This window comes from Musa acuminata, chromosome BXJ1-6 (genome assembly GCF_036884655.1).
Source record: "Musa acuminata AAA Group cultivar baxijiao chromosome BXJ1-6, Cavendish_Baxijiao_AAA, whole genome shotgun sequence".
NCBI classification, from domain to species: Eukaryota; Viridiplantae; Streptophyta; class Magnoliopsida; order Zingiberales; family Musaceae; genus Musa; species Musa acuminata.
In genome coordinates this window covers 10,896,842-10,968,930 of record NC_088332.1, presented here as the reverse complement: position 1 = coordinate 10,968,930, position 72,089 = coordinate 10,896,842, and the positions used below count along the sequence as shown (strand labels likewise).

Genomic DNA, 72,089 nt, shown 5'->3' with positions numbered 1-72,089 from the left:
ACTAAGGAAAATGAGCTGAGCCTCGGGGAGCCGCTCATAGTATCACCAATAATTGTGCGAAGGAATATGCTTTCCTTCGTCAGGAAGTTAGAGAAATATCTGATGAAAGGATAAGGATGCGATGGGGCCCAATGAGCACCCGGTTCTATCCTCTTCCTCTATATATTCTCTAGCTTAGTCTCTTGCAAGGCATCGGTCGAAAAACCAGAGCCTTACTTGAGAAGAAGATTATCCTCTATCCTTTGTAAGCATTTCAAGCTTTGTTCATACCAAATCTATTGTAAGAATCTTAAGCTTTCTATAGTTCTTTGTGCTTATCATTTCTTACTTGGATCCTGCTTCCCGCTTCCGTCGACTTTCTGGTATCAGAGCCGGTTGTATTCTGTTCTGATATAGTTTCTAACTAAATTGCTATGATTTTTATGCTAAGTTTGCTTTGTAAAACATCACTTACGGTTTAAAACTTGTAAGGAGCCCGAGGAAGGCAGCCAGGTCAGGGAACCGCAGTAAGACCTTTGACGCAAGCTCTCTAAAGTTGAGAACGTAAGTAGATTAAAACAATGCATATTTAGCATATGTCTAAGCTTTGGGAAGAAGCTATTCAAAAATGGTATACAGACTCCCATACCTCCCATCTGGACTACCTAAATCTAGCGGAGACTCCAAAACCCACTAAAAAGGAACTAGCTCACAACATCTCTGTCATTTACGACCGAACTTGTCTTTCAAGTAGAGTAAATCTGAGAAACTTCAAACTTTTGCTTGAAGAAAACCGCAACCTTGAGCATAGGGTTAAGAACCTCGAAGCCTCAATAACAACGCTGTCTTCCTTACTCATCAAGAACAAGCCTCTTACTCAGGTTGATGTTCAAAAATTGGTTTTAGAGATAACTAAGCAACCCAAACTCATTGAGGAAGAAGCCTTACGACTTTCACAGAGCCTGGACCAAAAACTCCAAAGGATTGAAATTCTATTATCCAAAATAGAAAAACAAATCTTTGGATGAGTCATATATCCTCCAGGAGTACCGAATCTTACAAAGAAGCTCTTAAAGCTACTGAATCTATTGAACCCCCATCACTTGGATTTCTCAAGACAAGTGATTTTCAGGGAACTCTTAGCCATCAGGTAGCCGTAATCAAGCAGCATAACGTACAAATTCAACTTCTGGTACAAATTGCTGAAAACATAAAAGGAATACGAACGGAGCTACAGACAATACGGGAATTGCAACAATCAAAGGCGACGCAATCCCAAGTGGTACCAGACGAACTCATCACCAAACTAGCAAACCTCAACCTAGGCCCCTCTGAAAGGCCTAAGGAGACAAAAGGAAGAATATTAGTCTTTAAAGACCCTATAAAAATCTTCCAAGAAAACAGAAGATGACTTCCAGAACACAGACCCAAGAGGTATCTACGTCAACTCCTCTTGTAGAAGACCAAATCAGGAACTACAGAAGAAACCAGAGGAGAATATTCAACGCTAGAAGACGACTTGGGCAACTCATCTTCAGAAATACAGACTTAAACGCACAGATTCTGGAACAACAAATAGACCCTCAAGCGCAGCTGCAATTATCCATGAGGGAAAGAGCTGCAATAGCACCTGCTGAAGTATTGTACCACTCAAGGAGAGATGATGTGCATCACAGGGTCTATACGCATCGATCTGAAGAGGCTATGTTGGTCACCAACAATCAAGAAGACAGGGCTTTCATTCAGGAGCCAAGCTTTGACCAACTGACCAGGAGCGGGATGAGGTATATTCATCTCGGGATCCTACAAACAAGGGTCCAGACACTCCACAGACAGGAAGAGGGAACACTGGCACTATTAGTGTTCCGAGACAACAGATGGGCTGATGACAGGTCCATCATTGCCACAATGGAAGTAGACCTGACTAGAGGAAGTCAACTGGTCTACGTAGTACCAGATACCATGATGACAATAGGAGATTTTTACCGTAATATACAACTTTCTATACTAACCCGTGGATATGACACATGGCAGAATGGAGAAGCAAATCTGCTAATCACCAGGGAAATGGTAGGGCGACTTTCAAATACCCCGAATGTCGCCTTTGCATATGAAATTTCAGGGGTGGTGGATTACTTGACAAGCCATGGCGTAAGGGCTCTGCCAGGAAGGAGGTATTCCACAGCAGAAATCAGAGGAAGAGACTGGATGATCAGACCCACACAGGTTTCAATTCCCATACAACCTGCTGAACTCAGGAGCCGAAATCTAATTGACGGAAGAATTTCAATTAGCTTTGACAATTATAAAGCAGCATCAACATCCAGCAGAATCCGTTACAACAACACGGATGACGAAACATTCAGTGATGAAGAGGAAATCCGAAGCCACACAATAGCTGTCAACGTTCAATTAACCGACAGCGAGGACGAGGCTGAGGAGCTAAAGGAAAACCTTAATTCCTACTTCCAAGGCACCCACATCACAGAAGAGGAAGTAGAGATGCCGTACCCTCGGAAGCATCAAAAGGAATTAATCGCAGCAGGACTAGAGGAGGAACTGATAATGGAATACCCACAGTTAGCAAAGCTATCTCAACAGGTATATTCATCATCTGCTATATCAAATTACAGGCCACCGACGGACTCAACCATGGGACCTGTAAACTATCCCCCGGCTGTAAACATAGAATCCACAAGCCGGAAACCAGAATACGAAGGACACTCAAGACAGCCAAGGTTCAAGGCGAAGAACTTCTCGGAAGCTTGGAACCTCCCTTCGGCCTTCCAACAGCAAGGAGCGATGTTCATAATCCCATCCCAACTGGGAATGTTCGATGAAGTGTTTATGAGGTGGGAATCAATAACAAAGAATTTAGTATCTTTACAAGGATTCACAGATCCTCTAGCAAAAATGGAATTTATTGAAAATCTGCTCGGAGAAGCAGAAAAACTAGCATGGATCCAATGGCGGATGGCCTACCCCGAAGAATACCAACTACTACTAGCTAATGCGGATGGAATGGGAGGAACACAAAATATTCTCTCACAACTGAGGACGATTTTTATACTTGAAGACCCGTTTCAAGGATCTACAACAGCACAAGAAGAGGCTTACAGAGATCTTGAAAGGTTATCTTGCACTAACCTCAACCATATTATTCAGTTCTTAAATGATTATATAAGGTTGGCATCCAAAACAGGTAGGATGTTTTTAGGACCAGAATTATCCGAAAAGTTATGGTCCAAAATGCCAGGGGAGCTAGGAAAAAGGATCAAAGAGGCATTTGAAGCAAAATACAGGGGAAACACCATAGGGGTAATCCCAAGGATTCTTTTTTCCTACAAATATTTAGAAGCAGAGTGCAAGGATGCTGCATTCAGAAGAGCATTAAAAGACCTATCCTTTTGCAGTAAGATTCCTATCCCAGGATATTACAACAAACCCGAAAGAAAATATGGGGTAAGAAGATCGACTACCTACAAGGGTAAACCCCACTCATCTCATGCAAGAATTGAAAAGAGGAAGCATTTGATAAGAAATAAGAAATGCAAGTGCTACCTTTGTGGAGAAGAAGGACATTTTGCAAGAGAATGCCCTAATGACAGGAAAAATATTAAAAGAGTAGCAATATTTGAACAATTGGATATTCCGGAAGAATACGAAATACTATCAGTACAAGAAGGAGAGAACCAAAGCGACGCAATATATTCAATATCTGAAGGAGAGAATACAGAAGACCTGCAGCATGGTATTCACTCCTTCACTCATAAAATCTTTGCTCTAATAGAAGATAGTAGAACTTGGTGGATAGGACCTGAGACAGGGTACCGAGCAAGAGTACAAGTTTCCCAAGAACAAGCTGAGTGCAGACATATATGGGAAATCAACACGGAGCTACAACCAGAACTTGAAAGATGCAAGTGCTGCAAGAGAAAGTCACAAAGAAGGCATAGGAGACACTGTCCCTTATGCAAAATCACTTCGTGCGGGATGTGCAGTATATATTACTTTGACAAGAGAACCCCCGTAATGATGGAGGAACCACCAAGGTATGAACCTAAAAACCTGCTTCAAACACAACAAGATTTCATTAATCATTGTGAAGCAGAAATAAGGAGGCTCAAAATGGCGGTTGAATTCGAACAACAAAAGGCTAAGGAGCTTGAAGAAATGCATGCTCAATCCATAGCCACAGCCCAAGAAAATCTCCGTTTACGAAATGAGGTGGCGGAATTAAAGGCAAAATATGATAAATTGGAAGGGGAGGTACTGGAAGTAGATAGGTTGAGGTTAGAAAAGGCAGATCTCCTAAGGGAGATACAAAGGTTGGGAAAAAGAAAGATGGAAGAGAGCGAAGAAGAAGAAAGTGAAGGAGCTCTCGTTCTCTTAGAAGAAACCCAGAAGATCCTTTCTATGGAAACAAAGGAAACGGGAGGATCAAAAAAATCTAAGAATATGCTCTTCAACCTAAAGGTACATATGGAGATTCTAAATATTCCCCCTTTTGAGGTTAATGCTATATTAGATACAGGTGCGACTACTTGTTGCATAGATGAAAAGGTTGTACCAAAAGCGGCAATGGAGGAAAACCCTTATGTTGTACATTTTAGCGGGATTACCTCCAAAACAACAGCAAATAAAAAATTAAGGGGAGGCAAAATGACTATTGGAACCAACAGTTTCAGAATTCCCTACACCTATGCATTCTCAATGAAGCTAGGGGATGATATTCAGATGATAATAGGATGCAATTTTATAAGGGCAATGCAAGGAGGGGTCAGGATCGAAGGTAACACGGTTACATTCTACAAAAATTTGACAACTATTAATACTCTGCCCTATATCTCGACAGCCGCAGCAATAGAAGAACTAGACCTAGAAGAGGATGACTATATTCAAATCCAGGAGTCAGTATGTTACTCTGCAGAAGCCCAGCAGAGCAATGAAAAAATAAGAGCCAAGTTCGGAAGCCTACTAGATCAGCTAAAGGCCCAAGGTTATATTGGGGAGGACCCTCTCAAGCATTGGAGAAAGAATGAAATAACATGCAAGTTGGAAATCAAAAATCAAGATTTTGTGGTAGAAGACAAGCCTCTCAGACATTTGACACCACAAGCAAAGGAAGCCTTTTCAAAGCATGTAAGAGCATTACTGGAAATAGGGGTTATCAGACCAAGCAAAAGCAAGCACCGTACCACTGCTATAATTGTTAATTCTGGAACCACGGTGGACCCCATAACAGGAGCAGAAGGAAAAGGAAAGGAAATGATGGTTTTTAACTACAAAAGGCTCAATGACATCACGGAGAAGGATCAATATAGCCTCCCTGGAATTAACACCATCCTCAAAAAGGTTAGCAATAGTAAAATTTACTCAAAGTTTGATCTAAAATCTGGCTTTCATCAAGTCGCTATGCACCCCGATTCCATTGAATGGACTGCATTCTGGGTACCGGAAGGGTTGTATGAATGGCTTGCAATGCCATTTGGTCTTAAAAATGCCCCTGCGGTTTTCCAAAGGAAAATGGATAATTGCTTCAGAGGTACGGAACAATTCATTGCAGTCTACATTGATGATATCCTTGTTTTCTCAGAAAACGAAAAAGAGCATGAGCAGCACCTCACCAAGATGTTAAAAATATGCCAAGAGAATGGCCTTGTTTTAAGCCCAACAAAGATGAAAATTGCAGTAAAGGAAATTGAGTTCCTTGGAGCAGTCCTGGGGAATTCCAAGATCAAACTACAACCCCATATCATCAAAAAAATTACTGACTATCAGGAGGAAGACCTTACTACTAAGAAAGGCCTCAGGTCATGGCTGGGGATCCTAAACTATGCAAGAAGCTACATACCCAACCTGGGCAGACTCTTAGGCCCATTATATTCAAAAACAAGCCCAACAGGCGAGAAAAGGATGAACAATCAAGATTGGGAACTAATCAAGAAAATCAAGAGCTTAGTACAGAATCTTCCTGACCTGGAAGTACCTCCTGAAGACTGTTTCATAATACTAGAAACAGACGGATGCATGGAAGGATGGGGAGGAATTTGTAAATGGAAAAAACAAAGATATGACCCCAGAAATACTGAAAAGGTATGTGCTTACGCCAGTGGAAAGTACAATCCCATCAAATCGACTATAGATGCTGAAATGCATGCAGTTATGAAAACCCTAGAGGCATTGAAGATCTATTTTCTTGACAAAAGGGAAATCATTATTAGAACAGATTGCCAAGCAATAATAAGCTTCTTCAACAAGTCAGCTCAGAACAAACCATCTAGAGTCAGATGGATGGCCTTTGTAGACTATATCACTGGAAGCGGCGTGGAAGTGAAGTTTGAGCACATCGAAGGGGAAAGTAACATTCTAGCCGACTCTTTATCAAGACTAATAAATATTTTGGTTGCAGGATGGCCAAGCGAATCATTACTCCTAATCCTGGAAGCCACCCAGGAAGTTCAAGCCAAACCAAACATCAAGGCTGCCACACACCTGAATCAACTAACAAACCAGGCGACCTCCTCTTGCAATACCAACAGGAAATGGACAAGCTCAGAACCAAAACACGTGACGGACTCTCATTTAATGAAGAAGGATTATCTGAAAGAAGACTTGGATCAATTCAAAAGGAAGCCTCCCGACAAGCACTTGAAGCATTACAGCAATTCTTCGACATCCACTTAATCAAGACCAAAGAATATCAGAGAAGGAGCGGTGGAAAGGACAACTGGTACAGGGACTAGCTACCAGTCGTCCTTCAACAGCAACAACAACTAAAGGAGGCCCTATCTCTGGTAAAAGATGTCTCACAAAGGACAACCAGCTTCAGCCTTTAGACAGCTGGCATAAATACTTTACTTAGCCGCCAGGCAAAGACAAATAACAGCTGGCATAAATACTTTGCTTAGCCGTCAAGCAAAGACAAATGGTGTGGGGCAAAATATTTTGCTTTTCTTAGTCACTAAGGAAAATGAGCTGAGCCTCGGGGAGCCGCTCATAGTATCACCAATAATTGTGCGAAGGAATATGCTTTCCTTCGTCAGGAAGTTAGAGAAATATCTGATGAAAGGATAAGGATGCGATGGGGCCCAATGAGCACCCGGTTCTATCCTCTTCCTCTATATATTCTCTAGCTTAGTCTCTTGCAAGGCATCGGTCGAAAAACCAGAGCCTTACTTGAGAAGAAGATTATCCTCTATCCTTTGTAAGCATTTCAAGCTTTGTTCATACCAAATCTATTGTAAGAATCTTAAGCTTTCTATAGTTCTTTGTGCTTATCATTTCTTACTTGGATCCTGCTTCCCGCTTCCGTCGACTTTCTGGTATCAGAGCAGAAAACATATCAATCTGGTGAAGAAGATTAGCAGAGTTCACCAAGTGATTTTCAGGGAACTCTTAGCCATCAGGTAGCCGTAATGTCACTTGAACCCCCATCACTTGGATTTCTCAAGACAAGTGATTTTCAGGGAACTCTTAAAGATCATGGAAATGATGGCGCCTTAGGATGACGAAGAAGAAGTCAATCTGGTGCGCCATCATGTCTTGGAAATTCTCAATGCCTTGAGTATTGTACTTAGTTCAGCATTTCCTAATGTTTCGTCATTCACATGATAGGAATCTTACAAAGCAAAATATGATAAGCAAAATATGATAAATCTGGTTCGACCGTAAGTTTTAAACCGTAAGTGATGTTTTACAAAGCAAACTTAGCATAAACATCATAGCAATTTAGTTAGAAACTATATCAGAACAGAATACAACCGGCTCTGATACCAGAAAGTGAAGGAGCTCTCGTTCTCTTAGAAGAAACCCAGAAGATCCTTTCTATGGAAACAAAGGAAACGGGAGGATCAAGAAAATCTAAGAATATGCTCTTCAACCTAAAGGTACATATGGAGATTCTAAATATTCCCCCTTTTGAGGTTAATGCTATATTAGATACAGGTGCGACTACTTGTTGCATAGATGAAAAGGTTGTACCAAAAGCGGCAATGGAGGAAAACCCTTATGTTGTACATTTTAGCGGGATTACCTCCAAAACAACAGCAAATAAAAAATTAAGGGGAGGCAAAATGACTATTGGAACCAACAGTTTCAGAATTCCCTACACCTACGCATTCTCAATGAAGCTAGGGGATGATATTCAGATGATAATAGGATGCAATTTTATAAGGGCAATGCAAGGAGGGGTCAGGATCGAAGGTAACACGGTTACATTCTACAAAAATTTGACAACTATTAATACTCTGCCCTATATCTCGACAGCCGCAGCAATAGAAGAACTAGACCTAGAAGAAGATGACTATATTCAAATCCAGGAGTCAGTATGTTACTCTGCAGAAGCCCAGCAGAGCAATGAAAAAATAAGAGCCAAGTTCGGAAGCCTACTAGATCAGCTAAAGGCCCAAGGTTATATTGGGGAGGACCCTCTCAAGCATTGGAGAAAGAATGAAATAACATGCAAGTTGGAAATCAAAAATCAAGATTTTGTGGTAGAAGACAAGCCTCTCAGACATTTGACACCACAAGCAAAGGAAGCCTTTTCAAAGCATGTAAGAGCATTACTGGAAATAGGGGTTATCAGACCAAGCAAAAGCAAGCACCGTACCACTGCTATAATTGTTAATTCTGGAACCACGGTGGACCCCATAACAGGAGCAGAAGGAAAAGGAAAGGAAAAGATGGTTTTTAACTACAAAAGGCTCAATGACATCACGGAGAAGGATCAATATAGCCTCCCTGGAATTAACACCATCCTCAAAAAGGTTAGCAATAGTAAAATTTACTCAAAGTTTGATCTAAAATCTGGCTTTCATCAAGTCGCTATGCACCCCGATTCCATTGAATGGACTGCATTCTGGGTACCGGAAGGGTTGTATGAATGGCTTGCAATGCCATTTGGTCTTAAAAATGCCCCTGCGGTTTTCCAAAGGAAAATGGATAATTGCTTCAGAGGTACGGAACAATTCATTGCAGTCTACATTGATGATATCCTTGTTTTCTCAGAAAACGAAAAAGAGCATGAGCAGCACCTCACCAAGATGTTAAAAATATGCCAAGAGAATGGCCTTGTTTTAAGCCCAACAAAGATGAAAATTGCAGTAAAGGAAATTGAGTTTCTTGGAGCAGTCCTGGGGAATTCCAAGATCAAACTACAACCCCATATCATCAAAAAAAATTACTGACTATCAGGAGGAAGACCTTACTACTAAGAAAGGCCTCAGGTCATGGCTGGGGATCCTAAACTATGCAAGAAGCTACATACCCAACCTGGGCAGACTCTTAGGCCCATTATATTCAAAAACAAGCCCAACAGGCGAGAAAAGGATGAACAATCAAGATTGGGAACTAATCAAGAAAATCAAGAGCTTAGTACAGAATCTTCCTGACCTGGAAGTACCTCCTGAAGACTGTTTTATAATACTAGAAACAGACGGATGCATGGAAGGATGGGGAGGAATTTGTAAATGGAAAAAACAAAGATATGACCCCAGAAATACTGAAAAGGTATGTGCTTACGCCAGTGGAAAGTACAATCCCATCAAATCGACTATAGATGCTGAAATGCATGCAGTTATGAAAACCCTAGAGGCATTGAAGATCTATTTTCTTGACAAAAGGGAAATCATTATTAGAACAGATTGCCAAGCAATAATAAGCTTCTTCAACAAGTCAGCTCAGAACAAACCATCTAGAGTCAGATGGATGGCCTTTGTAGACTATATCACTGGAAGCGGCGTGGAAGTGAAATTTGAGCACATCGAAGGGGAAAGTAACATTCTAGCCGACTCTTTATCAAGACTAATAAATATTTTGGTTGCAGGATGGCCAAGCGAATCATTACTCCTAATCCTGGAAGCCACCCAGGAAGTTCAAGCCAAACCAAACATCAAGGCTGCCACACACCTGAATCAACTAATAAACCAGGCGACCTCCTCTTGCAATACCAACAGGAAATGGACAAGCTCAGAACCAAAACACGTGACGGACTCTCATTTAATGAAGAAGGATTATCTGAAAGAAGACTTGGATCAATTCAAAAGGAAGCCTCCCGACAAGCACTTGAAGCATTACAGCAATTCTTCGACATCCACTTAATCAAGACCAAAGAATATCAGAGGAGGAGCGGTGGAAAGGACAACTGGTACAGGGACTGGCTACCAGTCGTCCTTCAACAGCAACAACAACTAAAGGAGGCCCTATCTCTGGTAAAAGATGTCTCACAAAGGACAACCAGCTTCAGCCTTTAGACAGCTGGCATAAATACTTTACTTAGCCGCCAGGCAAAGACAAATAACAGCTGGCATAAATACTTTGCTTAGCCGTCAAGCAAAGACAAATGGTTCGGGACAAAATATTTTGCTTTTCTTAGTCACTAAGGAAAATGAGCTGAGCCTCGGGGAGCCGCTCATAGTATCACCAATAATTGTGCGAAGGAATATGCTTTCCTTCGTCAGGAAGTTAGAGAAATATCTGATGAAAGGATAAGGATGCGATGGGGCCCAATGAGCACCCGGTTCTATCCTCTTCCTCTATATATTCTCTAGCTTAGTCTCTTGCAAGGCATCGGTCGAAAAACCAGAGCCTTACTTGAGAAGAAGATTATCCTCTATCCTTTGTAAGCATTTCAAGCTTTGTTCATACCAAATCTATTGTAAGAATCTTAAGCTTTCTATAGTTCTTTGTGCTTATCATTTCTTACTTGGATCCTGCTTCCCGCTTCCGTCGACTTTCTGGTATCAGAGCCGGTTGTATTCTGTTCTGATATAGTTTCTAACTAAATTGCTATGATTTTTATGCTAAGTTTGCTTTGTAAAACATCACTTACGGTTTAAAACTTGTAAGGAGCCCGAGGAAGGCAGCCAGGTCAGGGAACCGCAGTAAGACCTTTGACGCAAGCTCTCTAAAGTTGAGAACGTAAGTAGATTAAAACAATGCATATTTAGCATATGTCTAAGCTTTGGGAAGAAGCTATTCAAAAATGGTATACAGACTCCCATACCTCCCATCTGGACTACCTAAATCTAGCGGAGACTCCAAAACCCACTAAAAAGGAACTAGCTCACAACATCTCTGTCATTTACGACCGAACTTGTCTTTCAAGTAGAGTAAATCTGAGAAACTTCAAACTTTTGCTTGAAGAAAACCGCAACCTTGAGCATAGGGTTAAGAACCTCGAAGCCTCAATAACAACGCTGTCTTCCTTACTCATCAAGAACAAGCCTCTTACTCAGGTTGATGTTCAAAAATTGGTTTTAGAGATAACTAAGCAACCCAAACTCATTGAGGAAGAAGCCTTACGACTTTCACAGAGCCTGGACCAAAAACTCCAAAGGATTGAAATTCTATTATCCAAAATAGAAAAACAAATCTTTGGATGAGTCATATATCCTCCAGGAGTACCGAATCTTACAAAGAAGCTCTTAAAGCTACTGAATCTATTGAACCCCCATCACTTGGATTTCTCAAGACAAGTGATTTTCAGGGAACTCTTAGCCATCAGGTAGCCGTAATCAAGCAGCATAACGTACAAATTCAACTTCTGGTACAAATTGCTGAAAACATAAAAGGAATACGAACGGAGCTACAGACAATACGGGAATTGCAACAATCAAAGGCGACGCAATCCCAAGTGGTACCAGACGAACTCATCACCAAACTAGCAAACCTCAACCTAGGCCCCTCTGAAAGGCCTAAGGAGACAAAAGGAAGAATATTAGTCTTTAAAGACCCTATAAAAATCTTCCAAGAAAACAGAAGATGACTTCCAGAACACAGACCCAAGAGGTATCTACGTCAACTCCTCTTGTAGAAGACCAAATCAGGAACTACAGAAGAAACCAGAGGAGAATATTCAACGCTAGAAGACGACTTGGGCAACTCATCTTCAGAAATACAGACTTAAACGCACAGATTCTGGAACAACAAATAGACCCTCAAGCGCAGCTGCAATTATCCATGAGGGAAAGAGCTGCAATAGCACCTGCTGAAGTATTGTACCACTCAAGGAGAGATGATGTGCATCACAGGGTCTATACGCATCGATCTGAAGAGGCTATGTTGGTCACCAACAATCAAGAAGACAGGGCTTTCATTCAGGAGCCAAGCTTTGACCAACTGACCAGGAGCGGGATGAGGTATATTCATCTCGGGATCCTACAAACAAGGGTCCAGACACTCCACAGACAGGAAGAGGGAACACTGGCACTATTAGTGTTCCGAGACAACAGATGGGCTGATGACAGGTCCATCATTGCCACAATGGAAGTAGACCTGACTAGAGGAAGTCAACTGGTCTACGTAGTACCAGATACCATGATGACAATAGGAGATTTTTACCGTAATATACAACTTTCTATACTAACCCGTGGATATGACACATGGCAGAATGGAGAAGCAAATCTGCTAATCACCAGGGAAATGGTAGGGCGACTTTCAAATACCCCGAATGTCGCCTTTGCATATGAAATTTCAGGGGTGGTGGATTACTTGACAAGCCATGGCGTAAGGGCTCTGCCAGGAAGGAGGTATTCCACAGCAGAAATCAGAGGAAGAGACTGGATGATCAGACCCACACAGGTTTCAATTCCCATACAACCTGCTGAACTCAGGAGCCGAAATCTAATTGACGGAAGAATTTCAATTAGCTTTGACAATTATAAAGCAGCATCAACATCCAGCAGAATCCGTTACAACAACACGGATGACGAAACATTCAGTGATGAAGAGGAAATCCGAAGCCACACAATAGCTGTCAACGTTCAATTAACCGACAGCGAGGACGAGGCTGAGGAGCTAAAGGAAAACCTTAATTCCTACTTCCAAGGCACCCACATCACAGAAGAGGAAGTAGAGATGCCGTACCCTCGGAAGCATCAAAAGGAATTAATCGCAGCAGGACTAGAGGAGGAACTGATAATGGAATACCCACAGTTAGCAAAGCTATCTCAACAGGTATATTCATCATCTGCTATATCAAATTACAGGCCACCGACGGACTCAACCATGGGACCTGTAAACTATCCCCCGGCTGTAAACATAGAATCCACAAGCCGGAAACCAGAATACGAAGGACACTCAAGACAGCCAAGGTTCAAGGCGAAGAACTTCTCGGAAGCTTGGAACCTCCCTTCGGCCTTCCAACAGCAAGGAGCGATGTTCATAATCCCATCCCAACTGGGAATGTTCGATGAAGTGTTTATGAGGTGGGAATCAATAACAAAGAATTTAGTATCTTTACAAGGATTCACAGATCCTCTAGCAAAAATGGAATTTATTGAAAATCTGCTCGGAGAAGCAGAAAAACTAGCATGGATCCAATGGCGGATGGCCTACCCCGAAGAATACCAACTACTACTAGCTAATGCGGATGGAATGGGAGGAACACAAAATATTCTCTCACAACTGAGGACGATTTTTATACTTGAAGACCCGTTTCAAGGATCTACAACAGCACAAGAAGAGGCTTACAGAGATCTTGAAAGGTTATCTTGCACTAACCTCAACCATATTATTCAGTTCTTAAATGATTATATAAGGTTGGCATCCAAAACAGGTAGGATGTTTTTAGGACCAGAATTATCCGAAAAGTTATGGTCCAAAATGCCAGGGGAGCTAGGAAAAAGGATCAAAGAGGCATTTGAAGCAAAATACAGGGGAAACACCATAGGGGTAATCCCAAGGATTCTTTTTTCCTACAAATATTTAGAAGCAGAGTGCAAGGATGCTGCATTCAGAAGAGCATTAAAAGACCTATCCTTTTGCAGTAAGATTCCTATCCCAGGATATTACAACAAACCCGAAAGAAAATATGGGGTAAGAAGATCGACTACCTACAAGGGTAAACCCCACTCATCTCATGCAAGAATTGAAAAGAGGAAGCATTTGATAAGAAATAAGAAATGCAAGTGCTACCTTTGTGGAGAAGAAGGACATTTTGCAAGAGAATGCCCTAATGACAGGAAAAATATTAAAAGAGTAGCAATATTTGAACAATTGGATATTCCGGAAGAATACGAAATACTATCAGTACAAGAAGGAGAGAACCAAAGCGACGCAATATATTCAATATCTGAAGGAGAGAATACAGAAGACCTGCAGCATGGTATTCACTCCTTCACTCATAAAATCTTTGCTCTAATAGAAGATAGTAGAACTTGGTGGATAGGACCTGAGACAGGGTACCGAGCAAGAGTACAAGTTTCCCAAGAACAAGCTGAGTGCAGACATATATGGGAAATCAACACGGAGCTACAACCAGAACTTGAAAGATGCAAGTGCTGCAAGAGAAAGTCACAAAGAAGGCATAGGAGACACTGTCCCTTATGCAAAATCACTTCGTGCGGGATGTGCAGTATATATTACTTTGACAAGAGAACCCCCGTAATGATGGAGGAACCACCAAGGTATGAACCTAAAAACCTGCTTCAAACACAACAAGATTTCATTAATCATTGTGAAGCAGAAATAAGGAGGCTCAAAATGGCGGTTGAATTCGAACAACAAAAGGCTAAGGAGCTTGAAGAAATGCATGCTCAATCCATAGCCACAGCCCAAGAAAATCTCCGTTTACGAAATGAGGTGGCGGAATTAAAGGCAAAATATGATAAATTGGAAGGGGAGGTACTGGAAGTAGATAGGTTGAGGTTAGAAAAGGCAGATCTCCTAAGGGAGATACAAAGGTTGGGAAAAAGAAAGATGGAAGAGAGCGAAGAAGAAGAAAGTGAAGGAGCTCTCGTTCTCTTAGAAGAAACCCAGAAGATCCTTTCTATGGAAACAAAGGAAACGGGAGGATCAAAAAAATCTAAGAATATGCTCTTCAACCTAAAGGTACATATGGAGATTCTAAATATTCCCCCTTTTGAGGTTAATGCTATATTAGATACAGGTGCGACTACTTGTTGCATAGATGAAAAGGTTGTACCAAAAGCGGCAATGGAGGAAAACCCTTATGTTGTACATTTTAGCGGGATTACCTCCAAAACAACAGCAAATAAAAAATTAAGGGGAGGCAAAATGACTATTGGAACCAACAGTTTCAGAATTCCCTACACCTATGCATTCTCAATGAAGCTAGGGGATGATATTCAGATGATAATAGGATGCAATTTTATAAGGGCAATGCAAGGAGGGGTCAGGATCGAAGGTAACACGGTTACATTCTACAAAAATTTGACAACTATTAATACTCTGCCCTATATCTCGACAGCCGCAGCAATAGAAGAACTAGACCTAGAAGAGGATGACTATATTCAAATCCAGGAGTCAGTATGTTACTCTGCAGAAGCCCAGCAGAGCAATGAAAAAATAAGAGCCAAGTTCGGAAGCCTACTAGATCAGCTAAAGGCCCAAGGTTATATTGGGGAGGACCCTCTCAAGCATTGGAGAAAGAATGAAATAACATGCAAGTTGGAAATCAAAAATCAAGATTTTGTGGTAGAAGACAAGCCTCTCAGACATTTGACACCACAAGCAAAGGAAGCCTTTTCAAAGCATGTAAGAGCATTACTGGAAATAGGGGTTATCAGACCAAGCAAAAGCAAGCACCGTACCACTGCTATAATTGTTAATTCTGGAACCACGGTGGACCCCATAACAGGAGCAGAAGGAAAAGGAAAGGAAATGATGGTTTTTAACTACAAAAGGCTCAATGACATCACGGAGAAGGATCAATATAGCCTCCCTGGAATTAACACCATCCTCAAAAAGGTTAGCAATAGTAAAATTTACTCAAAGTTTGATCTAAAATCTGGCTTTCATCAAGTCGCTATGCACCCCGATTCCATTGAATGGACTGCATTCTGGGTACCGGAAGGGTTGTATGAATGGCTTGCAATGCCATTTGGTCTTAAAAATGCCCCTGCGGTTTTCCAAAGGAAAATGGATAATTGCTTCAGAGGTACGGAACAATTCATTGCAGTCTACATTGATGATATCCTTGTTTTCTCAGAAAACGAAAAAGAGCATGAGCAGCACCTCACCAAGATGTTAAAAATATGCCAAGAGAATGGCCTTGTTTTAAGCCCAACAAAGATGAAAATTGCAGTAAAGGAAATTGAGTTCCTTGGAGCAGTCCTGGGGAATTCCAAGATCAAACTACAACCCCATATCATCAAAAAAATTACTGACTATCAGGAGGAAGACCTTACTACTAAGAAAGGCCTCAGGTCATGGCTGGGGATCCTAAACTATGCAAGAAGCTACATACCCAACCTGGGCAGACTCTTAGGCCCATTATATTCAAAAACAAGCCCAACAGGCGAGAAAAGGATGAACAATCAAGATTGGGAACTAATCAAGAAAATCAAGAGCTTAGTACAGAATCTTCCTGACCTGGAAGTACCTCCTGAAGACTGTTTCATAATACTAGAAACAGACGGATGCATGGAAGGATGGGGAGGAATTTGTAAATGGAAAAAACAAAGATATGACCCCAGAAATACTGAAAAGGTATGTGCTTACGCCAGTGGAAAGTACAATCCCATCAAATCGACTATAGATGCTGAAATGCATGCAGTTATGAAAACCCTAGAGGCATTGAAGATCTATTTTCTTGACAAAAGGGAAATCATTATTAGAACAGATTGCCAAGCAATAATAAGCTTCTTCAACAAGTCAGCTCAGAACAAACCATCTAGAGTCAGATGGATGGCCTTTGTAGACTATATCACTGGAAGCGGCGTGGAAGTGAAGTTTGAGCACATCGAAGGGGAAAGTAACATTCTAGCCGACTCTTTATCAAGACTAATAAATATTTTGGTTGCAGGATGGCCAAGCGAATCATTACTCCTAATCCTGGAAGCCACCCAGGAAGTTCAAGCCAAACCAAACATCAAGGCTGCCACACACCTGAATCAACTAACAAACCAGGCGACCTCCTCTTGCAATACCAACAGGAAATGGACAAGCTCAGAACCAAAACACGTGACGGACTCTCATTTAATGAAGAAGGATTATCTGAAAGAAGACTTGGATCAATTCAAAAGGAAGCCTCCCGACAAGCACTTGAAGCATTACAGCAATTCTTCGACATCCACTTAATCAAGACCAAAGAATATCAGAGAAGGAGCGGTGGAAAGGACAACTGGTACAGGGACTAGCTACCAGTCGTCCTTCAACAGCAACAACAACTAAAGGAGGCCCTATCTCTGGTAAAAGATGTCTCACAAAGGACAACCAGCTTCAGCCTTTAGACAGCTGGCATAAATACTTTACTTAGCCGCCAGGCAAAGACAAATAACAGCTGGCATAAATACTTTGCTTAGCCGTCAAGCAAAGACAAATGGTGTGGGGCAAAATATTTTGCTTTTCTTAGTCACTAAGGAAAATGAGCTGAGCCTCGTGGAGCCGCTCATAGTATCACCAATAATTGTGCGAAGGAATATGCTTTCCTTCGTCAGGAAGTTAGAGAAATATCTGATGAAAGGATAAGGATGCGATGGGGCCCAATGAGCACCCGGTTCTATCCTCTTCCTCTATATATTCTCTAGCTTAGTCTCTTGCAAGGCATCGGTCGAAAAACCAGAGCCTTACTTGAGAAGAAGATTATCCTCTATCCTTTGTAAGCATTTCAAGCTTTGTTCATACCAAATCTATTGTAAGAATCTTAAGCTTTCTATAGTTCTTTGTGCTTATCATTTCTTACTTGGATCCTACTTCCCGCTTCCGTCGACTTTCAAGACTCTTGATAAACTTGTAAGGAATATTGAGAAATATCTGGATACCAAAATATTTTAGAGATAACTAAGCAACCCAAACTCATTGAGGAAGAAGCCTTACGACTTTCACAGAGCCTGGACCAAAAACTCCAAAGGATTGAAATTCTATTATCCAAAATAGAAAAACAAATCTTTGGATGAGTCATATATCCTCCAGGAGTACCGAATCTTACAAAGAAGCTCTTAAAGCTACTGAATCTATTGAACCCCCATCACTTGGATTTCTCAAGACAAGTGATTTTCAGGGAACTCTTAGCCATCAGGTAGCCGTAATCAAGCAGCATAACTAAGCTCTTGATTTTCTTGATTAGTTCCCAATCTTGATTGTTCATCCTTTTCTCGCCTGTTGGGCTTGTTTTTGAATATAATGGGCCTAAGAGTCTGCCCAGGTTGGGTATGTAGCTTCTTGCATAGTTTAGGATCCCCAGCCATGACCTGAGGCCTTTCTTAGTAGTAAGGTCTTCCTCCTGATAGTCAGTAATTTTTTTGATGATATGGGGTTGTAGTTTGATCTTGGAATTCCCCAGGACTGCTCCAAGAAACTCAATTTCCTTTACTGCAATTTTCATCTTTGTTGGGCTTAAAACAAGGCCATTCTCTTGGCATATTTTTAACATCTTGGTGAGGTGCTGCTCATGCTCTTTTTCATTTTCTGAGAAAACAAGGATATCATCAATGTAGACTGCAATGAATTGTTCCGTACCTCTGAAGCAATTATCCATTTTCCTTTGGAAAACCGCAGGGGCATTTTTAAGACCAAATGGCATTGCAAGCCATTCATACAACCCTTCCGGTACCCAGAATGCAGTCCATTCAATGGAATCGGGGTGCATAGCGACTTGATGAAAGCCAGATTTTAGATCAAACTTTGAGTAAATTTTACTATTGCTAACCTTTTTGAGGATGGTGTTAATTCCAGGGAGGCTATATTGATCCTTCTCCGTGATGTCATTGTGCTTATCATTTCTTACTTGGATCCTGCTTCCCTCTATAGTCGACTTTCTGGTATCAGAGCCGGTTGTATTCTGTTCTGATATAGTTTCTAACTAAATTGCTATGATGTTTATGCTAAGTTTGCTTTGTAAAACATCACTTACGGTTTAAAACTTGTAAGGAGCCCGAGGAAGGCAGCCAGGTCAGGGAACCGCAGTAAGACCTTTGACGCAAGCTCTCTAAAGTTGAGAACGTAAGTAGATTAAAACAATGCATATTTAGCATATGTCTAAGCTTTGGGAAGAAGCTATTCAAAAATGGTATACAGACTCCCATACCTCCCATCTGGACTACCTAAATCTAGCGGAGACTCCAAAACCCACTAAAAAGGAACTAGCTCACAACATCTCTGTCATTTACGACCGAACTTGTCTTTCAAGTAGAGTAAATATAAGAAACTTCAAACTTTTGCTTGAAGAAAACCGCAACCTTGAGCATAGGGTTAAGAACCTCGAAGCCTCAATAACAACGCTGTCTTCCTTACTCATCAAGAACAAGTGCTTACAAAGGATAGAGGATAATCTTCTTCTCAAGTAAGGCTCTGGTTTTTCGACCGATGCCTTGCAAGAGACTAAGCTAGAGAATATATAGAGGAAGAGGATAGAACCGGGTGCTCATTGGGCCCCATCGCATCCTTATCCTTTCATCAGATATTTCTCTAACTTCCTGACGAAGGAAAGCATATTCCTTCGCACAATTATTGGTGATACTATGAGCGGCTCCCCGAGGCTCAGCTCATTTTCCTTAGTGACTAAGAAAAGCAAAATATTTTGCCCCACACCATTTGTCTTTGCTTGACGGCTAAGCAAAGTATTTATGCCAGCTGTTATTTGTCTTTGCCTGGCGGCTAAGTAAAGTATTTATGCCAGCTGTCTAAAGGCTGAAGCTGGTTGTCCTTTGTGAGACATCTTTTACCAGAGATAGGGCCTCCTTTAGTTGTTGTTGCTGTTGAAGGACGACTGGTAGCCAGTCCCTGTACCAGTTGTCCTTTCCACCGCTCCTCCTCTGATATTCTTTGGTCTTGATTAAGTGGATGTCGAAGAATTGCTGTAATGCTTCAAGTGCTTGTCGGGAGGCTTCCTTTTGAATTGATCCAAGTCTTCTTTCAGATAATCCTTCTTCATTAAATGAGAGTCCGTCACGTGTTTTGGTTCTGAGCTTGTCCATTTCCTGTTGGTATTGCAAGAGGAGGTCGCCTGGTTTATTAGTTGATTCAGGTGTGTGGCAGCCTTGATGTTTGGTTTGGCTTGAACTTCCTGGGTGGCTTCCAGGATTAGGAGTAATGATTCGCTTGGCCATCCTGCAACCAAAATATTTATTAGTCTTGATAAAGAGTCGGCTAGAATGTTACTTTCCCCTTCGATGTGCTCAAATTTCACTTCCACGCCGCTTCCAGTGATATAGTCTACAAAGGCCATCCATCTGACTCTAGATGGTTTGTTCTGACTTGTTGAAGAAGCTTATTATTGCTTGGCAATCTGTTCTAATAATGATTTCCCTTTTGTCAAGAAAATAGATCTTCAATGCCTCTAGGGTTTTCATAACTGCATGCATTTCGTGTGCGCACATGGAAGCACACGAAGAAGAAGTCGAGTTCACCTGTAATGTCAATCTGGTGACAGAGAAAACATATCGATTAGCAGAGCATTTCCAAGACATGATGGCGCCTTAGGATGACGAAGATGTCAATTAACATGGAGATGGAAGAAAAATTCTCTGAAATAAACTCGTCAAAAGCACGTCTCTGGTTGAACATATCCCTCACCATTCTAAACCAAAATGACTGTCGTTGTTTATTAGCTTGACAAACTCCCGGGACAGAAATCGACCCATATGCTCCTGTGATTCACCATTGGTCGTCGGGACAGAAATCGAACCATGGCGTGGAGGGAGTCGTCGCGAGAAGCCCCTCTATTGCTTTTCCACGCTTCAACAAACGCTATTTTGATTGGTACCATCCTGGCATCAACAAGAAAGACATTGTCAAAGAGGCATTGCTGCTCTTCCAACACACGGAATGCATCATGTATGCTAGTAGGAGCTATTCATATGCCCACATAATTTGGCATTGCACCATAATGAATTAAAGTCATGTGAACCCAACATTCCTCAGTCTCATATATGTATCATCATAAAGGAATTGTTTCTCACGACAACGTACCTAATAGCAGTTCCTGTTGTCGAGCATACTCCATCTATCCACAAGAGAAAACACAGCTCAAGCTTTTAAAATGTAGTCACTTGCGCTTCATGCATAAAATGCAAAATGTGTTGACAAAAATATGTAGAAGAAGTCGCAAGTGCAACGTGCTGTATGCCTTTAGTTAATTATTACATGTATTGCTTCAATCGAAGAAATTGGGAATAAATAGACGAGGAAAAACTCCAAGAGCATTATTCATGTGATTGCAACTTAATATACTAGTGTGGGCAATCTACAACCGACTCGAACTAGCAATTACTATGTATACCAGTTATCCGGGTGTGCTGCCACAAACTTTCTAAAGATGATCGCATACTGCCTTTGTAAAATCTGTAGTTGACGAATTCCCACCAAGATCAACCGTTCGATACTTTCCTTCTGAAATGGTATTAAGTATAGCATTGTGGATTTGGTCAGCTTTGTCAGTAAGCCTCAAGTGGCGCAACATCATAACGGAACTCAGCAAGAGAGCAGTTGGGTTTGCAAGATTCTGGATACACAAATTCCAAAACAGATCAAACAAAAGCAGGAAGGCATCATACTGCAAAACAGGGCATAAAAATAACCTACGAGTTACCATGCAAAAATATACACACCAACACTAATCAAACCAAATCATATAAACTAATGAAAATAAATGCACGCTATATGATCTGTTGTTCAGAATACTGATTGATTCACTAAAGGACAGAACGCATACAACTGAATATAGAGAAAATCATTTACCTTTCCAGCTATATCAGGGGCTGACCCATGTACGGCTTCTGCTAGAGCGATGCCACCTTCACCAATGTTGCAACTAGAAATAAAAAGGTCATAGAGTTAATTATTTTACCTTGTGAATTATAAATTGTTAAAAGCAAATCACATTTACCTAGGAGTTAAGCCCAGCCCTCCAATCAGTCCTGCACAAAGGTCACTGATTATATCTCCATAGAGATTGGGCATCACCAGTACATCGAAGAGAGTAGGATTTTTCACAAGCTGTCACATTGATGCAGGAAAATGCTCATCAATTACAATATGGCATTACACTAAAATTACACAAGTTTTTAACTCTAAATATTTATTACATCTAACATGGATCATGAGGGATCTGAACCAATAGAATGTTGGCTAACATGTGATTTCCAGATAAGCGCTAGCCAAACTCATCATTTTTTACTTCTGAACTCTTGACTCACAGAATTAGAGAGGATCGTACTAAGGTAAGTTTAGTCACTGATATGATTAAATTTCAGGTTTTGGCAAATCCTATTGCTTTACTGAAAATTAGGCACTAAGATGTTTAAGGTCAGTAAACCAACTGGTCACAAGTCTCAAGTTACCCGTGAAATATGCTCGACTTTATGATGCTCTCTGGCTGACATATTTGATGAAAACATCTTGGAAGATGATGGTGATGATTTGATGATATGGTCATAAAAAATTTCAGTCAAAGATTTAAAGCCTAATCAAAACATACCATCATACAACAGTTGTCAATGATGACTTCCTCGTAAGTTATCTCAGGGTACTTCTCTGCAACCTCACGGCAACACTGCAGATATATCAACAACGAAGCTTATAAATTGTAGCATATACATTAAGGACATTTAACCACTATATGTGTATTTAGGTATAGATATACCTTCAGAAAAAGACCATCAGTCTTCCTCATGATGTTGGCCTTGTGTATGGCAGACACTCGCTGGCGGCCATTTGCTTTGGCATAATGGAAAGCATATTCTGCGACCCTTAAACTTGCTTGACGAGTAATGATCTTCAGACTTTCTACAACACCTCTCACCACCTGGAGTAATGTGCAGAAAACTACATCAGATAACCAATATATGCAAAACTTACCACGAAAAAAGGACAATGAATAACACACATTTCCTAGAAAAGGCTTACCTGGTGTTCAAGGCCACTATACTCTCCTTCTGTATTTTCACGAATTGTCACAAGATTTACATCATCATATCGAGTTTTATAGCCAGGAAGGCTGTAGCAAGGTCTAACATTGGCATAGAGACCAAGTTCTTTCCTCAAGGTAAGGTTCAGTGACCGGTGACCCTTTCCAATGGGAGTAGCCATAGGGCCTTTCAAGCCAACGCCGTTTCTTCGCACTGATTCCAGACTTTCCCATGTTAAAAAGCTCTCTGTTCTAGGATCGACCTTGTCACCCACAAAATGTTCCTCCCATTCTATTGGAACTTGTGCTGCATTGAACACCTGTACTAACAAAATTTATTAATACGATACTGAAAATGGTCATGAAACTTAAGCATCAAACTCATGCTTTCTTCCATTTATTGTCTTTTTCATTTTCCTCCCAAATTATCTTATTTGACATCAAGACGTTGCAAATGAAATGCTCACAACAAAAGGGTTGAAACTAACATCACAATAATTCATGTTTTGATCCAAATCATATCAATTGCTTTTTTATCAAATTCATATCAATTGCCTGCCCGAAATGTAGACGATCTCATCCATCTAGAATTCATGACAGGAAGTACAAAAGTTGGGAACATTATTTAGCTTCACCATCTAATTGTAGCATAGGGACATTTCAATATATTTCTGAAAAAACACACCTTGTGATGCAGAATGAAAACAAAATTAAAAATATCATTAGAAAGGATTCTAGCAAACTGACCTTAAAATGGAGGACTAGAGAAATCAATTACTTATAGTGGAGAAGACCTTTACAATACTTGAAGATATTATTTCTTGATGATTCCATAAGCTTAAAGGAGGTTTTTATTTATACTAGTTCTAGGTCTTAAAAACTAGCTAACTAACAATGTGGGATAATTGAAAGAAACATAAAAATTTTCAATGTGGGATAATTGAAAAAAATAAAAATGATAAGTGAGCAACTTTAGGCTCTTTGAAAAAAGTCTTCTTTTGCTTGTTCCATATTAATCCCCGCCACTTAAGAAAAACTTGCCCTCGAGTTTATGTCAGGATACTATGGATTCTCATTTAGAAAGTAGTAATACAAATGTATAACATTGAAAGTTTTTGAGATCCCCCAATTATCTGGTAAATCAATCACATAGGCATTGTTATTGATTTTCTTTAAGGCCTTCTAGGGACCAGACTTCTTCAGCTTCAATTTGTTGTAAGTGCCTATAGGAAATCTCTCTTTTGCAAGCACACCATAACCATATCTCCTTCCTTGAATACCTTCTCTCTCCTATGCTTATCAGTTGCTTCCTTGTACCTGACATTAGTAACTTCCAACTTCTTCTTCACTTCAGCTTGGGTTGATTGTACTTACTCAGCCATGTTGTTAGTTGTTACACTAATCCTAGGAGTCTTTGATAGGTGAACTAAATCCAAAGCATGCTTTGGCATTTTCTTGTAAACAACAGAAAATAATGACGCCTTGATAGAACTATGCACTGTTATAGGCAAATTCAACTTATGCGAGTGCGAAATCCCATTGTCTTGGTTTGTCACCACAAATACAACAAATCAAGTTTCCCAGAGTCCTATTAGTTACCTCTGTTTGACCATCAATTTGTGGGTCAGTTGTGCTACTGAACTTCAAACTTGCGTCAAATATTTTTCACAAGATCAGCTAAAAATGATATAGAAATTTAGAATCTCTATCAGAAGTGATTGATTTTGGTACCCCTTATAGGCATATGACTTCTTGAAAGAATAGCTTGGCAATTTATATCACATCAGGAGTCTTCTTACATGGTTTGAAATGGGCCATCTTGGAGAACCAATCCACAACCACAAACACAGAATCAAATCCCCTCTAAGTTCTTGGCAATCTCAATACAAAATCCATGGATAAATCCTTCCAAATATCTTCTGGAACTGGTAATGGCATATATAAACTAGTGTTCTACAACTAGCCTTTTGCAGTTTGACAAGTCAAATATTTTCTTCAAAATTACCAACATCCTTTTTTAATTGTGGCCAAAAGTACCTCTCCTCGACACTTGCTATTGTTTTGTCTCAAAGTCCTCTATGTAAATCTTGAATATTTTTTCTCATAAGGATATCCTCGGAATGCACAACTGGTCACCTTTGAATAAGTAATCATCATAGATATGATTGGACAAAACAAAAGGCATAACTAACCATTCATATGAGCCTTCTCTTGTCTTGAATGTAGTCTTCCATTCATCTCCAGAACTTATGCGAATTTGATAATATCCGCTACAGAGATCAATCTTTGAGAATATCTTGGAGCCTTGTAGTTAATCCAACACATCTTCTAGTTGAGGTATGGGAATACCTGACCTTGATTTTGTTGATGGCTCTAGTATCTACGCACATCCTTCAGCTTCCATCTTTTTTAGGTGTCAACAAAGCTCATACAGCGCATGGGCCCATACTTTCTCGAATATGTCCATCCACATCAACTCTTCTACCTTCTCCTTCAGCATCTCATTCTCTTTTGGGTTCATCGAATAGTGAGGTAAATTTGGTAGACATGCTCTTCGAGCCAAATCAATTTGGTGTTGAATATCTCTCACGGGTGGAAGTCCATCTGGTAATTCTTTAGGGATGATCTCTTTAAATTCTTCCAATATCAATTTTAGTTCGTTTGGAATCTTTGATTCAAGCGGTTCTTCTCCCTTCACAATAAGAGCATAGTATACTCTTGTTTCTTTAGAACAAGCAATAAATTCTTGCACAAAGTTAAAGATAGATAAGAAAGACATCCCCTCCACTTCATAAGTGTTGGATTCATCTCCCTTTTTGTTAGTCAGTAGAATGCCAATTTTTTTCCCGTTATACTAGAATATGCAAATATTCTTTCTTCCAAATTGGGTTGCATTCACATTATACTGCCATAGCCTTCCAAGTAGCACATGGCATACATCCATGTCAACTATCTCATATAACTTCCTCCTTAAACCTTTTCCCAATTGAGAGAGGAACTATACAGATCTCAGTTACAATGATAGTTGGGCCTTCTTTAATACACCCTAGCTTGTATGGTGTTGGATGACCTTCCATCTGTAAATTTAAGTGTCTCATTAATGATTTGGATACAATATTGTCACAGCTTTTATTGTCTATGATCAATGCATAGACTTTGTTATTAACACTGCATCAAGAATAGAAGATTTTCTTATGCTGAGATGGATCTTCTTGCCTTAAGGTAATAATCTTTTTACAACACATGCCACATGTTCCTTTTTTTCCTCTGCTATTTCAGCACTATCAATATCATCAATCGCATCGTTTTGGGCATCTTCTTCTTAAGTCAATTTTGTGATCTGTAAGGTTGACAGTCTTATAAGCACGACACTCTTTGGTTGAAACACTTCCCAAATAAGGGTCGAGCATATGGACTGTTTGTGGTAATCGATATATGCTTCGCTTGCCGTATTGTTTTTTCAATATTTGTGCCTTGATTTGTAGGTTATATTGACTCAGTCATAACTTGCTTTTCTTTGTTAAGAATAGGCTGCGTCGTCAAAGTAGAGAATTTCCAGGTAGCAATTGGAGGTCAAGTCAACAGCATTTCAGCCTTTAATGTCATATTGTGAGCTTCATCTACTGTTCAAATCGGAGTTAGAGACATTCCATCTTTAATTGCAAATTTCAGTCCGTTGACATACCTTGTTGTTTGCTGGTCTTGTGACTTTGACAAGTTATATCTAGCTGAAAGGCGTAAAAATTCATCAATATACCCGGTTCCAAATTGAGTGCCTTGGATGCAGTTTTGATACTGTTGAAACAACAGTTGTTTATAGTCTAAGGGTAGGAATCTTCCTTTGAGAAGTTGCTTCACCTTTCGCTATGTTTGTACTAGTGCCTTTCCTTATCCTTTTTTTGTCATTCTGTAATGTATCCCACCAAGCTGCTGTACTTCCTTTCATCTTGTATACAACAAGCTTGACTAGTTTTTTAATCAGGAACATCCATCACCTCGAAGTCCTCTAGTTCATAACTCTAGTCAAGAAAAACCTCAATGCTGAGGTGGCCATTAAAACTGAGGAGGTCTACTTTGAGGTGGTAATCCTCAAATATCCTATCTCGTCTGGGTGATGCTTGATGTCTATTATATCTTTCACTGTCATCTTCTGAGTCATCATCATATACTATTAGTTGTTATGGGTGGATAGTACCACGTTGGTTGAAGTGTCGAGATTGAGTTGCACATGCACCTCTTCATTGGTTGGTTTTATGATAGTCCACAATTCCTTCTTTTTCGTCTGACTTATCTTCATAGGTCGGTTGCCTACGTTGGATTGGAGACCCGTTGATGATTAGAATGGTCATTAGCATCAACTCAAGCACAATTGATCCTACCATCATCACGAACCTCTATTGGCACCAAAACCCAAGTTAGTGAGCATGTCACAAATCTCTAAAAGTTCTCGGGTCATCCTTGCTTCTTGTGCTTTTAACGTCGCCCAGAGGGCTCGCATTCCCCGATCATTATTGTTAGGGTTGTTGCCATTGCTTCCATCATGAAGGTCGTCATTGTCGAAATTTCCATTGTCATCATCGATAATGTTGTCATCGTTGTTACCATTATTGCCACTAGACCTCATCTTGATGGGCTATAGGGTTATACTTAGCAAATTAAGTTTCTAATACATAAAATCCACTATAAGTGGCAAGTGTAGAGCATACTTTTTAATTTCCTACCTACAAACCTATTATGCTAACATCAAAAGCAAGACTCTAATACCGACGCAGAACAAAATCAAAATAAAAAAAATACTACTAGAAAGGATTTTAGCAAACTAACCTTATAAGGAAGGATGAGAGAAATCATCTCCTTCTAGTACATAAAACCTTTACAATACTTGAAGATATTGTTTCTTGATGATTCCATAGGTTTAGAGGAGGCCTTTATTTATACTAGTTCTAAGCATTAAAAACCAGATAGCTAAAAATGTGAGATAATTGAAAGAAACATAAAAATTAACAATGTAGGATAATTAAAAGAAAAATAAAAGTGATAAGTGGGCAACTTTAGGCTCTTTGAAAATAGTCTTCTTTTGCTTGTTCCACGTTACCTTGGCAATTCCAACAAGCTTCAAAGTGTACGGGATTTGGAGGTCCATCAAGACATCCAAATAAGCAAAATTTCTTCACCAAAATATGAGCAAACCCTTAAAAACAAAATGAATTTACTATGAAACACATCTAAGGCTGGTGATTGCAGAACATACGAATTCTTAGACTCTTTACCTACATATTCCCTCCTTTAGGCTTCCTTCACTTTTCACCTAGCTCACAAATATAACCAAAAGATTGTAAATGGAATATTCTAATATGGCTCCAATAATTCACAATATTGCCAATCCTTGAGAAAGTTATACTTGTTGCGATTTCTGTTCCTAGGCCATATTTATGGTTCCCAATATTGAGCATCATCTATTCTCGATTATGATTTTACACTCAGGCATGTCATGGCCAGATTTGCGAATGAAGATAAATAACAGTCTGGGAGAGAACCAGATCAAATGTGTACATTGATAACTTCTTACTTGTCTTCCAATAGCTCTAGGGACATTATACATGTGGAATATCTTCAACTTATTCTTTAATAATCAACCAAATAAGTATTGACACTAAAATCATTGCACCTCAGTATGCTCAAGCATCTATTCTTGGTTTTCAGTATTGACATTAAGAAAGAATTTGCAAAACATGCTCAAGAAATTAAGAAAAATAAGGAAATGATAAATGAAAATTTGGAAAGTGTAATTTCTTCGTATCCTCCACCAACAGAATCATATCTTGAAGATATATCTTTTTCATTAGATTTATAATATTTTTCTCTATTTTGTAATCAAAACAAAAAAGTTTAATAATCAAAATTCACAAAAATAAAAGTTTAAAACTCAACAGAAGCATAGTGTCAGAAAGGCTAATACAGTTTGTGTCATATTGGAATATCTGACACAAAAAAGATTTATGGTTCCCTATATTGAGCATCATCTATTCTCGATTATGATTTTACACTCAGGCATGTCATGGCCAGATTTGCGAATGAAGATAAATAACAGTCTGGGAGAGAACCAGATCAAATGTGTACATTGATAACTTCTTACTTGTCTTCCAATAGCTCTAGGGACATTATACATGTGGAATATCTTCAACTTATTCTTTAATAATCAACCAAATAAGTATTGACACTAAAATCATTGCACCTCAGTATGCTCAAGCATCTATTCTTGGTTTTCAGTATTGACATTAAGAAAGAATTTGCAAAACATGCTCAAGAAATTAAGAAAAATAAGGAAATGATAAATGAAAATTTGGAAAGTGTAATTTCTTCGTATCCTCCACCAACAGAATCATATCTTGAAGATATATCTTTTTCATTAGATTTATAATATTTTTCTCTATTTTGTAATCAAAACAAAAAAGTTTAATAATCAAAATTCACAAAAATAAAAGTTTAAAACTCAACAGAAGCATAGTGTCAGAAAGGCTAATACAGTTTGTGTCATATTGGAATATCTGACACAAAAAAGATTTATGGTTCCGTATATTGAGCATCATCTATTCTCGATTATGATTTTACACTCAGGCATGTCATGGCCAGATTTGCGAATGAAGATAAATAACAGTCTGGGAGAGAACCAGATCAAATGTGTACATTGATAACTTCTTACTTGTCTTCCAATAGCTCTAGGGACATTATACATGTGGAATATCTTCAACTTATTCTTTAATAATCAACCAAATAAGTATTGACACTAAAATCATTGCACCTCAGTATGCTCAAGAATCTATTCTTGGTTTTCAGTATTGACATTAAGAAAGAATTTGCAAAACATGCTCAAGAAATTAAGAAAAATAAGGAAATGATAAATGAAAATTTGGAAAGTGTAATTTCTTCGTATCCTCCACCAACAGAATCATATCTTGAAGATATATCTTTTAAATTAGATTTATAATATTTTTCTCTATTTTGTAATCAAAACAAAAAAGTTTAATAATCAAAATTCACAAAAATAAAAGTTTAAAACTCAACAGAAGCATAGTGTCAGAAAGGCTAATACAGTTTGTGTCATATTGGAATATCTGACACAAAAAAGATTTATGGTTCCGTATATTGAGCATCATCTATTCTCGATTATGATTTTACACTCAGGCATGTCATGGCCAGATTTGCGAATGAAGATAAATAACAGTCTGGGAGAGAACCAGATCAAATGTGTACATTGATAACTTCTTACTTGTCTTCCAATAGCTCTAGGGACATTATACATGTGGAATATCTTCAACTTATTCTTTAATAATCAACCAAATAAGTATTGACACTAAAATCATTGCACCTCAGTATGCTCAAGCATCTATTCTTGGTTTTCAGTATTGACATTAAGAAAGAATTTGCAAAACATGCTCAAGAAATTAAGAAAAATAAGGAAATGATATATGAAAATTTGGAAAGTGTAATTTCTTCGTATCCTCCACCAACAGAATCATATCTTGAAGATATATCTTTTTCATTAGATTTATAATATTTTTCTCTATTTTGTAATCAAAACAAAAAAGTTTAATAATCAAAATTCACAAAAATAAAAGTTTAAAACTCAACAGAAGCATAGTGTCAGAAAGGCTAATACAGTTTGTGTCATATTGGAATATCTGACACAAAAAAGATTTATGGTTCCCTATATTGAGCATCATCTATTCTCGATTATGATTTTACACTCAGGCATGTCATGGCCAGATTTGCGAATGAAGATAAATAACAGTCTGGGAGAGAACCAGATCAAATGTGTACATTGATAACTTCTTACTTGTCTTCCAATAGCTCTAGGGACATTATACATGTGGAATATCTTCAACTTATTCTTTAATAATCAACCAAATAAGTATTGACACTAAAATCATTGCACCTCAGTATGCTCAAGCATCTATTCTTGGTTTTCAGTATTGACATTAAGAAAGAATTTGCAAAACATGCTCAAGAAATTAAGAAAAATAAGGAAATGATAAATGAAAATTTGGAAAGTGTAATTTCTTCGTATCCTCCACCAACAGAATCATATCTTGAAGATATATCTTTTTCATTAGATTTATAATATTTTTCTCTATTTTGTAATCAAAACAAAAAAGTTTAATAATCAAAATTCACAAAAATAAAAGTTTAAAACTCAACAGAAGCATAGTGTCAGAAAGGCTAATACAGTTTGTGTCATATTGGAATATCTGACACAAAAAAGATTTATGGTTCCCTATATTGAGCATCATCTATTCTCGATTATGATTTTACACCCAGGCATGTCATGGCCAGATTTGCGAATGAAGATAAATAACAGTCTGGGAGAGAACCAGATCAAATGTGTACATTGATAACTTCTTACTTGTCTTCCAATAGCTCTAGGGACATTATACATGTGGAATATCTTCAACTTATTCTTTAATAATCAACCAAATAAGTATTGACACTAAAATCATTGCACCTCAGTATGCTCAAGCATCTATTCTTGGTTTTCAGTATTGACATTAAGAAAGAATTTGCAAAACATGCTCAAGAAATTAAGAAAAATAAGGAAATGATAAATGAAAATTTGGAAAGTGTAATTTCTTCGTATCCTCCACCAACAGAATCATATCTTGAAGATATATCTTTTTCATTAGATTTATAATATTTTTCTCTATTTTGTAATCAAAACAAAAAAGTTTAATAATCAAAATTCACAAAAATAAAAGTTTAAAACTCAACAGAAGCATAGTGTTAGAAAGGCTAATACAGTTTGTGTCATATTGGAATATCTGACACAAAAAAGATTTATGGTTCCGTATATTGAGCATCATCTATTCTCGATTATGATTTTACACTCAGGCATGTCATGGCCAGATTTGCGAATGAAGATAAATAACAGTCTGGGAGAGAACCAGATCAAATGTGTACATTGATAACTTCTTACTTGTCTTCCAATAGCTCTAGGGACATTATACATGTGGAATATCTTCAACTTATTCTTTAATAATCAACCAAATAAGTATTGACACTAAAATCATTGCACCTCAGTATGCTCAAGCATCTATTCTTGGTTTTCAGTATTGACATTAAGAAAGAATTTGCAAAACATGCTCAAGAAATTAAGAAAAATAAGGAAATGATAAATGAAAATTTGGAAAGTGTAATTTCTTCGTATCCTCCACCAACAGAATCATATCTTGAAGATATATCTTTTTCATTAGATTTATAATATTTTTCTCTATTTTGTAATCAAAACAAAAAAGTTTAATAATCAAAATTCACAAAAATAAAAGTTTAAAACTCAACAGAAGCATAGTGTCAGAAAGGCTAATACAGTTTGTGTCATATTGGAATATCTGACACAAAAAAGATTTATGGTTCCCTATATTGAGCATCATCTATTCTCGATTATGATTTTACACTCAGGCATGTCATGGCCAGATTTGCGAATGAAGATAAATAACAATCTGGGAGAGAACCAGATCAAATGTGTACATTGATAACTTCTTACTTGTCTTCCAATAGCTCTAGGGACATTATACATGTGGAATATCTTCAACTTATTCTTTAATAATCAACCAAATAAGTATTGACACTAAAATCATTGCACCTCAGTATGCTCAAGCATCTATTCTTGGTTTTCAGTATTGACATTAAGAAAGAATTTGCAAAACATGCTCAAGAAATTAAGAAAAATAAGGAAATGATAAATGAAAATTTGGAAAGTGTAATTTCTTCGTATCCTCCACCAACAGAATCATATCTTGAAGATATATCTTTTTCATTAGATTTATAATATTTTTCTCTATTTTGTAATCAAAACAAAAAAGTTTAATAATCAAAATTCACAAAAATAAAAGTTTAAAACTCAACAGAAGCATAGTGTCAGAAAGGCTAATACAGTTTGTGTCATATTGGAATATCTGACACAAAAAAGATTTATGGTTCCCTATATTGAGCATCATCTATTCTCGATTATGATTTTACACTCAGGCATGTCATGGCCAGATTGCGAATGAAGATAAATAACAGTCTGGGAGAGAACCAGATCAAATGTGTACATTGATAACTTCTTACTTGTCTTCCAATAGCTCTAGGGACATTATACATGTGGAATATCTTCAACTTATTCTTTAATAATCAACCAAATAAGTATTGACACTAAAATCATTGCACCTCAGTATGCTCAAGCAACTATTCTTGGTTTTCAGTATTGACATTAAGAAAGAATTTGCAAAACATGCTCAAGAAATTAAGAAAAATAAGGAAATGATAAATGAAAATTTGGAAAGTGTAATTTCTTCGTATCCTCCACCAACAGAATCATATCTTGAAGATATATCTTTTTCATTAGATTTATAATATTTTTCTCTATTTTGTAATCAAAACAAAAAAGTTTAATAATCAAAATTCACAAAAATAAAAGTTTAAAACTCAACAGAAGCATAGTGTCAGAAAGGCTAATACAGTTTGTGTCATATTGGAATATCTGACACAAAAAAGATTTATGGTTCCCTATATTGAGCATCATCTATTCTCGATTATGATTTTACACCCAGGCATGTCATGGCCAGATTTGCGAATGAAGATAAATAACAGTCTGGGAGAGAACCAGATCAAATGTGTACATTGATAACTTCTTACTTGTCTTCCAATAGCTCTAGGGACATTATACATGTGGAATATCTTCAACTTATTCTTTAATAATCAACCAAATAAGTATTGACACTAAAATCATTGCACCTCAGTATGCTCAAGCATCTATTCTTGGTTTTCAGTATTGACATTAAGAAAGAATTTGCAAAACATGCTCAAGAAATTAAGAAAAATAAGGAAATGATAAATGAAAATTTGGAAAGTGTAATTTCTTCGTATCCTCCACCAACAGAATCATATCTTGAAGATATATCTTTTTCATTAGATTTATAATATTTTTCTCTATTTTGTAATCAAAACAAAAAAGTTTAATAATCAAAATTCACAAAAATAAAAGTTTAAAACTCAACAGAAGCATAGTGTTAGAAAGGCTAATACAGTTTGTGTCATATTGGAATATCTGACACAAAAAAGATTTATGGTTCCCTATATTGAGCATCATCTATTCTCGATTATGATTTTACACCCAGGCATGTCATGGCCAGATTTGCGAATGAAGATAAATAACAGTCTGGGAGAGAACCAGATCAAATGTGTACATTGATAACTTCTTACTTGTCTTCCAATAGCTCTAGGGACATTATACATGTGGAATATCTTCAACTTATTCTTTAATAATCAACCAAATAAGTATTGACACTAAAATCATTGCACCTCAGTATGCTCAAGCATCTATTCTTGGTTTTCAGTATTGACATTAAGAAAGAATTTGCAAAACATGCTCAAGAAATTAAGAAAAATAAGGAAATGATAAATGAAAATTTGGAAAGTGTAATTTCTTCGTATCCTCCACCAACAGAATCATATCTTGAAGATATATCTTTTTCATTAGATTTATAATATTTTTCTCTATTTTGTAATCAAAACAAAAAAGTTTAATAATCAAAATTCACAAAAATAAAAGTTTAAAACTCAACAGAAGCATAGTGTCAGAAAGGCTAATACAGTTTGTGTCATATTGGAATATCTGACACAAAAAAGATTTATGGTTCCCTATATTGAGCATCATCTATTCTCGATTATGATTTTACACTCAGGCATGTCATGGCCAGATTTGCGAATGAAGATAAATAACAATCTGGGAGAGAACCAGATCAAATGTGTACATTGATAACTTCTTACTTGTCTTCCAATAGCTCTAGGGACATTATACATGTGGAATATCTTCAACTTATTCTTTAATAATCAACCAAATAAGTATTGACACTAAAATCATTGCACCTCAGTATGCTCAAGCATCTATTCTTGGTTTTCAGTATTGACATTAAGAAAGAATTTGCAAAACATGCTCAAGAAATTAAGAAAAATAAGGAAATGATAAATGAAAATTTGGAAAGTGTAATTTCTTCGTATCCTCCACCAACAGAATCATATCTTGAAGATAAATCTTTTTCATTAGATTTATAATATTTTTCTCTATTTTGTAATCAAAACAAAAAAGTTTAATAATCAAAATTCACAAAAATAAAAGTTTAAAACTCAACAGAAGCATAGTGTCAGAAAGGCTAATACAGTTTGTGTCATATTGGAATATCTGACACAAAAAAGATTTATGGTTCCCTATATTGAGCATCATCTATTCTCGATTATGATTTTACACTCAGGCATGTCATGGCCAGATTGCGAATGAAGATAAATAACAGTCTGGGAGAGAACCAGATCAAATGTGTACATTGATAACTTCTTACTTGTCTTCCAATAGCTCTAGGGACATTATACATGTGGAATATCTTCAACTTATTCTTTAATAATCAACCAAATAAGTATTGACACTAAAATCATTGCACCTCAGTATGCTCAAGCATCTATTCTTGGTTTTCAGTATTGACATTAAGAAAGAATTTGCAAAACATGCTCAAGAAATTAAGAAAAATAAGGAAATGATAAATGAAAATTTGGAAAGTGTAATTTCTTCGTATCCTCCACCAACAGAATCATATCTTGAAGATATATCTTTTTCATTAGATTTATAATATTTTTCTCTATTTTGTAATCAAAACAAAAAAGTTTAATAATCAAAATTCACAAAAATAAAAGTTTAAAACTCAACAGAAGCATAGTGTCAGAAAGGCTAATACAGTTTGTGTCATATTGGAATATCTGACACAAAAAAGATTTATAGTTCTTGTTAGACAAATTATATGTACATATTACTTATTACAATTTCCGTTAATTCAATTAGCCAATGTATCGTATACTTCGGTGAAGTAATCACCCCAAGTCACTAAAAATAACATTTCATGTAACAGACAAATTCAAGCATAAAACATACATATCCAAGCATCCAACTCAATATCCATACTTATGCTACCACCATTTCTGGATCTTCATGTGGTTGTAAAAGTGACATACACTCATTTCCAGCTTAATTATATACATTGGAACCTACACCTCTTTCAACAGGAAATATTGCTTTTAAAATTACATTAAAAGAAAGAAAAAAAAAAGATACTCTGCATAGCATCCGAAAAAAAAGAACTGTTGTGGTGTTCCTTGTTTTTGTTTCCACCCAATCAATTTGGAAGGGAAACAATGCCAACTTAACTAAACGCAATACAACTTATCAATTTAGCGTAGACAAAGTAAAATAGATGTAAAAAATATAAATCAAGTAATGCTCGAAAAATGTGAGATTTAAAATAACGTAGAATTAAAGCATACGGTCCAAAAAGTGAAGCCAACAGAAGAAAAGGAATGGCAAGCTTCATAGAAACAGACATGCTTAACAGAGTCTGCGATCTCAGGCCCAATTCCATCACCGGGGAAGAGAGTGGCACGGATGGGTTCGCTGGGGGAAGCAGCAGCGGAGAAAGATCTTTCAAAAGCAGGAAAAATCCTGCTGGAAATCTGGTTGATCGAAGCCCTTTGAAGGAGGCGTCCAAGCGCCATTGACGAAGACGGCTCAGCAGCTCAATCTGCGACGACAAAGCAACCATCGATAGGACTCCACCAAGAATCAGATCAAGAAGAAGAGAAGAAACGAATTCGAATCAAAAGCAAGTGGGGGTTTGGAACAATGCGCCATCGGACGATGAAAGGAAACTCATGCGTACAAGAAAATTTCCAGATCAACACCAACCCGCAGCACATAAAACAAGAAACCAACAGAAACCCTAGACCTGAACCGATCGAAGAAAATGAAATCAAGAAAATTGAGATAGGGTTACTAGATGATTGACCGATCCGCAGCAGCTTTGCGCCCAAAGAAGGAATTTCAATGCCAGAATATGATGGGACGAGAGATGAAAAGTGGGAAGGTTCTTTGTCCTCCAAGAGTATTCTGCGCCGCAGCCACCTGCGGGGAGGAGGAGAGGAAAACTAGAAGGCCGGTAAAAAAATGAGGCCCATCGTCCATCCAACGGTCCCGATCGGTCGATCAAGCAGCTCTATTATTCTGGAATCAACTACAAATATAAATATACGTCAGATTGGAGTTAAGAAAGAACATGCATCGTATACGGTCCGTAAACAACTAAAAGACGATGCCATGTTAGGGTTGACTTTAATTGGGTGGCAAAATCGTATGCATCAATTAAATGCAAATAACGTTATTCATATTTATCTTTATGAATTATATATATATATATATATATATATATATATATATATATATATATTCACAAGGCTCCAATAAACATTTTTTATAATTAATCTCTAAACATATTTTTTAATAAAAATAAAAATATTAAACATACATTAATATAATAATAATAATAATAATAATAACAAGCCCATTAATCTGTGGATTTAACTTTGATTGTTGAGCCCATTAACAATACTTCAGTGAAGGACGTTCATTGGAATCGTCCACCAATTTTTCCCTCACCTCCAATTGAGATCTTTCTTCGTTGATAAGACAAATATTATGGTCATCATGACGCATTCTGCTTGTCGAACAATTTTAGCTGTAGAAGCGTTCTATTTTTTGCATCAACGACACCATATAATTTGTACACCTTAATATAAAATAAAATATTTTAAAAATTAAAAAAAATTCATTACATCAAATACCGTATATCTCGTCGACTCGAACTAAAACCTATACGGATCTCTTATGCAACAATACATCAAATGGCCTATCACTTATGCAATAATATATTACAATGTGAAATAGAATATTGCTCAAGTAAAATTCACCCATCTGGATCGGCTGCTTCTGGACCTGCATAGAAAGAAGGCTTGCTTTAAGCACCTGACAAAGACCATATATACATCACAAGCAGTTTCTTTATGGGACTTGATGATTATGTACAGAAACACTTAGTTCTAACTAAAGACGATGAACCTGTTAATGTCGCTACTTAGAATTCATGCACAAAGATTTCAAGAACTAGGCAGATAAGGAATATCTTAGTAGCAACCGCAGATGTGATCCAACCATATAAAGGTTAAAGAAAATGCACAAATTGATATTTTAAATTTCAAAATTTAAAGACTGCAGGAGAAATTCCAGGTGGAAAGAATTCAAAGATAAACATATTAACTATAAATTCTTCAAAAGAAAATGCACTCAAATATATAACTAGAGGTCATAAGATTGGCATGAATTATTTTCATCTTTAAAGAAGATGTGAACAATAAGGAGAAGATAATAACTCACTGCCTGTTTGCTAAACTCGATTGATCTTCCATGTTCAAATCTTTGCCAACAGAACTAGGCTACAACAATTTACATTCACTTTTATGGTCATCCCAAAACCACCAAACTCATGATGTTATGGTCATTGGCCACACATTCAAGATTTTATCAGAAACACCTAAATTTATATCTACAACCAGGCTGTTCACTCTGCATCTATTTTTAGCCTCCTCCCTAGATTATCATTATGCTACAGACTTGTTTAATTTTTCTTTTGCCAAAACCTACTTGGGCTTCATAATGTCTGATTGTGTGAATATCAAGACTCCATTTCCTATGCTCAACCTTTACTATAAAATCAACCACTTATAAACAATATACTATTAGTATCATTATGTAATCCTTATAAGAAATCAACAAGAAGACATGTAAAATCTTTATAGACCTACAACCATATGCTCATTGTTGTTAAAATTCAACTGGTTTATTGATGTGGCACTGATACTAGGTGATGTCAGGTACAGAATTTTCAAAAGGGACAAGTCAAAATAATTATACTTTGTTTGACTGGTTTCTATAACAGAATCTAGATTTCAGAAAAGTTGTCATTGACCAAATTATCAATCAGGCATAGCATGTATTTCTACAGACCATCAACTCCGTAGATACCCGAAAATGCTCTTTGATCCTGTAGCAGATTTTATGTACCAAGGCAGGAGTCTCTTCTGTTCCAGTGTTGTATCTAAAAGATCAACAGGCCTTGTTTCTGTTGTGGAATTGCATGGAATCGTGTGGTAACCTGGACTGGAATGGTTGGATTTTGAATCTGCCTTCAATCTACCAAATTTGTTGCCGTTCAGCCCCAAGTATTATTCTTGCTGAACGGTCTAGGTGGTAATATCCAGACCTTGTTATGAAAGGACCAAGTGACTCTTCCATACATCTCAATGCATACAGAACAAGAGATCTGCACAAGTCTTTTAGGAAAAGGCACTTATTGTGAACATTAACCCACCTTTTGGAATAGTTCTACATCAAATTCTTTCACCCAATCGAACTGACAGCATGTTTTTTTCATTCACAGGACTGTCTAACTACCACATCAGGCAAATCATAAGAGGTAAAGTGCTTTCTAGCAACATCTGGATGTTAGTCAATGATAAGTTTTACAAGGAAGCATAAATATATACCCTACCTGCAGCCAAAAGATGGAGTTCAGAAGTAACCTCTCTAGAATGTATAAAAGCCTAAAGCACAACGGTCGCAGAAAAAGGGAACACTCAGATAAGGTCTAAGAGCCCAAAACATGTGAGCTGTCAGTTTGAAAGATATCTGTATGAACATAAACAACCAATCCTCCATAATTTATTCAAGAAGATAATCAAGCAGATGATAGGTGGATGTTCATCCATGTTTGAACTTGGTCTGAATTGTTCCGGTACAGTCAACTAAACTAAGAACATAGGACATTACGAGTCATGGAAATGTAAATGATATACTTGAAAACATTTAACATGGAAAACATATTTATATATACACATGTAAGTGTGTCGATTCATATATCAGGATGTGTGAATATGCAAGGAATCAAATTCAGTTGCATCAGTAGATACAAACAGGTATCTATCGGTCTGACCTAGTAGGTCTGGCCACGGACCATATAGGTTTATACTTGTCAATATTCATTTTTTTCTTTTTTTCTTAGTGATACTGAATGACATCGGTCAGTATACCACCTTACCAAAACTGAAATCAAGGGGAGATCTAAATACCATTGTATATGTATATGTACATAATATGACCAAGGGTGTCAGGTCAACTCACAAGGATGGCCAGCTCACAACATCTGTTGAATGTGTATAAGATGCAATCAGAATTTGGAGGAGCACAATGCAAATATCTGGAAATATTTAGGTAAATTAAGGCATAACTAATATTGAAAAGATCAAACAGATAAGTAAATACTGATTCCATGATGTGTCACTAGACAAACTTCCCGATTTGATCATTCTCCATCCAGGTTGGAAGGCAGGACTAAGTAACAAAATGAAGAAAAGGAATTATGATAGTGAATCATGAACCTGATGAAGGAAAGGCTCGAACATAATCACAAGTCTTGGTGACAGATATCACACAGGGTGTTCTAGGGCAACAAAGTTTCCATAAAAATGAAGTTATTGCATCAAAACAATGAATTATATTAAACAATAAGAAAGTATAAAAGTTAAAAGGAGTAGTGTTGAACTAGATAGGGAGAAGAGATAGAGCTATCACACAAAGGAAGAGTAGGATAAGACAAAATATTCAAAGTTTCACTCAAAAACTCTCTATAATTCCAAAAACTCTCTATATCTTCAAAAGCTCTCTATGTTTCATGACCCAACACATGGGTTTATATAGTCCTCATAGATACATTACATTCATTACATTTAATATGAATCACTCTTTTCCAAATGATTTTTTTAAGAACCAATAGTCGATTTGGTTTATCCTTCTATAAGCATTTAATGCGTTTCATCTCTTGATACAATGAACCTCTTTATGATACCTTGACAAGTTTACTTCCAACATTCTCCCCCCTTAAACTTGTTTCTGTTAGGATCGGAGCGGCACTAAGAGGGGGGGGGTGAATTAGTGCAGCGGATTAAAACTTCGATTTTAATCAAAATCTTTCGTACGTTAAGAATGAAACTTGAGAAATTTAACTTGAAGGCGTATTCTTAAAGTTGCGCAGCAAGAGTAATAAGGAACTAAAGCAGTAAGAAGATTTGCAGTAATGTAAATGACAATAATAAAAAGCAAACCAGAGATTACGCCGATTTTTAGAGTGGTTCGGTCAAATGACCTACTCCACTTGCGAGGCCCCTCTTCGATGAGGCTCCCACCTTCCACTAGCAAGTCTCTTGAAATGGAAGGGTAAACACCCCTCTTACAACCTTTTACAAGCAGCTCAACCTCTTACAAATTTTCAATAAGAAAGAAGGAGGAGAACTCTCTAGCAAATTGAAAACAAGACTTGCTAAGACTTTCTAAGACTTTTCTCTCAATCAAAATGCTTCTCAAAAAATTGTTACCTCAGCTGAGATTTGAGGGGTATTTATAGGCCTCAAGAGGCTTCAAATTTTGGGCTCCAAAATTTGAATTCTCTTAGGGTTCCCGGTGCTGGCGGTTCCACCGCCCAGCGCTCGGGTGCTGGACGGTGCAACCGCCCAGCCAAGGAGGTGTCACCGCCCAGCACTCGGGTGCTGGGCGGTGCCACCGCCCAGTTAGGCGGTGCCACCGCCTACAGTGTTTTCAGCCCGACTACAGTGTTTTCAGCCACTAGTTGGGCTTCAATCTTGGCTCTCTAGTTCGCTGGTTTAGCCTAAACCAACTCTGACTTTGGGCCCAGTTGGCCCCTAACCAGGATATAGGATTATCTCTTAATCCTAATCCTAATTACAAGTGGACTACATAACCAAAACACATCCTAAGCAAATTTTCAACCGCGAACGTCGAGTCTTGTTCTGGCGAGCTTTCCGACGAACTTTCTGCCGACGGGCTTCTAGCAAGCTCCCGAACTTGTGATGACTTTAATGAGTAGCCGAGCCTTCTCGGTGATCTCCGTGAACCTCCAACGATCTCTTCGGCGAACTTCCGAAAATTCCGACAGGTTCCCGATTTCTTCTCGGTTGGTTCTGGCAGCATCTCCGACGATTCTTCGGACTCTTAAACGTCCATCGAACTTGACTCCGGTATTCTCGCTTTGTGTTTTCTGGTTATCGTAGTTAATCCTGCACACTTAACTCAATAATATGGATTAGATCAAATAACCCATCAATTGATTTTATCATCAAAATCCGAGATTCAACAATCTCCCCCTTTTTGATGATGACAATCAATTGATGACGGAGTTAAACGTAACTCCCCCTATCTATATGCCATATTATGAGAAGATAAAACACTTGAATTTCATCATTGAATTCAAGTATAAACCTATAAGCTCTAACCGTAGAACTTATCGTTATTCTCATTAAGCATAATGTAAATGCGAAACTTTGATGAAAATCTTTTTCAAGTCGAAAGATAAGAGACAAATTTTACTATGACAAGAGATAAAGATTTTCAACTTGAATTGCATGATTATACATTTTAGACATGCATTCAATATGATCAATCAATCTTACAATATTTTCAAGGATTTTGCAAGGCATATAAGATAATCATCGATCGATCACTTTTCTCAAGGATTTTGCAATTCATATTTTGTCATGCTATTAAGAATGATATAAGTCATCACTTTTCTCCCCCTTTGTCATCAACAAAAAGGAAAATGAGACTTGAAGCACATATTTTGTCATACAACGATTTTATCATTGAAAATTAAGTATGCAAAAATATTTACGCAGAGTTCATTTTAGAGGAAAATTCAGCATGCATTCATATTATCTAATCTCTTCTTCCTATGAATAACAGAAATTGTAGATGTATAAGAGAGAGATTGGGATAAGAAAAAAATTCAAGTAGTAATTTCACGAAGTCAAGATCATAATTCGAATACAAACTCATTCAAATCGTCAAATTCATGAAAATCTCAACATTACTTTTTAATCATCACATAAGGCATTTAAAGAATTTTTGAAACATAGGAGAATGATTAATTTAAGCATACAATGTTTCAATCAAATTCAAGTCATGAATGCCAATACTTTCATATTTGTAAGTATCAATTCATGAATGCCAAAAGATATTATTTGTGATTCCAATTTTGCAAGATCAAGATTATGATTTAGATAAAACTTATTTAAATCAAATCGCTAACTTGAAATTCATTATCAAGTCATCAAAGTCGATTTCGAGATTTCACAACATGTCATATGGAATGAGAGATGGAAAGAAGATGAAAAACTTTACGGAAAATCCAATCAAACAAGTTTATTGTTTAGGGACAATTTAACATACCTAATTCCCTTCTAATGAATTCAAATTGGTCTTCATTCAAGGCTTTTGTGAATATATCCGCTAATTGATGCTTTGTGTCAATGAATTCTAGAACAATATTATTGTTAAGGACATGATCGCGTATGAAATGATGCCTAACGTCGATGTGCTTAGTTCTAGAATGCTGAATTGGATTTTTAGTAAGACATATGGCACTAGTATTATCACATTTTATGGGAATATTTTTAAAGTGAATTCCATAGTCTTCTAATGTATTTTTCATCCAAATGACTTGTGCACAACATGCACTTGCAGCTATGTATTCGGCTTCTGCCGTAGATAGTGCAACTGAATTTTGTTTCTTGGAAGTCCAAGAAACAAGTGCATGTCCTAAAAATTGGCATGTTCCGGATGTACTTTTTCTATCTATTCTGCATCCGCCAAAATCGGCATCCGCATAGGCTATTAAATCAAAATTTTCAGATTTTGGATACCACAATCCTAAATTTGAAGTTCCTTTAAGATACCTAAATATTCTTTTAACACTCTTAAGATGAGATAATTTAGGATTAGATTGAAACCTAGCGCAAAGTCCTACACTAAACATAATATCCGGTCTAGTCGCAGTGAGGTAGAGTAGACTACCTATCATTCCCCTATATGTTTTTTGATCGAAACTTTCACCATTTTCATCCATATCTAACTTAGTCGCAGTACTCATAGGGGTGTTTATTGCTTTTGAATTATCCATGTTAAATCGTTTTAACAATTCTAATGTATATTTGGATTGGTTAAGAAATATACCATCACTAAGTTGTTTGATTTGTAATCCCAAAAAGAAAGTTAATTCACCCATTAAACTCATTTCAAATTCAAGACTCATACATTTGGCAAATGATTCACATAGTGATTCATCCGAAGAGCCAAACACAATATCGTCAACATAAATTTGCACAATAAGAAAATTATTTTCAAAATGTTTAATAAACAATGTAGTATCAACCTTGCCTTTGGTAAAATTATTTAAAACAAGAAAGGAACTAAGCCTTTCATACCAAGCTCTAGGAGCTTGTTTTAAGCCATAGAGAGCTTTAGTCAATTTGAATACATGATTAGGAAGAAGAGAATTTTCAAATCCGGGAGGTTGTTCGACAAATACTTCTTCGGAAATAAACCCATTCAAGAAAGCACTTTTAACATCCATTTGAAATAGTTTAAAATTATTACTACTAGCATAGGCAAGGAGCATCCTTATGGCTTCTAATCGAGCCACGGGAGCGAAGGTTTCTTCGTAATCGATACCTTCTTCTTGGTTGAAACCTTTGGCCACTAATCTAGCCTTGTTTCTAACCACGATACCATTTTCGTCTTGCTTGTTTCTAAAGACCCACTTAGTACCTATGACTAAGTGGTCACTTGGTCTAGGAACAAGCTTCCATACCTCATTCCTCTCAAATTGGTTCAATTCTTCTTGCATTGCAATGATCCAAAAATCATCTTTTAAGGCTTCGTCAATGCATTTAGGTTCAATTTGAGAAAGGAAAGCGGCGTTAGCACAGAAATTTTTTAAAGAAGAACGAGTTTGAACCCCTTTTGATGTATCTCCTATAATTTGCTCTTTTGGATGAGCATCTACATACTTCCATTCTTTTGGTAAAGAAATTTCGGAAGAAGATGCATTCAAATGGCTATTTTGAGGAGAGGGTTCATTTAAATTCAAATTATCAAAGCCAAGATCATCATCAAAATCATTTTTCTTTAAATCGGAAATTTCATTAAAAACTACATGAATAGACTCTTCAATTACTAAAGTTCTTTTATTAAAAACCCGAAAAGCTTTAGAAACGGAAGAGTAACCAAGAAAGATGCCTTCATCGGATTTAGCATCAAATTTTCCTAAAGCATCCCTTTCATTTAAAATAAAGCATTTACAACCAAAAACTTTAAAATAGGAGATGTTTGGTTTTTTGTTATTCCATAATTCATAGGGAGTTTTGGATAAGGATGGTCTTATTAGGACTCTATTCATGATGTAGCAAGCCGTATTTACGGCTTCGGCCCAAAAGTACTTAGGTAAACTTTGTTCATTCAACATAGTTCTTGCCATTTCTTGTAGGTTTCTATTTTTCCTTTCAACTACTCCATTTTGTTGAGGATTTCTTGGAGTTGAGAAGTTGTGATTGTACCCATTACTTTCGCAAAAATTTTGAAAGTCACGGTTTTGGAATTCACCACCGTGATCACTCCGAATTGATGAAATCATGAGGCCTTTTTCGTTTTGAGTGAGTTTACAAAATTTAGAGAAACACTTGAAGCAATCACTTTTGTGAGCTAAGAAATAGGTCCAAGTGTATCTAGAGTAGTCATCCACAATCACAAAAGCATATTTGCTTCCACCTAGACTTGTTGTATCAATTGGTCCAAATAAGTCCAAATGGATCAATTGTAATGGTCTAGTAGTGCTAATTTGATTTTTTGGTTTGAAGCTTGTTTTTATTTGTTTGCCTAGTTGACATGCATCGCATACTTTGTCCTTAATAAACTTTAAATTTGGAATTCCTCGTACTAATTCTTGAGATGAGATCTTAGATATTGTTTTCATGCTTGCATGGCCTAATCTCCTATGCCAAAGCCAAGCATCATCATTTACGACGGAGAAGCACATTTCATTACTTAGTTCATCAAGATTGATGGTATAGACATTATTTTGTTTTAAAGCAATCATAGTCATGTTATGATTTGGTTTTTCAATAATGCACATATTTGATTCAAATCTAACGATGTAACCTTTATCGCATAGTTGACTAATACTCAAGAGATTATGTTTCAATCCATCAACTAGTAAGACATCATCAATGGAAAAATTAAATTTGTTACCAATAGTTCCCTTGCCAATGATTTTGCCCTTGTTGTTGTCTCCGAAGGTAACGTACCCTTCTTCTTTGCTAGTGAGCATAGAGAAATGAGATGGATCTCCAGTCATATGTCTTGAGCATCCACTATCGAGATACCATCTCTTGCTCCTAGCTTGTGGGTTTGTCTACAAAAGAGGATGATTTTTAGGTACCCATTTGATTTTGGGTGCCTCAAAAATTGACCCACTAACTTTGTTATTTATGATTGAATTCTTTATAGTTCCTTTAGGAACCCATATTAATTTTTGTGAACTAATCTTCCTAAATGGGCATTTGTAGGCAATATGTCCGGATTTGCAACAAAAGTTGCATTTCATATAAGAGGAAACATGTAATGTAGGTCCTTTTATGAAAGTGGTAGGATTTTGATGTAATCCTTTTACAAATCCAATTCCATTTCTATTTGCGATGTGACCCTTGTGTGCAAGGATCATATCTAATCCTTTGCTATCAACCTTAAACTTGTTTAAGGTTTCCTTAAGAAGCAAATTTTCATTTTTTATTGCTTCTAAGTGCTCACACTTAGAGCATGGAGGAGTTTGAAGACTATCAAACTTATCTTGTAGCAAAGCATGCTCTTTCTTCAAGATACTTAACTTCTTGCTAACAGTTCTACATTCATCAAATAATTCATGAAAAGCGATAGATAGTTCTTCAAAAGATAAATCATCATTAAATAAATCACATACCTCTTCTCCTAACGCCATTAGCGCGTAATGAGCAACTTGCTCGGTGTTGGACTCCTCTTCTTCGGATGCGCTTGAATCATCCCACGTTGCCTTGAATGCCTTCTTTTTTGATGTTCTCTTTTTGGCTTGAGGACAATCGTTCTTATAGTGTCCCGGTTTTTTGCATTCATAGCAAATCACTTGGTCCTTCTTTTGTTCAAATTTATTTTTTGTATTATTTTTAAATCTGTTCTTTCTTAAATATTTTTTAAATTTTTGAGTCAAAAGTGCAATGTCATTGTCACTGTCCTCATCACTTGATGTTCCTTTCAAGTGGTCTTCTTGTGATTTGAGTGCCATATCCTTCCTGTTCTTTGGAAGGGGGTTCTCGAGCTCGTCATGAGCTTGACATGTCATTTCGTAGGTCATTAGAGACCCAATGAGTTCTTCAAGAGGGAATGCTTTAAGGTCTTTGGCCTCTTGAATGGCCGTAACTTTTGGATCCCAACTTTTAGGGAGGGATCTTAAGATTTTAGTTACTAGTTCAAAGTTAGTAAAATCTTTACCAAGAGTTTTGAGCCCATTGATGACATCCGTAAACCGGGTGTACATGTCTCCGATGGACTCACTTGGTTTCATTCGGAAAAGTTCGTAAGAGTGCACAAGGATGTTGATTTTGGACTCTTTCACTCGGCTAGTGCCTTCATGAGTGACCTCAAGAGTTCTCCAAATATCAAAAGCCGAATCACACATTGAAACACGATTAAATTCGTTTTTGTCTAGTGCACAAAACAAGGCATTCATAGCCTTTGCATTTAAAGCAAAAATCTTCTTCTCCGATTCATTCCATTCGCTCATCGGAAGAGAAGATTTTTGAAATCCATTCTCGACAATAGACCAAAGCTCAAAGTCCATAGAAATGAGGAAGATTCTCATGCGAGTCTTCCAATATGTGTAATCCGACCCATTAAACAAAGGTGGTCGTGCAATAGAATGACCCTCTTGCATGCCGGAGTAAGCCATCTCTCTTGGGTATTAAACCAAATATGAGAGATAACCTTGCTCTGATACCACTTGTTAGGATCGGAGCGGCACTAAGAGGGGGGGGGTGAATTAGTGCAGCGGATTAAAACTTCGATTTTAATCAAAATCTTTCGTACGTTAAGAATGAAACTTGAGAAATTTAACTTGAAGGCGTATTCTTAAAGTTGCGCAGCAAGAGTAATAAGGAACTAAAGCAGTAAGAAGATTTGCAGTAATGTAAATGACAATAATAAAAAGCAAACCAGAGATTACGCCGATTTTTAGAGTGGTTCGGTCAAATGACCTACTCCACTTGCGAGGCCCCTCTTCGATGAGGCTCCCACCTTCCACTAGCAAGTCTCTTGAAATGGAAGGGTAAACACCCCTCTTACAACCTTTTACAAGCAGCTCAACCTCTTACAAATTTTCAATAAGAAAGAAGGAGGAGAACTCTCTAGCAAATTGAAAACAAGACTTGCTAAGACTTTCTAAGACTTTTCTCTCAATCAAAATGCTTCTCAAAAAATTGTTACCTCAGCTGAGATTTGAGGGGTATTTATAGGCCTCAAGAGGCTTCAAATTTTGGGCTCCAAAATTTGAATTCTCTTAGGGTTCCCGGTGCTGGCGGTTCCACCGCCCAGCCAGGCGGTGCCACCGCCCAGCGCTCGGGTGCTGGACGGTGCAACCGCCCAGCCAAGGAGGTGTCACCGCCCAGCACTCGGGTGCTGGGCGGTGCCACCGCCCAGTTAGGCGGTGCCACCGCCTACAGTGTTTTCAGCCCGACTACAGTGTTTTCAGCCACTAGTTGGGCTTCAATCTTGGCTCTCTAGTTCGCTGGTTTAGCCTAAACCAACTCTGACTTTGGGCCCAGTTGGCCCCTAACCAGGATATAGGATTATCTCTTAATCCTAATCCTAATTACAAGTGGACTACATAACCAAAACACATCCTAAGCAAATTTTCAACCGCGAACGTCGAGTCTTGTTCTGGCGAGCTTTCCGACGAACTTTCTGCCGACGGGCTTCTAGCAAGCTCCCGAACTTGTGATGACTTTAATGAGTAGCCGAGCCTTCTCGGTGATCTCCGTGAACCTCCAACGATCTCTTCGGCGAACTTCCGAAAATTCCGACAGGTTCCCGATTTCTTCTCGGTTGGTTCTGGCAGCATCTCCGACGATTCTTCGGACTCTTAAACGTCCATCGAACTTGACTCCGGTATTCTCGCTTTGTGTTTTCTGGTTATCGTAGTTAATCCTGCACACTTAACTCAATAATATGGATTAGATCAAATAACCCATCAATTGATTTTATCATCAAAATCCGAGATTCAACAGTTTCATCTTGCCAAGTTTCTTTCGAAGATGTTGAAATATTTCAAATTTAAGTCATTTTGTGAGTATATTAGTCATTTATTCACTTGTCTTGATAATCTAGCTCTAACTTTAACCTCGTCATTACCTTCCACGAGTTCAGCATTATTGATGCCTTCAGCACATGCAACAACATTATCATGGGTGTCAAAAGTAACAAATCCAAAATCTTTCCTCTTTGCAGCTGGCATATTACGAGCAAGCTCTACTTTCTCGATTATGTCATATTTCTTCAGGTAATCCTTTACAAGAACCTCATCCCATACAGCAAGCAATCTAAGCAATGCCATGATTTCATCATCTGGCTCAATAAAAGAATCTGCAAGGGCAAACTTAGCAATGCCATCAACTCCAAATACTACATCTATCTTCTGCAAGCACATATAATCAGCCATTGCTTTAGAGCATGATGAGAAATCCAGAAACGCAAAACCACGGTTCATTCCAATATTGTTGGTATCTTCAACCAAGGTCAAATCTTTCATATTTTTAACCAAGGATTGAAATTTCATATCGTACCGGAGTTTCGAGATTCGTTCAATATTGTACGGTACTATATACCAAGCGGTATATTTCAATATACTACTCGGTATATATATATATATATATATATTAAAAAAAACGTTTTCGCTGCAACGTCACCTCTCTTCTCCTCGCGACGCCGAGGAACGCCGAGGACTCTTCTCCCACACGGATGAGAAGTCGCCGACAGACAAGGAGGGAGAGCGACGCCGATCTCCAGGTTCTCCTCTTCTTCTCCCTTTTCTTTCTTCCCCTTCTCCCTCTTCTTTCTTCTCCCTTGGTCACCGCTCGATTTAAGACAATAACGGGGCGGAAACAACCCCAATTAAAGGTACCGCCCGGTAACAGGCGGTCCGTGTACGGACTGGTACGTATCGCCCGATACAGGTAGTTTATTCGAAATTAAAAACCTTGTTTTTAACTCCATAGTTTTTTAGTTTCTCCATAAAATGTTCCCTTGTCCATGACTTGCAAATATTACCCACAAAGAGTGCCATTGTCTTGACTTGGAGCAACACCACACTACTAACCTCTCACCGTAGGATTCTTGAGCTTTGAAATAGCACGATTTTTTTCATTCATAGCTTGTCATCATTTTTCTTCTCTACAAGCTTCTTTGAAGGTTAATGGATCATGTCCTGCAAAAAGATAAAATAAAGAAAGCTCATCATTGTTAGTATCAATCCTTCAAGTCACATCATATAGCTCCTGAATCGTTCTTGTCCTTCTTACAATATGAATTCTTGAATCATGTGACCTAGCCAATCTAGGTGATAATTCAGGCAAAGACTCTTTGGTGCTTGCTTGTATTCTATCATCCTCTTCTGAAGCTATAGCTTTCTTATGCTACTCATCACTTTTTAAGTTTCAAATCTGTTGTTCATCAAATTAAACATCTCTTAACATCACAATCTTATTTGTGTCAGGATTGTAGCGTTTATAACCATTGGAATTCTTAACATTAACTAACAAGATACATTTCTGACTTTTATCCTTATGTTTTGTTCTCTTTTCTTCTGGTATCTTGACAAATGCAACATTTCCGAAAATTCTCAAAAGATCGACTCTTGATTTTTGTAAGCTCTATACTTCTTGTGGTGTAACATTACCAAGTTACCTTGTCGGAAACCTGTTAAGCAAATAAATTGCATAAGCAACAACATCTCCCCAAAATTCTTTACGAATTCTTCTTTCCTTTAACATGTATCGAACATATTAAGTATAGTCCTATTTTTTCTTTTCGAGACACTATTTTGTTGAGGTGTATATGGCATGGTGAATAGATGTAAAATTTTATTATTTCTACAAAAACTTTCAAATTTTTTTGATATATATTCACCACTCCTATCTATTCTTACAACTACTTTGTCTTTGAACCAAATTCTGAAATTCTTTGAATTTATTTAAAGCTTCTTTCTTTTCCTTTAACTCGTAAACCCAAGTTTTGCCAATATAATCATCAGTGAAGGTAAGAAAATACCTATTTCCTCCAAATGAAACTAGACTGATAGGGCCACAAACATTCGAGTGTACTAGATTTAATCGATGTCATGCTCTTCTTGTTTTTCTTAATTTGAATGCCTTTCTTTCTTGCTTGCCCATGGCACATACTTCACATAACTTTGATGGACGATCAATTCTTGATTATTCTATCACCATATTATTTCTATAAAAGTTTTAAAGTCTCAAAATTTGAGTGAGCATATTTCAAATGCCATAATGTAGAATTGTCCTCAATATTAGTTTTAAAACAATTTGACTTATCAAAAATGCATAAATGTAAAGGAAACAATCTATTCTTCATCATTTTCACATGTGAGATTACTGTTTTATCCTTATCATGAATTGAAAGAATCATATCTTTCATCTCAATATCATAACATTTTTTCAAGCAATTGCCCCAAGATCATAATATTATTTTTTATATTAGAAACATAATATATATCTGTAATGCATAATTCTTTGTCATTATTAAGTCCAAGAAAAAATTTACCTTTACCTCTTACTAGTTTTTGAGACAGCTCACTAAATGTAATGTTGCCGAAATAACATATTTATTTCGGAAAATAGTTCTTTGATGCCACATAAGTGATTTGAAGCTCTTGTATCTAGATACTATGTCATAGACTGATCTTTGTTCAAATTATCATAAGTCATTAACAAAATATGATTTTTGTTCTTCCCTTTTTTTTCAACAAAATTTATCTTATCACCTTGATTGTTCGGATTATACTAACATTCAAAGTTGTAGTGCCCATACCTTCTGTAAACATAATATTGTATTTTAGATCTTTTATAATTTTTGTCACATCCATCGCCTCGATCATGTCCTGGATCATAATCTCGGCCTCTTTGACTATAATTTTCTCCATCACCTTCATTGTTTGAGATTCTTGATTGGTTTGATTTCTGCCACCTCTTCTTCTTTGTCAACGACCTTTTCCTCTTTGAGATTTTGATTCACATTTGTTTTCAAGAGTAAGTTTGGATTGTAGTGCTAGTTCTGTAGATTTTTCTTCTCTTTTTGTAAGTCGTTGTTCAAGAACTTGAAGAGGACTCATTAGTTGTTCTGAAGAAATTTGTTCTAAATATTTAGACTCTTCAATTGCTACAGCAATAAAATCAAACTTTGGATCTAGAGATCTTAGTTTCACTATTTAGTCTCATTTGATGAATAATAGAAATGAATTTTGATAAGTAATCATGAATAAATTCAAAAGTACCTTGCTGTAATTTTTCAAACTCAGCTCATAAAACTTGTAGACGAAGTTTTTTTACCTTGTCCACACTACTGAATACTTTTTAAAATGTTTCCCAAGCCTCTTTTAAATTATTTGCTGGAGCGATGATCTCGAATATTATATCATTAAGCCCTTGATAAATCATGAACAAAGCTTTTTTCTCCTTCTTTCTTTTATCTTTGAGTTGATTTCTTACTTCTGCATTCATTGCTCCTTCTGTTGGACTTGGTTCAACAAATTCATATTCTACAAACTTTTATACATCTTGGGAGCCTAAAAGAACCTTCATTTGGATGCACCATATATCATAATTTTCTTTTATCAATATAGGGATCTAGAGTTGGATGTTGCTTGAGGAAGAGGTCATAACTTAACTTGAGCTCTAATACTAAATGTTCAATTAGATAGGGAGAAGAGATAGAGCTATCACACAAGGAAGAGTAGCACAAGACAAAATATTTTATGTTTAACTCAAAAACTCTCTACAACTTCAAAAACTTTATATAACTTCAAAAACTCTCTATGTTTCATGACCCAACACAAGGGGTTTTTACAATTCCCATAGATACATTGCATTCATTATATTTAATATGAATCACTCTTTTCCGAGAGACTCTTTTAAGAACCAATAGTCAATTTGGTTTATCTTTCTATAGGCATTTAATGTGTTTCGCCTCCTAATACAATAAACCTCTTTATGATATCTTGACAAGTTTAATTCCAATAAGTAGTCTGTTCCATCATGAGTATCTCAGTCTGCTTGGTAATTGGAGGACATTTTTTTTGTTTCTCTTCTCCATCCAGATTCGAGCCCTTTGCCTACCACGATGTAGGTAGTAACACTTCTAACAAGGTGGAGGAATCCAGATGATTTGGAGTACACTTGACACCTCCAACAATAAGATGAAATTTTGCCATTGCATGATGATATTGCACACCACCATAACGATGCAATCCAACATTATGAGAAGAATATGTCATCAGGAAATGACTTGTGGAAGTCAAGTGAAGCTGGAACGAAGCAACATATCAGAATACTATTACAGATAAACTTACATACCGATGGTATTGAGTTCCGGATGAAGTAAATGGTAGTACCTTTAAAGGCTAGTAGTGCTAGTCAGCTCTAGTCAGATTTCACCCTGCATGGAGAGCTACCATGCTTGTGAAGCATACACTAAGCAACCCAGTTTGAAATCCATCTAGTATAAAAATTACCAATAAGTTGTGACTCCACACACATTTAAATATATATTAAGGGTAGCATATAAACGATCAGAATTTTAAAACCCCAGCATCCATCTCCTATCTTTCCCTCTCCCCTGCCCCCATTTCACCTCCTTTCTATCAGCATGCATGTCTGATTTTGCATACTCATACTGAATGCATCTTACTATACTTATCTGTTGAAGAATTAATAGCAGACAAGATGTTAACATTAGTAACTACTTATGTTACTTCATTTACATAAAGGTTTCAAATACTAAGGATCATTACCAGTTCATATCAGTACCAATAGGTATCTATTCTTTTGTCTGATGATACCAAATGGCGCATATTGGAATTCAGTTCCGTACAACAATAATGTATCATTCCAATCAAAACTATTATCAGGCAGAGATTTAAACCTTTAATTTAATGTACATATTAAAGGTACCGTCTCGCTTTCTCTATCTTTTCGTAAAGAAGGAACGAGGAAATCTTACTCATCGTTGATGGCGATGAATGTTGAGACGATCTCGACCCTGGAGTGGTGCACTCGATCATATCGAGGGCTTTCTTTGGGTTCTTGGAGGTCTTAGTCTCCCCTTATCCGTATTCACAGAAGATCGAGCGAAAAATCTTCCTTCTTATGGACGGCCGTGGCGAACGTTGCGGAAATCCCCGGAACGCTGCAATTGATCGTTGCGGGTTTCCTTCCGATTCTTGGAGGCCTTCGTCTTCTTCCATCTCCAAAAGAACGAGCGACCAATCGACCGATGGTGGTGGAGAATCTCGCGACGGTGGCGACCCCTGGAGTGGTGCCATCGATCATTAAGGTCTCTGCTTCTCTCTATCTCACTTCTCTTCTCTAAATGAACCAGCGAGGAATCTTGCAATCTCGATCCGGAAGAGACGCAGTTGATCGAAATGGGTTTTCTTTCGGTGCTTGGAGGTCTTCCGCTCCTTTCCGCTCCCTCCCTGCAGAAGGACGAGCGAGAAATGTTCTCGATTGACGCGGTAGTGACCCAACCCAACCCAACCCAACCCGAACCAAATCGAGTCTTCTTGAACAAGCCCAACCCAGCCTCAATCATCTCAACTCGGATTGGGTTCGGCTCCAAATTGGCCCAACAATATTATAATGCCCACCAAATCATGTGTTGCAATTGCAATGCCGCGTGGCTGACTTCAACAAACAAATGTTTGACCAGAGAGGCATGTGAAGTATTAGGAAAACCGCACATTAATTAAGTATACGAACGGCTCAGAAGAAAGCTACTCCTTCAGTCCCCCTACAATGTACTACTTGCCGTAGGAGTGACAACTACACTACAAAGCATTAATTGATGAACCACCAATCTGATCTCCAAATCCCACAGCAGATGATGTCCCATTAATATGATGTAGAATATCGCCATGATGTCGTAAAAAATAGATGCTCTGGTCTCTTCTCTAACGTATGATGGGAAAAATATCTATCTGATGGATTGAGTTCATTAAAGAATTCCTGTCCTCAATCTATTATGAGTTCTTGAAATGAGAGAGTGGGCAATTTTTTAATCCATTCCTGCCTTTTTTTTTCATGAATGAATCATTACGGAAGACACTGAACCTAAACCATGGGGCAGTGAAGACATTGAACTCAGAGCAGCAACAGCACACTGCATCGGAGGAAGAGCTGCAGTGGACTAATGAATGATACACTCCAAGCCTAGAAGGTGTTTGCTTGTGGTTGGGATTTTCTAGTTTACTGTCTCGTCAGCTGTTCTAGTTTCTTTTCGTGGCTTCTTGGATCCCAGTCTTCAATGAAGCACAAAGAATGAGTTCACGACGATGGAGACAGCAACCAAGGTGATGGGCACTTGGACCCACCGGCAGAACTGGTGGCAGTTTGCAGGATTAGGTAAGAGTTACTGTAGATGCATCCATTTGGCTTTCTTCTCTCCGTCAGATAATAAATGCATTGAGGTAAGAGTAATGTATCTTTCTCTTCTCTGTTGGCTGCAGCTGTTCTTCAGAGGATGAGCTGTTTTGTGTGTGTATTCTGAAGACGTGTTACCAGTTTTGTGTGTCAGAAGCCTTATTTGACGTAGAAATTAATGATTTGTTCTTTAATCCACCGAAGTCATCTCTGCAGAAGATGGAAGGGATATCATTGTTTGGAAGCGGAACAAGTCAAGAGGGCCGGGGGGGGGGGGGGGGGTTTGGGACACATGAGAAGTCGGCAGCGGGATGCTCGGACAACTGCCAACATGAACACCGAATGCAGCAACCTCAAGATGCTGTGAATGATCAAATGTTACGTTTCGATGAGGGCCTCAGAAGCACCAATAATTAATGGTCTATCTCATGTGACCACTGCAGATGTGCAGCTACCTTTCAGATGGCTACAACAAGCAACAACACTTGTTCCCATGCAGGGTGGAGAAGAGACGTGAGGGGCTGTCAGCGGTGTCACTGATGCGTAGGACAGAGCGGCATGGATGTGCATGACAAAGGGAATGGTCCAGCTCTGTTAGTGTTCGTGAGTTATGGGGGTGATGATGATGGAGTCTGTGACATGATCAGACGACCAGTGCACGTTCAATGAATTCATTCACTTGCCGACTCATGGAGCAGATTAAGAACAGCGGCCGAAATGATGATCGGGTTTCCTTTAGATATAAACCAGTAGTTGACATCCACGATGTTTGCACTATAAAAACCCCCCCATAGGCCTTCCATTCCTTCACATCCATTGCAGAAAGGTGTTTCCCAGTCTTCTGTAGCTTTGAGGCATCATGATTCCAGTCATTGATTTCTCGAAGGTGGATGGCGAGGAGAGGGCTGAAACCCTGGCCCAGATTGCTAATGGATGTGAAGAGTGGGGCTTCTTTCAGGTTCGTTAGCTTGCAGTTGGTGAGTGTAATGGTTTCTTCTCTTGGACGTCTTCTAACCAGTGTTTTGCATCTGCAGCTGGCGAACCATGGCATTCCAGTGGAGCTTCTTGAACGTGTGAAGAAGGTCTGTTCTGCGTGCTACAAGTTGCGACAGGAGAGCTTCAAGGAATCAAACCCCGTGCAGCTGCTGAACAAGTTGGTCGAGGAAGAAAGTGAGGGAGGGAATGTGGAGCGGCTGAACGACGTCGATTGGGAGGATGTGTTCGTCCTCCAAGATGATAAGCCCTGGCCATCTAATCCCCCTGAGTTCAAGTAAGAACACAAGGACGAGGAATCAAAGGAGAGAAGTTCAATGGATCGAGTCACTGATGCTTCTTGGCTAACTTTTCAGGGAGACGATGAGGGAGTACAGGAAAGAGCTGAGGAAGTTAGCCGAGAGAGTAATGGAAGCCATGGACGAGAACCTGGGACTGGAGAGGGGCTACATAAGCAGAGCATTCTCCGCAAACGGCGAGCACGAGCCCTTCTTCGGGACCAAAGTGAGTCACTACCCTCCCTGCCCGCGGCTCGACCTCGTCGACGGCCTCCGCGCCCACACCGACGCCGGCGGAGTCATCCTCCTCTTCCAGGACGACGAGGTCGGCGGCCTCCAGATCCTGAAGGACGGCAAGTGGGTCGACGTGCAGCCGGTGAAGCACTCCATCGTGATCAACACCGGGGATCAGATCGAGGTTCTCAGCAACGGGCGGTACAAGAGCGTGTGGCACCGCGTGCTCGTCTCCTCCCACGGCAACCGCCGCTCCATCGCCTCCTTCTACAACCCTTCCCTCAAGGCCACCATTGCTCCCGCCACCAAGCTTGTCGCAAGCCAGCCCCGGGAGGTTGGTGCTTCGTATCCCGAGTTCGTGTTCGGGGACTACATGGACGTGTATATGAAGCAGAAGTTCCTCCCCAAGGAGCCAAGGTTTCAGGCGGTGGCAGCAGCTCTGTGAAAATGCAGGAAGGAGATGATACACTCCAGGGTAGTTTAATGTGTGACCATCTAAGTATATCAGTGTCGTATATTTATAGGTCGGTATCAGCGACAGATGCTTGCTTGCTTGGACATGTGCAGCACATCTGTATGATACAAGTACTGCGTACTGAGTCTGTTGTCGAGTCTGTGTGCTTTGCTTCGTACATTACCTGGAGCCTATATTCCAAGTTGTGTCAGGTATTATAAGCTCTTCCGTGCGTTCTCCATGATGCTTGTGGTTCTCCTCCAACTTTGATGTTCTTCATTAAAAGCCCAGCCATAGAACTCACTGGGACTTGTATGCCAGTTTGCCATCTTGAAGCCCGTTTCCAGCCCAGCTAAGATTCTACACGTACGTGTTCGCTGAAGATTGCTGAACTTGTAAACAATGTAACGAAGAAACGAAATATGTCGTACAGCCATGATGGAAACCAGGAAGCCTCGTGTATGCTTCGTAGTCAAAGCCAGTCAAGGTTTGGTATGGTGGGGGCGGGGTTGGGTAGACATCTTATCAACGTGATCTAAGATTTTCCAAGTCGAGCTGCGTCATAACGTTTTGGTCGTTCATTTCATGAGCTGATTTCCTTGTGAAATGTACTTCGAGATGGGATAAGACGGCAGCTTCGTTGAGCATGGAGAAAAGGTTTGACCAGGAACACGGCTTAGTTCCCGGTTATTTCCTCTGATTGGTATGTGAGATCTGATATGGAAGCTTGATGCAGTATAAAAGGTCCCAGTTGGCTCCATTTCTCTTCATCCGATCCATTCGAGAAGCAATACAGAAGCATAATTTGCAACCAGAGCATCATCTCCTCCTCGCTAGAAATGGCCATTCCAGTCATCGATTTCTCGAAGTTGGAGGGGAAGGAAAGAGCTGAAACCTTGGCACGGATTGCCAATGGATGCCAAGAATGGGGATTCTTTCAGGTTTGCATCCCATTTGACCGGTTCCTTCTTTGTCCTTACTGGGATCTTTTCGAGTTGACGCTGGTACTAAAGCAGAGGAATCTACCTGACCTGTTTGCAGCTGGTGAACCATGGGATTCCGGTGGAGCTCTTGGAACGCGTGAAGAAGGTGTGCTCCGAGTGCTACAGGCTCAGAGCGGAGGGCTTCAAGGCGTCCAAACCTGTGCAGCTGTTGAACAAGCTGGTGGAAGAAGAAAGCGACGCCGCCGATGCTAAGCCCTTGGATAACGTGGATTGGGAGGATGTCTTCCTTCTCCAGGATGACAACGAGTGGCCGGCCAACCCTCCAGAGTTCAGGTGATCATCAACTTCCACGCAGGGCTCGTCAGGCTAATTGATATGTAGTTATAAGTGCCTAACGTATGCGCTCTTCATGCGCAATCTTGCAGGGAGACCATGAAGGAGTACAGGGAAGAGCTGAGGAAGCTGGCTGAGAAGGTGATGGAAGTAATGGATGAGAATCTGGGGTTCGAGAAGGGCTCCATCAGGAACTCATTCTCCGGAAACGGCGAGCATCAACCCTTCTTCGGCACCAAGGTGAGCCACTACCCACCGTGCCCGCGCCTGGACATGGTGAACGGCCTTCGCGCCCACACCGACGCAGGCGGCGTCATCCTCCTCTTCCAAGACGACCAAGTGGGCGGCCTGCAGATCCTTAAAGACGGGCAGTGGATCGACGTGCAGCCAGTGGCCAATGCCATCGTCATCAACACGGGAGACCAGATCGAAGTCCTCAGCAACGGGCGGTACAAGAGCGTGTGGCACCGCGTGCTGACGACCAGCGACGGCAACCGCCGCTCCATCGCTTCCTTCTACAACCCCTCCTTGAAGGCCACCATCGCTCCAGGGACCAACAAGGACGACTCTGCTACAGCGCTGTACCCCAAGTACGTTTTCGGGGACTACATGGATGTGTACGTGAAGCAAAAGTTCTTGGCCAAGGAACCGCGGTTCGCGGCAGTGACAGCAGTGTGAGGATAGCAAAAGTGCACGTTGTTCATTACGATGTATTGTTCCTTCGATTTAATTCTTCGCATGTAATGAATAAAACGAGTCGTCAGCCTCTCGACTTTGATCACATATGTTCTGATTTCTACGGTTCTTTCATGTTAATAGAAATAATGACAAAGGTAAATATAAAATGATATTTTTGTATTTCTTATATCTTAAATAAATCTATAATTTAAAGATCAATCTGTATATTTTAATTGAGTAATTTAAGTATATAATTAAGAAAAAAAAATTCTTAAAATTTGTATAAATATACATCACCTTAATGAAAAAAATCATGACTCTTTACAAGTTCTTCAATTAATCATGATATCAAATCTTTTCTTACTTCAAGACTTCTCCTTCCTCGTTGTTTGATGATCATAGTCTCTCTTTTTTGTTGACCTACCAATTTTCTCATTTGTCCAACTATCGCGGACAAAATTATAAATAGAATGTTTGATATAATGTTTATGTATGTCCGTATCTTTTGGTTTGTTTATGCTCTGTACATATAGAGGGATGGTCAAAGGGTTAATAGCCTTATTTTAGTTGGGTTTAGTAGCCGTTTTATGTTTGTAAATAAAGGTTAGTGTCATGTGGACACTTGTGAGAGATTTTGGTATGTAGTGGACTATTTTAACCCTTTGTTGTGCAACCATTCAGAGCTTGTAAAGTTTGTTTGTAATTTGCATTGGCTATGAAGTGTTTTCTGAGATGTTTGCTTGTGGATCCCGAGTGAGACGATTTCTCTAACCCGTTTTCTCTTTTGTAGGTTTTAAGGGACTATGGGAGGTTTCGAGGAGGCTGACCTTTGCGGACGGACACGCAATGGTGCCACACGACTTAGGCATGTTGGGAAAAACCTGTTAAAGTGGAATAATTTTTTTCCCTCTTTGTGTATCAAAATGGGTTCCTCATCAAAATACCAACTTGATATCAAAATGCTAATATCAACCAAAACAATATAAACAATATTACCAATAAATCAATCACACAGTAAGACCAAATTTTAACGTGTAAAACTCAATGCGGGAAAAACCACGGGACCGTAGTCCACCTCAAACTTCCACTATCAATAGTAATGATAACAGGTTTATAATAAATCTTTTCTAGAATAACTAGAGGATTACAATAACATCAAGAACATAGATCTTGGCTTAAGAATAGCAAATCATCATCTTATAGGATGGATCTCATCAACAGATAATTCTAAGTCTTACAAAGTGGATATAGCAGGAAAGTATCTCAGAGAGGGTAAACTATATATCAATACTATTAAGATTATAGAGCTTGCTGCAAGGATTCTCTACATAAAATTTGAGCAAAAACTGACAACGTTTGGCCACTGATCGTCAAGCAGAAAACTCCTAATCTTTTTCTCTCTCTCTCTGTTCTTTTCTCTCTCTCCACATCGTTGTTGCTGCAAACACGTTCGTTGAACTCTGTCGCTGCCCTCACGCTGCCCATTCATAGCCCTATCTCTCTCTCTTTTTAATTTCTTTGATTTGGGCTCAAAAGGCCTAATTGACCAAGCCCACATATGGGCTGGACCCAACAATTCTCCCCCTCCAGCTCATATGGTGGGCTGTACCAAGCCCGCTCTTCGCCTACATGCTTCAAGCTTCTCCTTAGGCAAAGACTTTGTCAACATATCTGAACCATTCTCATTGGTATGCACTTTTTCCAACTGTAATTCTTTCATCTCAAGCACATCACGAATCCAGTGATATCTCACATCAATGTGCTTGGATCTAGAATGATATGTTGAATTCTTAGAGAGGTGAATGTCACTCTAACTATCATAGTAAACAGTATATCCTTCCTGTTTCAAACCCAATTCTTGTAGAAACTTTTTCATCCATAAAGCTTCCTTGCAGGCTTTAGTAACTACTATGTATTCTGCTTCTGTGGTTGATAGAGCAACACAATTCTGTAACTTTGATTGCCAAGAGACTACTCCCCCTACAAATGTCATCAAGAACCCCGAAGTGGATTTCTTGGAATCAGTATCACCTACCATGTTTGCAACTGTGTGCCCTTCTAACACAGGTTCATCATTGCCAAAACATAAATATCTTAATATCTTAATATCTACTTCACTGCTGCCTAATGTTCCTTTCTAGGATTAGAGAGAAATCGGCTAACAACTCCAACCGCATGAGCTATATCTGACCTAGTACAAACCATAGCATATATCAAACTGCCTACTGCAAATGAGTAAGGTACTCTAGACATTTCTTCTTTTTCTTTCTCACTTGTAGGACATTGTTTCGAACTAAGCTTGAAATGACCAGCAAGTGGAGAACAAACTACTTTAGCTTTACTCATGTTGAATCTTTCAAGAACCTTTTTAATGTAAGTCTCCTAAGATAGCTAAATCTTCCTTTTCTTCCTATCACGAAGAATCTTCATGCCAAGAGGCATTCGTGCAAGAGGCATCACGAGAACAAGTAATCTGGGAAGAAAGTGTAGCGCACAAAAGTTATGATGACTGAGTTTTAGCTATAGCTTAATGTTGGCAACTATACTTGATGGTGCTCAAGGCAAGCGTGGCACTTGGTAAAGAATGAGACAATGCAAGGCGGAATGGGTTGTTTAGCGATCGAAAGAGTTGTGCAAAGCTCACAAAGGTGAGGGGAATTGCTACCTTGAAGAATTTGGTACTCATATAAGGGTCTTGTATACGAATGATGGAATGTTCATGGCCATCCCAAGGCAGCCGAAGCTCGATGCCATGGAGCATTGAAACTTTTTCTTCTGTATGAGAAGGATACGTCTGTAGGAGGTTGAAGTGTGCAGTAAGTTCAGCATGTTGCTAGGCCTTGAAGGGTGTAGCAGAGACTGTATTTGCTAGTCATAGGTGCCCAGTAAGCCAATCACGTGAGTGATAACACGTGTGACTTGATACAAAATCTTTTTGCTTATTATATTTTGACATATATCACTTTATATTTACTATTGCATATATGCATATAGGTGCCCAGTAAGCCAATCACGTGAGTGATGACACGTGCGGTACTCTTTTGTAGGTCCTAAGGGACCATGGGAGGTTTCGAGGAGGTTGACCTTTGCGGACAGACATGCAAGGGGACCGCACGACTTAGTCAAAACCAGCTAAGTCCATGACAGATGGTATCAGAGCGGGACAAACACTTATAGAAACACTTGGCATGCAAATGTGGGGGATCTAGCGAGGCTGCATTGAGGGCTGCCAGCACGCATGACCATTTTGGGGAAAACGAGCGTGGAGATGTAGGGAAATAGAGTCGCTCAGAGGAGCAAACATCTGAGCTTGGCATTCAGAGGAATGACCAACCCTTCGTGCAAGAGGCACCACGAGAACAAGCAAGCTGGGAAGAAAGTGTAGCATACAAAATTTAGGATGGCTGAGTTTGAGCTATGGCTCAATGTTGGCAACTATACTTGATGGTGCTCAAGGCAAGCATGGCGCTTGATAAAGAATGAGACAATGTAAGGCGGAATGGGTTGTTTATTAATCGAAAGAGTTGTGCAAAGCTCACAGAGATGAGGGGAATTGCTAACTTGAAGAATTCGGTACTCATGCAAGGTCTTGTATACGAACGATGGAATGTTCATGGCCATCCCAAGGCAATCGAAGCTCGAAGCTATGGAGCATTGAAACTTTCTCTTCGGTATGAGAAGGATACGTCCATAGGAGGTTGAAGTGTGTAGTAAGTTTAGTATGTTGCTAGGCCTTGAGGGGTGTAGCAGGGACTGTATTTGCTAGTCATAGGTGCCTAGTAAGCCAATCACGTGAGTAATGACACGTGTGACTTGATACAGAATTTTTTTACGTATTATATTTTGGCATATATCACTTTATATTAACTATTGCATATATGCATATATATATATATATATATATATATATATATATATATATATATATATATATATTGTGATGTCCTTGGATTTGTGCAATGGGAATTGGATCGTGATGAGATCACGATAGTGAGACCGATTCACCTTTAAACACATATCCTAAATAATCTCGGTCATAGGTTACTCGAGAGGGACATCGAGATAACCGGACAGACTGGTGTGCTTTATACCCATCCATATGATGGATGCAACTGGTCTCATAGCTACTCGTGTGGGGACACTAGGGATACAGTACAGGTGCTCATTGGAGAATGAGTTCACTGATTGATCCGCTTACGGAATGTTGGATGGTTGATGATGCCTTATTGTCAGATAGCGATTCTGTAGTCCTAGTGGTGTATCTGGTCCTTAGACTTGAGATACCAAGGATATCCTGTATGAGTACTCCACTCTTTGATACCAGACTTATATGTTTGGCTGTCTCAGATCTATTACAGCTGGTCATTGGGAGTGGTAGTCAACCTTACGAGGGCTATTGAGTGTCGATAGTGGATCATCCACTCTCGGCATCATGAGAGGAATATCCCATGTGTTCTTGCTCAGACAAATCCCTAGCTAGGGTCATTCGGGTTGAGAGAGAAAGAGTTCTCCGTGAGAATTCGATTAGAGCGAGACTCGAGTAGAAACCATATGGGTTTGACGACACCATGCTCGATATATGGTCTTTGGGATATTAGATGGATGAGGGACTATAGGTACACAGTAACTAAGGACAAATAGGTCCAATGGATTGGATTCCCCTGTATCGTCTAAGGACTACGGCGTAGTGGCCTAGTACGTCCGTAGTCGATGAGTCGAGTGAATTATTACAGAGATAATAATTCACTAAGTTAGAAGGAGTTCTGATAGGTATGACGAATGGCCAGCTCGATATTGGGCCTAGAGGGTCACACACATATGGTAGGCATTGCGATGAGTAGAGGTTCGGATATGAGATATCCGCCAGACCCCTTATCTTATTGGATATCCAATAAGCCCATAAATTATTGGATCCCATGGAAGAGATCCAATAAGAGCCCATGAGAGATTATTGGATAGAGATCCACTAATCAAAAAGGCTTGGGTAATTGGATGCAGATCCGATACCCACTAGGGGAGGATCCATTAGGGTTTGATAGGGGACCTCTATAAATAGGAGGGATTCAGAGCCTCATAGACCAAAGCCTTTGCTTGCCTCTCATATTCTCCTCCCCCTCTCCACCTCAGAGCAGGCCTGGAGTTTTGAGGAGCATCGTCGCAGCCCTACCGTGTGGATCACCGCTAGAGAGGAGGACGCTTGACCTCCTTCACCCTCTCCTAAAGATCTGCAAGGAAATAGGGATATACGATCTCCCTAGGTAATACAATATACTCTATATGCAGTTTTAAGTTTCACGGATTTTGCGCACCAACTTTTTGCACGACGACGAACATCTCTTTGGGAATAGGGGATTTTATTTTCTTGTTCTTCCGCTGCACATGTGATGTCGCTCCCAAGATTTCCCAATAGTGGTATCAAAGCCATGTTGTTCATGCGATAAATTGGTTTCGAACTGCGTGTGTTGTGTTTTTGAGAAGCTTTTGACGTCAAAATCGTTGACGCAAAAGCGAGAAAGGGCAGCAACTGTTGCTACCCTCGCTGCCGTCGCAGATGGTAGCACATCTGTGTGCAAGTAGGCCGCTTGCAGCGGCAGCCGCAAGACAGGACGCGTGCGGCCAGGCCCCTGCGCGCGGGCACTGTGCCCGCACGCAACAGCGGTGCTTGCGGGTGTTGGACCCGTGGGCAGAGGCGCCGCAGGGCAGCGGCGCCTGCGGCCGTTGCTCCTGCGGGGTGACACACCACAGGGCAGCGGCACTTGTGGCCGCTGCTCCCGCGAGCAAAACCCAGCCGCCTGCGGGTGTTGGACCCACGAGCAGAGGCACCGCAGGGCAGCGGCGCCTGCGGCCGCTGCTCCCCCTGTGGCCGCTACTCCCGCGGGCAAAAACCTCGTAGGGGCGGCCGCCCGGCCAGGCAGCACCGCTTGCGGGCACTGCCTCGCGGGCAAAACCACCCACGGAGGGGTCGACGCCCACTAGGGCGCCTGCCCGCGGGAGGCAGCGGTACCCACGGGGGCGCCCCAGCTCCGCCGCACAGCCCACCGCCGGCAGGGTGGTGGCGGCGACGGCGATAGCAGCAGTAGCAAGAGAAAGGGGCTTAGGGTTTTCTGGGCAAAAGATAGTTTTGCCCCTCAGAATTTGAGAAATTCCAGTTTCTATCTTTTATCTAAATTATGAAAATACCCCTAAAAATTCAAAAATTCCCTATATGTCCTTGATTTTAAAAAAATATTAATTAATTAAAAAGTTTAGTTGATTATTATTTTTATTATTATCTAGTAGTCCTACATGATAATGATTATTTATACATGTGATGTATGATGTGTGGACGGATGATCATGGACCGTGTGATGTGTGTACTTGTGATTATTATTATTAGGGTCTGCAAACATCTATTATATTTCTCATTTATTGTCAAGCCTACGTGCCTATGATTAAGTTGTAATCACATGAGGAGGCACAGCGAGAGCGTGAATGCGATAGCGGGACCCACGAGACGGACGATTGCAATGCATGAAGATGCATCGAGATGTCGACGGAATCGACGAGGACGAGATGGATAATCACAGGGCATGAAGATGCACGGTTGCACACATAGATCTTGATGTGAGTGATTAGGCCTACTGGCTCGGGCTTGATCACATTAAGTTGTGGTACATGATCATCTGGTGTGATTGCTTATACACATACTAGACATGTATATATATTTGTATGCGATGTAGATATATATTAAATATGTATATGTGTGACATGTCATATTAGGAGACCAAATCATAGAAACAACTCTCTCGATAATATTAAGTCGGTAAACGTAAGGCAATTAGATTGACCCACGTGGCCTTCCATCATTATAGGTAGGAACCAATTCCCGATATAAGTTGAATTGGTTGAGTCCCTCGAGACTCACTTATATCGCGATTCGTTATCTTGCTTATGACATAGAGATGTCACCAGTGACCTGAGGACATGGTATGCTTGGTCGAGTCCCTCGAGGGTATATCATCAAAGTGTTGACTTAACTGAACATCATGGTTTATCGAGTCCCTCGAGATCATGGTGATTCGGAGGCCGAACAGCGGCGGTTGCCGTTGCTGGTCGTCAGCACGCGGTGCCACACGCTCTTGTACTGCCCGTTGCTGAGGACTTCGATCTGGTCTCCCGTGTTGATGACGATGGCATTAGCCACTAGCTGCACGTCGATCCACTGCCCGTCTTTAAGGATCTGCAGGCCGCCCACTTAGTCGTCTTGGAAGCGGAGGATGACGCCGCCTGCGTTGGTGTGGGCGCGAAGGCCGTTCACCATGTCCAGGCGCAGGCACGGTGGGTAGTGGCTCACCTTGGTGCCGAAGAAGGGTTGATGCTCGCCGTTTCCGGAGAATGAGTTCCTGATGGAGCCCTTCTCGAACCCCAGATTCTCATCCATTACTTCCATCACCTTCTCAGCCAGCTTCCTCAGCTCTTCCCTGTACTCCTTCATGGTGATAAGTAGATAAGATTTCCTCAAGGCAGTTGAGGAAATCTCTAAGCAGTTGAGAAAATTTCTCCCTGCTGAATGTGTATAACCTCCCTGTTGAGTGTGTATAAATAGCTATCAAGAGCTCCCTATCAAATGAATAAGTCAATTACATCTTATACATTTCATAGTTTCTTCTACAATTTCTATCTTTCTATCTTCTTCGTTTAATTCTTATCATGGTATCAGAGCAGTTTGCCTAGAGCAAGCCCTCTTCTCGCTTCTCGACCGGAGTCCATCGCCTCCTCTTGGGTCGCAGCCGCAGCCGCTCGACCATCCCTCTCGCGGCGACGTCTCTGCCCCTCAGCCGTAGCCATTCGCTGCAGCCTACTGCAGCACTTGCGGTTGCAGCACTTCTTCCGTGGGCAACTCTCCTAAAGGAAGAACAGTCACGGCCTTTGTTTCTACCGCTGGCTGCTGCTCCCTTGCCAACCGAAGTCTTCCGCTGAAAACTCCGCCGTTCTTTCGGCCACCAAACTCCAACACTGCATTACTGCAACTATCTCCAACCTTGCAGATTTCTCCAGCATCGCTGTAGCAATCGCTGCAAGCTGCAGAGATTTCTTCCACCTCGCTGCAACAATCTCTCCTCTGCAGTGCATCGCTGCAGCCTTCTCTGCAGTTCATCGCGCTATAGCCTCCTCTGCAATTCATCACTATAGCCTCCTCTACAGTTCATCGATCTGCTTTTCTCTGTAGTTCGTCGCTGCAGCCTCCTCTACAGCACATCGATATGCTTTTCTCCTCCTCCCTCCCTCCTATATCTTTACATCTTTTGTAAAGATCACTTCAACCGCCACAAAATATCTGGGATGTCTTCATTTTCCTCTTCCGATATTTCTATCCCTGTTTCTGTAGGGACTCTGAGCACTTCTCAAAGTCTTATCACCATCAATGCTGCAGCACTCATTCCCTTCAAATTATCCAAAGGCGGCAACTATGCATCTTGGCGGGCACAACTTTCTAATATTCTATTTGGCTATGATCTCTTAGGTTACGTTGATGGCTCTCTTCAGTGTCCACCTGAAATGGTCAACATCCCAGGCGAACCCAGTCCAGTGCCAAATCCAGCCCGCAAACTATTTTCATCTCATCGGTCAAACTATTTTCACATCCTTGATGGAAGCTCAATCTTGCGGGGGCTGATAAGCAGTTGAGAAAAATCTCTAAGCAGTTGAGAAAAATCCTCCCTGCTGAATGTGTATAACCTTCCTGTTGAGTGTGTATAAATAGCTATCAAGAGCTCATTATCAAATGAATAAGTCAATTACATCTTATACATTTCATAGTATTTTCTACAATTTCTATCTTCTTCGTTTAATTCTTATCACATGGTCTCTTGAATGACCGTGCAAACTTTCAGCACTTGGACAGACGAGTACGGCCACATATCAATCAGCCTAACAAGTCCCGATAGGAAGCTGATGATTACCTGAACTCCGGTGGGTTGGACGGCCACTCATTGTCGTCCTGGAGTAGGAAGACATCCTCCCAGTCCACGTCGTCCAAGCGTTTAGCGTCGGCAGCTTCGTCTTCTTCTTCCACCAGCTTGTTCAACAGCTGCACAGGCTTCGACCCCTTGAAGCCCTCGGCTCTGAGCCTGTAGCACTCGGAACACACCTTCTTCACGCGTTCCAAGAGCTCCACCGGAATCCCATGGTTCACCAGCTGCAAACAGGTCAGGTAGATTCCTCTGCTTTAGTACCAGCGTCAACTCGAAAAGATCCCAGTAAGGACAAAGAAGGAACCGGTCAAATGGGATGCAAACCTGAAAGAATCCCCATTCTTGGCATCCATTGGCAATCCGTGCCAAGATTTCAGCTTTTTCCTTCCCCTCCAACTTTGAGAAATCGATGACTGGAATGGCCATTTCTAGCGAGGAGGAGATGATGCTCTGGTTGCAAATTATGCTTCTGTATTGCTTCTCGAATGGATCGAATGAAGAGAAATGGAGCCAACTGGGACCTTTTATACTGCATCAAGCTTCCATATCAGATCTCACATACCAATCAGAGGAAATAACCGGGAACTAAGCCGTGTTCCTGGTCAAATCTTTTCTCCATGGTCAACTAAACCGCCATCTTATCCCATCTACGAGGAGATCAGCTCATGAAATAAACGACCAAAACGTTACGATGCAGCTCGACTTCGGAAAATGTGAGGTCACGTCGATAAGATGTCTACCCAAAAATCCCCTATTATACTGAATGTTGACCGGCTTTGACTAGGAACGCTACTCGAGTCTTCCTAGTTTCCATCGTGGCTATACGACATATTTCGTTTCTTCAGTACATTGCTCACAAGCTCATTCCATGTTTTAAGTCTTAGAGATCAATTACTTAAATTATTTAATCAAATTTATATTTAAATATAAGATTGATTGAGGATGAAACAAATATATGAATGTCTTTTTATGTTTACCTTTATTATGATCTTCGATCATACTCTCGCAAGATTGAGCTTTCGTCAATGATGTCAATCTTAAACCGACATTTCGAAAGGTAGTCGGTGACTTTTATTGCTAATACAATCATCACAATTAATTAAAATTATACTTGATTTAAAATTTAGAAGAAAGTAAGGAGAGATTAACTATTATTGATTGCATGATGACAAATGACCAAGACGACGATGTCACACATTGATTGGAGCAGTAATTGAAGCAAAAATGATTGGTTTGATGATTTGTGAAATTGATGATCGTTCATTAATGTTATCTTTATTTTGACATTCGATTAAACTTGCCCTTATGCTCAGATCCTTTATAATGAATAAGTCAAGAAAAAATCCAATAGTATAATGGAGTTATTTCCTAAGTTGTGTGGTTGAATTTATTTTTCGAGCTATTTGAGTTGAACTTACCATCATGGTTGGAGAGTTAATTGTATAATATGGGATGATGTCTCTATTTATTACCCACGAGACTTCTTGTTCAGTCATTTATTAAAGTTCTTGCTATTTTAATTATCTCTTCCTTTGGATTTTTGATTGAATTAAGTTGTGATAGTTGGTCCTATCTTCATCTCTTCTTATTTCAAATACATTTCATAATCAATCATCTTATCATATAGTTTTTCAAATAATATTGATGAGTCACGTGCACAAATTATTGTCACTAGTTTTTTATATAACTTTGATGAGTCAGTTGCATGAATTGTTATCATCAGTTTTTTATATTCGTCTCTTAGGCTATTGAGAGTGTGAATAGTGATTATCTATAATAATTGTTAGATTTTATATATAATCAATAATAGTACTTTTCTCTTGGGGTTGCTTTCATTAAAGTAGAAAAAGACTTAGCATTATGAGTGCGAGAGCGATTCACGAAGATGGTTTATAACTTGGACCATGCTTCTATCATAATATTGTATGAAAGAGATTAATGACATTATTGAGCTAGTAGCTGAGGCTTGAATGACTTGTAGAATAAGACGGTCTTGACATAATCATAATTTATGGTTTGAATTTGCCATTAGGATTGGTTCTCATTGTACATGGATATCTTTGGGTTGGCAATCGAAGGAGCCATCGTTATAACTTCGCAAATCATATCTAAAAAGAAGGTTGATAAATCAAAGTTACCAAGATATATTTTTATCACCTTTGGAGAGTTGGAAGGGAATCAATGTTGTTGCATTAATAGAGATGAGTCTTGTAGGTGAAGAGCAAATATTGTTTCTTAAGGGAACAATCACCACAGTATCTAAATTAGAAGAGGAAGAAGACATAATTGTTAAATAGTCAAAGGAAAGGACACACCAAAGTAGTGGACAGTAGCAAATGATGCAAAGTTTGCCACATTGTGAAATTTGAATGATGGCCTTGGATCAAATTAGATTATCAGAGAGGGGAACGATCTATCGTAGATTGCCAGAGGACTAGTTAAATCAGTGTGGTGGATGACTAATTAGATCAGTAATGGAGAGGGGAACAATTGTCGAAGGCGGCAGATCAGAACAGTGTCACTAGAGGATTGATAAAATGATCGAGGTGGTGGAGCAAATCTGTTGCACAGATCATGAAGGGGAGATCACATTGTCATTATTGCTACAAGGAGGAGGCAGTGTCATTGTTGCAGACTAAAGATGACTGGTGTTGCTATTGCTACATAATATATCACGAAGGGGAGATCGCATTGTCATTGTTGCTGCGACGAGGAGGTAGTGTTGTTGTTGTTGTAGAAACAACAATATTTATGGGTGTAGAGGAGCAACAGAGGAAGCTATGCTGAGCACGTTAGTGAGATGAGAAAATCAATGATGGAGGGCAATGGTAAGAGAGAAGAACAAATCTGCGATAGATATGGCGTTGGAGAAGGACCGTTGGGCAAAAGAGGAAATCGGTAGCGTGGTAATCGGTAGGTCAACGAAGAAGAGAGATTATTATCACCAGACAATGAGGAGAGGGAAGTCTTGAGGTTAGAAGAGCTATGATATCATGATTAATTGAAGAACTTGTAAAGAGTTATGATTTTTTTTTATTAAGGTGATGTGTATATATATATATTTTAAGAAAGAAAATTTTCTTATGACCAACAAAATAGAAAACGGGTTAGAGAAAGCGCCTCACTCGGGATCCATAAGCTAACATTTCATAAAACACTTCATAGCCAATGCAAATTACAAACATACTTTACAAACTCTGAACGGTTGCACAACAATGGGTCAAAATGGTCCACTACAGACCGAAATATCTCACAAGTGTCCACATGATACAACCTTTATTTACAAGCCTAAAATGACTACCAAACCCAACTAAAATGAGGCTATCAAGCCTTTGACCGTCCCTCTAAAAGTTGTGCAAAGCATGAACAAACCAAAAGACACGGACATACATAAACATTACATCTAATATTTTATTTATAATTTTGTCCGTGACATTCTCCCTCGCTTATTCCTTCGACATCCTTATCGAATCCTTTGCCGACACTACAACTCTTCGCCTTTGCTAAGTCTTTAATCTTCTGCTCTAGCTATAATGTGTCACTTGGCTCCCAATAGCTCTCCGCTGCTGTTGTTGAGTAGTTGAACTCTTGATCCGCCATGCTGCTTCAACTCGTCAATGACTTTGACTCTAGTATGGGGTTGAATGAGTTGTGTTGATCCCTGTTGGTTTCTATGAATCCTTCAAATGAAGGAAAAGACCATCCTTACTATGCGCCAGTCTCTCAAATGCCTCATGCTGCTTGAACTGGGTGGATGCTGGTTGGAGCTTTGATGAGCATCGCCTCCCAAACTTTTAAAGTTTTTAGGCCTTTCCTCCATAAAATTTGCCCGACTTTTCTTTTACTTAGTTGTCCCTTCTAAGTTAGTTCGCAACACTTCCACTTTCG

General features: G+C 39.1%; 4 protein-coding genes, 1 long non-coding RNA gene and 1 pseudogene across 12 annotated transcripts; 2 read left to right on the top strand and 4 right to left on the bottom strand.

The window, feature by feature from the left end:
* Positions 1-20,393: 20,393 nt before the first annotated feature.
* Positions 20,394-36,810, bottom strand: LOC135583311 (isocitrate dehydrogenase [NAD] catalytic subunit 5, mitochondrial-like). Of its 6 annotated transcripts, none has more exons than XR_010514197.1 (10): positions 36,652-36,810; positions 36,191-36,387; positions 22,789-23,109; positions 22,526-22,687; positions 22,361-22,435; positions 21,770-21,879; positions 21,622-21,694; positions 21,164-21,385; positions 20,854-20,938; positions 20,394-20,651 (listed from the first exon to the last, which is right to left on the bottom strand). XR_010514197.1 is itself a non-coding variant. In XM_065187143.1 (9 exons), exons 2-8 carry the CDS (start codon positions 36,359-36,361, stop codon positions 21,194-21,196), a joined length of 1,104 nt encoding a protein of 367 aa, XP_065043215.1. In that variant the 5' UTR covers positions 36,362-36,387; positions 36,652-36,810; the 3' UTR covers positions 20,394-20,651; positions 21,164-21,193. The 6 variants fall into 6 exon arrangements, 4 of the variants coding, with proteins under 4 accessions (XP_065043215.1, XP_065043214.1, XP_065043216.1 ...); XR_010514196.1 differs by having other exon boundaries at positions 20,854-20,887; XM_065187143.1 differs by lacking the exon at positions 20,854-20,938.
* A 623-nt stretch (positions 36,811-37,433) lies between these two features.
* On the bottom strand, positions 37,434-54,407 carry LOC135676217 (uncharacterized). Of its 3 annotated transcripts, none has more exons than XR_010514192.1 (3): positions 53,916-54,407; positions 53,308-53,411; positions 37,434-37,634 (listed from the first exon to the last, which is right to left on the bottom strand). It is a non-coding gene; the product is annotated as an uncharacterized LOC135676217 (long non-coding RNA). The 3 variants fall into 3 exon arrangements; XR_010514193.1 differs by lacking the exon at positions 37,434-37,634 and adding an exon at positions 52,658-53,220; XR_010514194.1 differs by lacking the exon at positions 53,308-53,411.
* Positions 54,408-56,131: 1,724 nt separating this feature from the next.
* On the top strand, positions 56,132-57,503 carry LOC135676216 (1-aminocyclopropane-1-carboxylate oxidase-like). Its single transcript, XM_065187141.1, has 3 exons — positions 56,132-56,291; positions 56,368-56,603; positions 56,683-57,503. The coding sequence occupies exons 1-3, from the start codon at positions 56,193-56,195 to the stop codon at positions 57,281-57,283; spliced, it is 936 nt and encodes a 311-aa protein (XP_065043213.1). The 5' UTR covers positions 56,132-56,192; the 3' UTR covers positions 57,284-57,503.
* Positions 57,504-58,053: 550 nt separating this feature from the next.
* On the top strand, positions 58,054-59,350 carry LOC103974594 (1-aminocyclopropane-1-carboxylate oxidase-like). Its single transcript, XM_009389451.3, has 3 exons — positions 58,054-58,233; positions 58,334-58,569; positions 58,662-59,350. Exons 1-3 carry the CDS (start codon positions 58,132-58,134, stop codon positions 59,245-59,247), a joined length of 924 nt encoding a protein of 307 aa, XP_009387726.2. The 5' UTR covers positions 58,054-58,131; the 3' UTR covers positions 59,248-59,350.
* Positions 59,351-64,734: 5,384 nt separating this feature from the next.
* LOC135677429 (uncharacterized) lies at positions 64,735-66,090 on the bottom strand. Its single transcript, XM_065189785.1, has 2 exons — positions 66,075-66,090; positions 64,735-65,351 (listed from the first exon to the last, which is right to left on the bottom strand). The coding sequence occupies exons 1-2, from the start codon at positions 66,088-66,090 to the stop codon at positions 64,735-64,737; spliced, it is 633 nt and encodes a 210-aa protein (XP_065045857.1).
* Positions 66,091-66,295: 205 nt separating this feature from the next.
* LOC135677428 (1-aminocyclopropane-1-carboxylate oxidase-like) lies at positions 66,296-68,705 on the bottom strand (annotated as a pseudogene).
* Between the last annotated feature and the right edge of the window lie 3,384 nt (positions 68,706-72,089).

Bases quoted from the DNA above. Each gene is read 5' to 3' on its own strand.
- LOC135583311 (XM_065187143.1), bottom strand. From the start codon at position 36,361: ATGGCGCTTGGACGCCTCCTTCAAAGGGCTTCGATCAACCAGATTTCC. The intron at 21,880-22,360 runs GTATGTTTTGAT...TCAATGTGACAG, and splicing joins TTGACAACTGTTGTATGATG to CTTGTGAAAAATCCTACTCT. The intron at 21,386-21,621 runs GTAAATGATTTT...TTGTGTATCCAG, and splicing joins CCCCTGATATAGCTGGAAAG to AATCTTGCAAACCCAACTGC.
- LOC135676216 (XM_065187141.1), top strand. From the start codon at position 56,193: ATGATTCCAGTCATTGATTTCTCGAAGGTGGATGGCGAGGAGAGGGCT. The intron at 56,292-56,367 runs GTTCGTTAGCTT...TTGCATCTGCAG, and splicing joins AAGAGTGGGGCTTCTTTCAG to CTGGCGAACCATGGCATTCC. The intron at 56,604-56,682 runs GTAAGAACACAA...CTAACTTTTCAG, and splicing joins TCTAATCCCCCTGAGTTCAA to GGAGACGATGAGGGAGTACA.
- LOC103974594 (XM_009389451.3), top strand. From the start codon at position 58,132: ATGGCCATTCCAGTCATCGATTTCTCGAAGTTGGAGGGGAAGGAAAGA. The intron at 58,234-58,333 runs GTTTGCATCCCA...ACCTGTTTGCAG, and splicing joins AAGAATGGGGATTCTTTCAG to CTGGTGAACCATGGGATTCC. The intron at 58,570-58,661 runs GTGATCATCAAC...GCAATCTTGCAG, and splicing joins GCCAACCCTCCAGAGTTCAG to GGAGACCATGAAGGAGTACA.